We start from the raw sequence: 65071 nt of genomic DNA on the forward strand, positions 1-65071 counted from the left end.
AAATTTGCCTAGAATTCTCACATCGCTGTCATCTCCCCAACCTGTTAGAGCATTGTAATAGCAAAGACCATTTATCCAGCTTATTGAAAATTAATTACTTATGTGCAAGGGGGAAATAAAAAGGTAATGGAGAGGCAACAAGAGACATAAACCTATTCACCAAATTCTTTTTCTCTTTCTCTCTTCACATTTTCTAAAGAGCACTGCTCAACAGGGCTGAAAAAAAATAAAACCCATACCCATTTATTTTGCACCTTATTGAGTTTCACAATGCATTGTCTTTATAACATTTTGGGATGTCCCAGCTTTCCAGTTATTTTGCTGTGAAAAATTTAAGTCATCATCAGTAAAATCAGTGGATGCCTCAAACTGTGGCATGATTTAGGGAGTGAGATGAACAGAGGAAAAAAATCTGCCATTGAAAGCTGCCAATGGCTTGAGAAGTCAGTATTTCTGTTTTCTCAGCCCCTTTATGAGAAGAACGCCTGCCGCTGCTTAAAGAAGCCACTGAATGGGAAAGGACAAGGTATTAGGTATGGAAGCAGTGGGTAGGGACAGTTCTGAATACCACTGGCTTTCAACCGTGCTGAGCAACTTTGCAGTACAGTTTAAAAACTGAAATAAACTAAACATAACTTTGAGTGTGCTGGCAGGTGTGTGTGTGTGTGTGTGTGTGTGTGTGTGTGTGTGTGTTTGTGTGTGTTTAAGTAAAGGTCAAAGGTGGATGCTGAGTATCTTCCTCAGTTGCTCTGGTTTCTCACTGACCTCAGAGCTCACTGTGTGCTGGACAGGCTGTCCACTGAGCTCCAGGGCTCTGCGGTTCTCCACTCTCCCACCCAACAGTGCTAGGGTTACAGATGTAACCTAGGACTAAGCCATTCCTTACGCTTAAATGTATCTCTTTTTTTCTCTAGATGTAACTTTTCAAAGAGTGCACGTTTCAACTTAATCTTTTTCCTTTATAGTATAGAAGTAGTATTTTTTTGACATGATAGACAGCTTTTCTTTCTTTGTTTGTTTTTCTTTCTTTCTTTTCCTCCCTTCGTCCTTCCTTCCTTCCTTTATTCCCTTCCTTCCTTCCTTCCTTCCTTCTTCCTTCCTTCCTTCCTTCCTTCCTTTCTTTCTTCCTTCTTTCCTTTCTTCCTTATAATTACTGGTGTAGAGTGTGTACCGTGGACCAACAAAATCTGTCTCAAAGTGGAGATTTTACTCTGTTGCTAAAGTTTTCCATCTTTTCCTCCCTGGGAAAAATAACAAAAGGGGCAGATGGAGCATTTTTACACTGCTGCCTGTTTCCACCCACCGGGAACAGAACTATGAAACCATACTGAGTGGTAGGGATGAGATGCTCTATGCCTATGAATACTTGAGAGTTGGCCAAAATTTGTATTATTCATGGTTCGCCACATTAGGTAACAGTAATACTAAAGAGACCATACTGGGGAGAGCGATTGCAATTTTTCTTAAGAAATTCTTATTTCCAAATGTGACTTCTAATGCCATGCTATATATGTCGTGGTTATGTATATGGCACATTATTTATACATACCAATAACATCTTAGGAGGGAGATTTAGCTAAACTTAGTATCCGCAGACTGACTGCCAAATTCAATTTCCTTCCGTGCTATTTTTCAATAAGTAATTAGAAAAGAAACCCCGTCTGAGCTGACCGAGTCTGCTATTGTAGGCTGTTTACTGTCAACTCAAAGTTCTCAATTAGCTCCAGTGTTGGTATAATTACTGGACGTGTTTTCAAACAACTCCCAGTTAATAACTGTTGGGTTGGAGAGTCATTTTCTCACTGCGGATGAGACTGTGCACGCTCGTGCTTGCTGTGATGTTTTGACAATGATTCATTAACCAATAATAAGCCCCAATTGGACCCATTAGGCATCATTGCCTTTGCTAGGCTTACCTTTCATTTTGTTCCTCAATATTGTCTTTTCTTGACTTGGTTTCTGGATACATCCCAAGAGAGTCCTTACTACACAAAAACAGTATCAAGAAGACAGCTGTCACTAAATTCAGCTACTTGCAAAAATAAATAAATAAATAAAAAGGCTCCATGTAAGAGGATGTTTTTGTTGAAACTTAAGCTGGGAAAAGCACTGCAAACAGAAGGCTGCAATAAGGAGAATGCAGGGTTTTTAAAAACCTTTATCTGGACCAACTCACAGAGACTGGGCAGAACTGTCCTTTCAATGGTTTGTATATATGTCTGGTCAAATACATCTTCCTCCCCAGCTACCTGCCAGCCTCTCATGTTACCACTCAGGTCTGAACTTCTCCTTGTTTTGTTCCTTCTTTGCTTACATGCCTCTGCTCTTTCATTCTAATGACCATCCTTCTCGTTTTGTCAAAATTCAAGAATTTCCTAGGTTGTGGTATTTTTTTACCCATCCACCCATCCATCCATCCATCCATCCATCCATCCATCCATCCATCCATCCATTTATTTAGTGTGTGTGTGTGTGTGTGTGTTTGTGTGGTCAGGGGACAACATTCAGGAGTCAGTTCCCTCCCACTAGGGGTTCCAGGGGTTGAACTCAGGCTGCCAGGCTTGGGTGGCAAGCACCTTTACCTGCTGAGCCTCTTGCCAGCCTTCCTTGTGTTCTAACAGATTTTGATACCATGTTGATTGATATGGCTGTCCTCCAATAGGCAAGTTTCTTTTCTTTCTTTCTATTTCAGTTTCTGAAACAAATGCTAGAAAACCAATCACTTAGGTTTATGAAATCAATCTTATGCAATGTAAAGGAGAGACAAGGCATTCGTCTTTCACTGTACTGACTTCTGTCTGTGTCTGGACAATGGTAGCTTAGTGACATTCTACTGAACCTTAACATTATGAGCATATATTGAGGTCACAGGAAGGCTCATTGGATTCATTCTTTGGCTTCAACCCCAAACTTTAAGCAATTATTCTATTTCTTTAGTTCAAGTATTTTAGATGCCATTTGGCTCTGAGTAAAGAATTTTGAGGGGGCTGGAGAGATGGCTCAGGGGTTAAGAGCACTGACTATTCTTCTAGAGGTCCTGAGTTCAAATCCCAGCAACCACATGGTGGCTCACAACCATCTGTAATGGGATCTGATGCCCTCTTCTGGTGTGTCTGAAGACAGAAACAGTACTTATATATAATAAATGAATCTTTTAAAAAAGAATTTTGATGTCCTAGGGCAGCGGTTCTCTACCTTCCTATTGCTTCACCCCTTTAATACAGTTCCTCAGGTTCTGGTGTCCCTCAACCATAAAATTATTTTGTTGCTACTTCATAACTGCAGTTTTGCTACTGTCATGAATCGCAATGTAAACATCTGATATGTTGAATATCTGATAAATGGCCCTGGAGGTTATGACCCACTGTTGTAGGGTCAGGGGCGATCCTATGAAATGGTGTTTGCGGTCTGCTAACTCACTTCTCCTCCTTTCACTAAGCATTGCCTCCTGAAGGTGAGCATGAAGGTGGTGGGAGGAATTGAAATTTGTAACATCTTTTGTCCACAGGTAAATGAATTTCTTGGCCGTCAGCTTTGAACTTATCAGACATGTGTAGCACAGACAGAACTAGAAGGTGATTTTCTTTTGTTGTTGTTGCTTTTGTTTTTTCTGGACAAGGCTTCTCTCTGTAGCCTCGGCTGTCCAAGAATGAAGAGATCGGCCTATCTCTGCCTCCTGAGTGCTGGAATTGAAGGTGTTTGCTACCACTGCCTGGCACATTTAGAGTGGATTTCTGAAGCTAATATTTATACCACATGCATAGATTTAAGCTAGGTTGTTAAAATGACTCATTTCTGGACATGCTCATCAAAGGATGCAGTGTCCAACAAGAAAGGAAGGAGTGAATCTTTTAGTAAGATTTTGCTATTGTTTTGAGACAAACTCTCATGATTTGCTTTGTTGTTTTGAGACAGACTATCAGTATTTGATACTATATATGAGGTTAGCCTCCACCTTGAAACACACCCCACCCCTACTTCCTCAACTTTCCAAGTGCTGAGAGTACAAACATATGCCAACACTCTTGATTCTTCAGTAGTTTTAAGACTATGAATCTTGGTAATGCTTTGAATGAGAAAAATAAAAACGAATATGGATATTTACATTTATAGCAAACTCTGAAGTACATGCATTTGATAATATTTAAAGGTAACCACAATAAGAACAAGATGCCTCGTAAATTTATAGATGTGGAGTCAGTGGCTTTGGCCATAGTGATCTGAGGTGGATTTCCCTACTCTTGTAGGGTTTATGACTAATGTCTTAGTCTTAGTGCTCTGTAAGAATAGAACCAGATTTTTTTTCCTATTTCAATATGCACATCTCAATGTATCTTTAAAATTTCAACTTTATATATAAGACTTTTTTTTGAGACTTGAAAGCAGAAGTGTTATTTTGGACATGTCACCTTGGTGACACCCTGTCTCCAGGGGTCAGAGAAACATATGCAGACACATTTATTTGGAGGTACTTGTAAAGTTACCTTGTGTGGAAGAAGGGCAGAGGTAGTTTAACAAATCAGAAGAAGATCCAGTATAAAACCAAAGGCTTTATTGTCTAGCTACCTACCTGCCCACATTCTAAGAGATTTAAAAATAAATAATTATATGTATTTTTTTCCAGAAGGTTAAAGATGCCACCGTTGACTTCTGCACAGAGCAGACCAGGGTGGCGGGCAGGGTAGCACCAGCTCACCACTCAGGGTAGATGGAACTGTTTACTTTCTTTTCTCTGTGTCCTCTGCAGAGCATGTTTGGTCCCCACCAAATGCTGTCTAGACGATGTGAAGGACTTTGAAAGCAGCCACAGCCTGCTTTTCCCGCTCGTGTCTGCTCTGCAGGATCTCCAGCAGGGAGATTTCTGGTAAGTTTCCTTCTTTCTCACTGTGCCTTGAGTTCTTAGTTTTCTTTGCTGTTTCATCAGGTAGATTTGGTGGTTTGGGTTTGGGGATGGTCTTAGCATAGTCCAAAGCCTAAGGGCATAACAAGAGGAAAAAACTCAAGTGGGAAGTTAGTCTTAGGAGAGGTTATGATATATAGATGGGATAGTTGCTGTAATAAGGGCAGAAATGGTGATCAGATAGAAAACGCAGACATCACAATGCATAGGTTGGACAAAATCAGTCACTGACAGCATGTTGTGGAGCAGAACAGAGCTGCAGAGGAATGTGTTCAGCTGCTGTGCCATTCGGATGTTTTTACAGTGAAAGGTTCTTTTTATGTGTTTGCAAACTGATTTCTCATGTGTTTAATCTGCCAACTTTCTGAAAGTCTTGTTAAAACCAAACCTCTTTTTGTAAAGACTTATTATGTACATGGTGTTCTGCCTGCATATATGCCTGCATACCAGAAGAGGGCATCAGAGCTCATAACAGATGGTTGTGAGCCACCATGTGGTTGCTGGGAATTGAACTCAGGACCTCTGGAAGTCGGTGCTCTCAGATTTGAAAATAAATAATTACATGTATTTTTTTCCAGAAGGTTAAAGATGCCACCGTTGACTTCTGCACAGAGCAGACCAGGGTGGTGGGCAGGGTAGCACCAGCTCTGAGCCATCTCTTCAGTCCCCCAAACCAAACTTCTAATAGAATTAAATCAGTCCTGAGCTTTGTTTAGTTTTGTTTTGCTTGAGACAGAGTTTCTCTGTGTATCCTTGGCTGTCCCAGAACTCTGTAGGACAGACTGGCCTTGAATTCACAGAGATTTGCCTGCCTCTGCCTCCCAAGTGCTGAGATTAAAGGCCAGTGCCACCACTGCCTGCTTAAGCTTTGTATTTTGAGAAGATCTTATTGAAAGCTGAAATGGGAATGGGTAGTAATTTTAAGTATCAGAAAGGGGGAACCCCCCTCCCAAAACATAAAAGTTCACATTCTGCCTGTGAATGAGACAGTTATGGGAATTCCCATAGATTTGTCACTCTGAGCATCTTTATGAAAATGTAATTGGTTGGAGAAAGAAATGGTGCCATGGACATTTGGTGAGGAAGACATTTGGTGAGGTCATCAAGGTCCGAGGAAGAATTGCTACGACGATTGGTAAAAGAGGGCACACAGCACATGTCCCTAATGGCAACAAAGAATTGTACCTTCCTCCTGTGAGGAGTCCCCACGGTGGTATAGGAGAAAATCTGCTGAGGCAGGGGGCTGCAGTGCAAATTCCATTTACATCCCTACTCTTTGTTAGATGGCATCTCAGAGGACGGTTGTTCTGTGTATATATGCATATGTATGTGTATGTGTGTATATATGTGTGTGTACACACACACACACACACACACACACACACACACACACACACACACACATGTATGTATGTATATTGTCCTGTTCATATTTTAATGTTTATTCCACTTTCCCAAGAAGGGCTGCCTAGTCACATACTCATGAGGTGACTTCATCTGAACCTTCCCATTCTAATTAGTAAAATAAAGGAGAGCTAGTGACTGGGCAGGGTAAGGGAGGTAGAGAGAGGGGGAGGTCAGAGGTCAGAGGAGGAGATGGACGGAAGAGAAGGTCCAAGATGAACCTCCATAAAGACGAGCTAGATCCAGGTGGACTTAATTGACATTAAATAGCTATGAACATTAAGGATTTTATAGATCCAATATCTCATATAGAAGGGAAGTTTGTATCTTTGTCTATTTGATGTAATCTTTTTATGTAGAGGGTTTGTAGATTGAGAATTAAATACATAAACCTGTATGAAAAGCTATCAGGCTATATTGTGTTTATGTTGAGTTTTAGGATAAAGGAATACCCTGGGATGAAGGCAGAAAACTGGTGGTAGAAAGCCGCTGGGGAAGGGCGTCGTGGACAAAGTTAGACCGATTGACAGAGGTGCACGCTGCTCTGTACTAAAATTGGGCCTGAGGCATGAGATCTTGGGGCTGATAAAGAAATGTCATTTTTTATTTTTTAATACTTACTACTATATATATATATATATATATATATATATATATATATATATATATATATATATATATAAATCATTTTCCCCCACTGGAGTAACCCATACAATCCCTCTGGAAAAGCATAGAGAAATGAACTTAAAATAAACAACGAAGGGTTTGTTTGTTTGTCTGATGTGAACAGCAAGAGGGCTCTATTCCCTTGAATGTTACTTAACGATAGAGAATGAAGCCGATAATTAATTTGACTGCAGGCTCTTGCTGGGAAATCACTTTGTTATTTCTATGTGTGACAAAATTAAGGCAATATACTGACCCGTGTGCGTGCGTGCGTGCGTGCGTGCGTGTGTGTGTGTTTACATCAGTGTTTGTGGATAACCTGTAAGTGTAGCAATGGCTATTTCTGAACATCCAACCCAATCTCTTGAGGTGATGAGGTGACCAAAGTGTCCCTTTAATTCTCACTGGAGCAATAAATGTCCCACACGAGCTTCTTACCTTCTTCCGAGAAACCGCTGACTTACTCTCAGGTTTTGATGTCTGTGGTTTGGACAGAACAGACAGTGTCTTCATGTTGTATTCCTTGACCTGCTTTGCGTATTCTTTTTGCTGCCTTAAAGTTTGCATCTGTCCGGAGAAATGAGGGCGGGGGTGAGTGAATCTCTGCTAATTCGCTCAGGGGCACTGGTTTTTATGGAGGTAGGCAGCTCAGGAGGGTGAACTGTGTTTGGTGGCAGCAGTGAACTGGTTAACGTTTCCCTGGAGCATCTGCGGTGAGTACCGGGCCGCACGGCAGTGTTCTCTTAACAGAGGCTAAGTCCTATTCAGCCTCTTCTTTGTTGCATTTACCCAATTTATTTTCATTTTTGCTTCCAACTTTGAACTAGACTCTTTTTATTCCTGAGTGCAACCGCAGTTCAAACACATTAAATGAAGATCCCCTTTCACCATAGGAAAGAGAATAAAGTGGATGCACTTCCTAGGGGTTGGGGAACTCGGCTCCTAAGTGTCTTCTCTGTAGCCACTTCAAAGTTATCAAGACAACTCTATCAGGGAGACCAACAGCCACACAGCACCTGTATCCCTTTTCACGTTCACGAGCCCCGCTCTTCTGGAAGGCTTTCAAATCTAAGGGAAAGGCGGTGCATAAAATGACACAGGCTAAGGGTTTTTTTTTTTTTTTTTGATTTTGCAGCAGGAGAATCTGGGACTCCATTATATCTGCATGGCTGTTTCTGAGGGGTGTCTATGCAGTGTCAGAGGTTTGCATGGCACTGGGCTTCACTGCTGGGGTGCATCTTTACCCACATGGCTAAGGACCGGTAGACCATACCGAAGCTGAAAATCCCACACACCACTTACTTTGTCTCTGATGGACGCAAAGTCAGGTCCCAGGCCTCCAAGCTTCACGTCTCTTTTCTGATAACCTTTAAGCTTGGAACTCTGAAAATACAGCCGCAGACATGGTTATTTTCAAGGACTGGTGTCCCTTAAAGAAGTCAACGGGGCAAAGGAAAGAAGTACAGTGAAGACCAGAAGCTCTGGTGGGAGGTGGGAGAATGAGACCATTTCTTGGCAATGGTGCTATTTCATGATCTGTGTGGCATTTGTAGCTGGTTAGCTAATGCGTTCTGAGATTTTCACTTCTGAGATAAAAGAAATTGGAATCCTGAAATTATAAGTAATTTCAAGGAAATAATTTGCTCTTTGGTTAACGTTTTTAGTTGAGACATATATGATACACCCCCCCCCCACCATGTAGCTGTTACTGTGAGCAGTTTGCACAATCAAAGGAGTCCTTACCAATGGCAGGCAGCCAGTACAGTAATTCGGAAAGTCCCTGTCTGCTGAGGTGAATCCGGTCTCAGAGACACCTCAGAAGACAATGAAACCACAGTTCACTGGTAGAATAAGAGATAATTTTAAGGATGAAAATCAATTGTCATTCATTGATAAGACTCAAAAGAGAGCAGCTGAGTCTTGGCAAGACCCACTGAGAAATTCATTTTGTTCTGTTGATTGGTGTGACTTTGGAAAACTCGATGCATCCAGAAGTCAGAGGAGGGTGTTGGATCTCCCAGAGCCGGAGTTACAGATGGTTGTGAGCCACTGTGTGGGTGCTGGGAACCAAATCTGGGTCCTCTGTAAGAGCAGCAAATGCCCCTAACCACTAAGCCACCATGCCGTCCTGCTGGGTTGTATATCTGGTGAGCCTTTTCTGAGACACAGTTTGGCAGTGATTATCAGATGAATGAGGACATTTTATTGGGGGCAGTTAGAATTACTTTGTGTCACCCCATGATTCTAAGAATGAACTGTGCACAGAGTGTGTCAACCGTTCACTCTGTGCATAGTATGTCAACCGTCAATCTCAACATGATTTTTATATAAGAATGCACTGGCTTCTCCCTGGACCCCGCCCACCACAGAAGCCCGGAAATCCACCACAATTTGTTATTCTATATTGCCTTTGGGCATTTGGTTTCCAGGGCATGCTGTGGATGCTGCAGGCTAAGATGCCCAAGTCCTTATGTAACGAGCAGTATCAGCGTATAACCTATGCGAATTTCCCATATGCTTGCTTCCTCTCTGGATTACTAATACCTAGCATGATGGAAGAACTACTCAGAGAGATGTTCTGATGTCTTGGCAAAGTCAGTTACATTTATTAACAGTGCACTGTTTCCAGAACTCATGGATATGGACCAACTCTTTCAGCGAACTCTCCTTAGCACAGAGCTCTGGGCCCTCTCTCTCTCTCTCTCTCTCTCTCTCTCTCTCTCTCTCTCTATATATATATATATATATATATATATATATATATATATATATATATATTTTTTTTTTTTTCTCCATCCCCGAAGTGGATGGAATTTCTGGAGCTGGAACAGCACTCCTTCAGGCAGGGGAGAAACAGGAGACTCAAATAGCTCTTGGTTCTGATGTTTTGAGCTGTGGAAAGCCTAGTGTTAGCAATTGCCTACCTCTGGGCTAATTGTGTGAAAGAAGAATGAACCTGCCGGTTTGAAATTGCTGGGCAGGCTGTCACCTGTGTGGAAGGCAATATTCCCAGCACACCAGGGCTCCAGTGTCACTATTCAGAAGGAGCAAAATAGTGTACCACTCAGGTGCGACACTTCTGCACTTCGAGGATTAAAGACTCTGTAAACAGAACCGGCCCTGTCACAACGTCAAACATTTATGCTCAGGACTCTCCCAGCTTGTCAGAATCTAAAGAAGGCAGGATTTTATTTTAAGGAAGCCTTTGGTCTGAAATCATTATGACTAACATTGAAATTATTATTTTTGCTTATAGAATTATTATTAAAAAATTTAAAAATTATTATTATTGCTTATAGAAGGACATTGTGAGGGTGTAAATCTTTAGGGAAAGAGTCATAACCAAGACAAAAGCACCAGGTCGGTCCATGCCTGTTTCCTGGCCATTATGTTTGTGTCTTTCTTTTGGGAGGGTGGTGCTGGTGCTGTAACCCTGGCTGTTCTGGAATTGGTAGTTTTTCAGCCCAAGTGTTCGGACCCCAAGCATGTGCCACTATGTGTGGCTTCTCATAGTCTTGCTTTTAATATGAAAGAATTTTTAGTTAAAAGCATGTATTTACGTGTGTGTGTGTGTGTGTGTGTGTGTGTGTGTGTGTGCTCATGCACACATAAGCTAATATCATTAGGCCTCTGATACAAATTCCTTTATCAACCGAGCCATCTTGTTGGCCCCTCGTCTTATATTTATAAAAGTATTCATGTACAACAATTATTTTAATATTTTTAATAAACCATTTTGGTATTACACTTCACTTAGCTGACACCCAGTGGATTTCAGAAATGTGACTGTTGGGCAAATATTCTGCCCTATCATTTGGTGTCATTAACTAATGTAGGTTTTTCTCTAAATGCTGCCCGTTGAAGACACACTGAGGCAAATAGTGTGTGTTACTTTAATTCTTTGAAATGAGATGTTGGAAGTATGGCTATTAAGATCTAATGAACACTTAAGGCTACCAATCGGCAGCATTTCTGCCACTGTGGGAGTGCTAAGATGGTTCTTTTTACAAGCCCTGGTTGCAAAGTAGGGTATTAACACTCCTTAAAAACTTCAGTTATTTCTAATAGTTGTCTGAACTCAGACAACCTGTGCTTATGACTACAAGTTCAGTCTTCTTACAGGTGCCCCCTCTGCCACTGTTTAGAAATCACTAAAGTATGATCTATTTGTCAAAGTAAAAAAAAAAAAAATTACCAAAAAAGGTTAAAAAAAAAAAAACCCAACAACTAAACCACCACTCAGATCCAAGCCATAAATCCAATTTGTTCAAAGATGATGAGAAAGAAATGATCAGTGGGCAGAAACCTCATTCTTAGCCTGGTGCAGCTTAACTTTTAATCATGCTACCAACTCACAAAGGCTGTACCAGGAGGCATGGATAATTGTGTGCTGATCTTGAGCCATGCTTCTTGCTAGCAACTAACTAAGCATCAAGGTTAGTGTGAGAAAAAAAAACAGAGCCAAGGATCTAGCATTCCATATGGACTTGAAAGGAGAGCATGTGGCCTAAATGGGCCATCCCTGTGGCTGCTGATCCCCTTACAGGATGAGCTGCCCACAGCGCTGAGACATTTCTCAGGGGAAGGGGGCGGCTCCTAGGGGAGTTTTGTTCTGGGTGACTGGCAGTGAGAATCTTGGATCTGCTTAAGTTTGGCGCAAGTAATCAGGAAGAGCTCAGTGCTGCAATTCCGTTTGATCTCTCTTCATGTAAAAGTCTTAACAGCGTTGTTGAGATGTAATTCTCAGACCACAAAATTCATTCATTTAAAGCTGTTCAATTCAATGAGTTTTAGGATAGTCACGGAACTGTGTAAGCATTGCCCAATCTAATTGTACTACATTTTCATCATTCTGAAAAAATAAAATAAAATAAAAGTCTTCCAGGACCCATCTACTCTCACTTGCCTTGCCCAGTCCCTACATGTCCAGCCCTAGGCAGCTAAGATACTTTAAGCTTCTTCAATGGTCTTTTACAGCCAAACAATCCCCAGATGTTATTTTCATTTACTTCTTGTTTTTTTTTTTTTTTTTTTTAAAGACTACAAAGCAGCACAATGCCAAAACAGAGATGATGGTGACATTGGTGATAATGACGGTGACGCCGACAAATCTAAGAAATCAACACTGACAGTCCTACTGAGTCTCTCTGAATTCAGGGATCAAACAAACGAATGGAGAGGCATGTTCCAGACAAATGCCTAAGCGCATTCTCCACATGTGTGTGCATTAAGCTCCCAGGAACCCAGGCTTGGTGGCTTTCGCCTGTAACACATGATAGGTTGAGGCAGGAGGACCACCAGGAGTCAGGTCAACGTGGGCTAGAGAGTGAGTGACACCCTGACTTAAAAGATGTCCCAAATCAAAAACCAAAACCACCACCACCACCACCACCAACAACAACAACCACAAAACCAACAAGCAAGGCAACACACTAGCTGACATCCTACCAGCGTTAGTCCCCCAAAAGGAGGCTGCATGAGACTTTCCTGGGGGAGAAGTCCCTACTAATCATTCATAAGTCTCTCAAGCAAGGTGTGTGACTGTCACTGTGTGCTCTAAAGAGCATGGCTGAACTGAAGGGACACAGGCAGGTATGTAAGTATTTGTTCCAGCTCAGAAATGTTAAACCCTGCTGGGGGTGGGGAGACTGCAGATCTCTTCTCCAGAAAATTCCTCGGACTCGGAAGACTGAAAGTTACTGAGAACGAGATAAAAACAATGTCTTGGATGCCAGAGAGCAGCAAGCAAAAGATGTGCTCTCTGTGGTCACTAAAATTAATCCAAATAAACCTCTTCTTAGGTGCAGCCAAGCGGCAAGCCCCAGATTGTCTGCGAAAAGAAACACAAGGTAATTACAGAGGCTCAGCCCTCATCTGCCGGGGAACTCTCCACCGAGCCCCTATTTAGTGGTGGCCGGGGCCAGCAGAAGTATATTTTGATAGTTTGGAATCCCTTGTGCTGTGTTAATTTCTTAGTCTTAAGCCTGGATTTGATGACGTGAACAATGCCTTACGTACTGAAGTCTCTCTCAGACAGCGCTGCCAGAAGAGGAAGGGCAGCCCAGGCCTATTATCTTTACAAATCCTCAAAATCTTTACTGTGATTCGGGGCGATTCCCTTGGAAACCAAGAGATTCGATGTGGCCAGCAAATGGGCGTGATGTGGATAATGGCTCCCTCTGTCTGGTGCCCGGACTGCCCGCTGTCCTATACAAATCACTCAGTCCTAAGTCACTTCGACTTGTAGAAGGGCTTTAAGGACAAAGAGCACATGTAGACTCGAGGTACTGGGCTGGGAAAAATGGATGTGTATGGATTGAAGCCACCCTCACAGAAAGTAGGGAGGGGTGGTTAGGAACAGAAAATTACCCCTCCTCTCCTCACCTTTCCATGGTCTTAGCATCCTGGTAGTAAACACTTTTACCAGGGCATTTTCCTCTACCTTTTCTCAGCACAACAGAGATTTTATTTGTGAAGAGGATGGAAAGGGAAATGGAATTTAATTGATGGGTAACCTTTGCTAGTGAATAAGCAGAGGTGTTAGTACATTGTTTCATTTACTCTTACACCACACCTTAAAAAAACAGTAAGAGTAATTCTGATTGTTCCTATGAAGAATCAGGGTCTGGGAAGTAAGTCAGTAACTCTCCAACTGAGAACATGTCTCCATGAGATAGGGTTGTAGACAAGACATTTTCTTAATTAGTGATTGATGAGGGAAGGGCTCGCCCCACTGTGGGCAGTGCTGTCCCCTAGGCTGGTGGTCCTGGGTTCTATAAGAAAGCAGGCTGAGTAATCTGTGAGAAGCAAGCCAGTGAGCAGCACTCCTTCAAAGTCACAAAGAACCTATGAGATGGGGCTGGACCAAGGACTGCAGCTGGAAATTCAACCAGAGGAAAGTTCTCTTCTGAGGGGCTGTGTATGTCTAACTCTTAGGCCCCGGTGATCTATAAGCTCTGGAGTGAGCAGGCAGTCGCCACGCTGACAGAAGTGTGGGTTGCTAAGGCTGATTTCACGTCTCCATGGAAATGATACCTATGATGCCTGCTTCCCAGTCTGCTCTATAAATCTTGGTTTATTCGAGGGACCCTTGCAAGTGGTACAGGCAGTATTTTAGAAGCCAAACAGTCAGGTAATGATGTTTTTATGGGAAAAGAAGTGACCTGTGAGCCCCATAACTCAGGCCTCCCTTTCTACAGTGGAAGTGAGGGCTTCCGGTGTCAGGCTAATAGGAGTTCTTTCCATGCCTCAGAACCACGAGCTAAATAAACTTCTTCATAAAATAACCTGCCTTGGGTATTTTATTATACTGAAAACCAAAAATACATTATTTTCCCCTGGAAGCAAGTGGTTTTCCTGAGAATTAAAACGGGTTACTTTCTAACAAGACATGAAGAAACTGAATTGTGCAACTACTTTCTGAATTGTGCTCACTATTTTCTGACCCAAACTCTAGATTCAGTGAAAACTGAGTGGCCTGGATATTTTGCTGTAGAAGCTGCATTGAGATGTGCACCAAGAGGCATGTTTGATACTGAGGAGCCAGTGGTGGAGGGTGAGGGACTTCCGGCAATGTGGCTTACACTCACTTAGCCCTACTCTCTCTTCGGATATGAAGACGTGGGACTCAGTTGAGGAGAGGGGTTTGGGTAAGGAGCAGTGATGGTTGAACTGAAGATAAAAGCAGGATGGTTGTTGCCTACCTGCAGTGTAGACTCTTCCAAGAGAGGACCTGAAAAGGAAGTGGGAGTAGGTATTCTTGGCAACAGAAACTTCTGGAAAGGTGGGGAGGGAAACTCAGGGAGTAGCTCGGACTGGAGGGGAGGGTTCTCGGTTTCTGGACCACCTTGCTGTGTGAGAAGCTAAGTAACGACCAGCCCTATTCCAGGCCCACCTGTGCCATCAGAATTCGGAGTGACTTGGCTAGACAAGCATGCTTTTATCACCTTTGCGCTGCTTCGCTTGCGGTGTCTCTTCCCTCTCTCCAGCTGAAGCAGGTAGCCTTCCGAATTACTCCGGGCCATCTTCAACTGGTGTCTGTGGCTTCTCTCTGAGTCGAGCTGGGATTCGCTTTCTACCCTGGACAGGATAGGCGGGAGTACGATGCTGGACAAGGAATCCTCCCTGGGCTGCACCTCTGCCAGCTGCACCAAGGCTTGCTGGTGCTGCTCCATGATCTGAACTAGCCTGGAGTCAGGGGAGGCGCTGGCTGCCTCCATGTCTGAGGAAGAGTGGAATTTCCTTTGGAGAAAACACAAGTGGTTTGTTGGTTTTTGGTTTTTTAAATAAAACTTGAATCTGTAACACCACTTTTGGTGTAGAAATCTTTAGGAACCATTATTCTTTTCAGGGATTAGGTGACTCCCTGTCTTCAAATCCTCCTCTTTTTCTTTGGGACATTTTAATTCCATTTCAAAGACATTTATTTCATTTACTTACGTCTCTCTCTACATGTGTACAGGTGTGTGCAGAAGAGGATGTCAGATCCCTATACCTGGAGTTACAGGCGTCTTAAGTGAGCACTAGAAACTGAAATCAGATCCTCTAAAAATAATATTCTGCTCTTACCTGCTGATCCATCTCTCCAGCTCCTAATAGGAAAGTCTCATTAAGGACTTTCGGTTAACGCAAGAAGCACAGTATAACAAGAAGGTACGCAAGCAACCAAACCAATCCAAACCATCACAACAAAGCCTGACACAGCATTACCTCCCCACGACACAGCAGCTAGAAACGATATGTTAAATTGGACAAGTGTTCTTTAAATACATAGTTCAATGTGCCAGGGAAACCGGGGATCTCTGGGGATGGAAACAAGATGGAATTAAAGCCAAAGCAGGTTCTGGATCAGCTAAAGACATGGCTTTTTGTGTGGGACTTTTGGGTAAAGGATTTGAGTTTTAAGAGTTAATACTGGCAGTCTGCGATCATGGCTCACTTAGTGGGCTGCATGCCCGGCACGAACAAGCCCAGCAGGCAAATCTTGGGATTTCCTTCTCCATGTTGGGAGGCAACTGTTCTTTCTGAAGCTGCATACTTTTGAGATTTGCATTTCTGAAGACAGAAAAATGTTCTTACCCCTGTAAAGTATCAGGGGCAGAAATTTGATCAAGCTGCCTAAGAAAAAGACTCAGAACTGGCAGGAGGAGCCTTCAGGAGATCCACACTGACCGTCCCCCGGAAATACATGTCAGTAGGGGTTCGCTCAGCTTTGTCTAATATCTCAGAACGCCAGACAAGTGAGACCATTCCTAATGCAGACACAAAACAGGTGAAGAGAGAAAACAAACAAACAAACAAACAAACACTACCTACCAGCACCAACCAAACCAGGGGAGCAAGTGAAACTATGGGAGTTTACAACATTTAAAAAATGTGGAAAAAAGGCCCTTACTTGCCATTTCCCTCGCTGAGAACAGAGGATGTCAAGAAAGAATGAGGCTGCTTGCTTGGTAAGAGGGATGTCAGAAGACAGTCTCCAGCACTGGGAAGCTGAGCCAGGAGGATTGCTGTGAGTTTGGGAACAGCCTCGGTAACACATTGACTATTTTAGGCACTAGCAAGGACTCCAAAGCAAAACTCTGCCCCCCTTATCTCCCAACCACCCAAAAGGAGAAACAGTAATAGCAGAAAACATGACTACAGATATCAAACTCTGAAATAGTATGAACAAAAGATGTGAAAACTTTGGTGGTAGCACTTCTCAAAACAGGAAATGTGTTCTCGCTTTCCTAGAAAATGTAACTCCTCAGACTGACTAAAGGTGAGGCAGGCACAGAGTAAATCGAGAGGAAAGACCAGGATGATAATGAGAAAGGGGTCGAATTCGCTTCCAATGACAGGAACAAGGCTGGACAAAACAGCCTTCACCCAGAGTTTCATAGGAAACATCCATCGAACTTCTATGTAATGTGCTTACAACCTGTCTCAGAGGATGTAAAAGACTGAAAGAGAGCCCAGTCTTCAACAGATGCATAAAATTGACCCTCCCCATGGTCAGGCCACCCCTCCTCATAGAGCCCAGTCTGACCAGGAACTCAAAATGTTACTCAGCTCCTCACCTTGACATGACCTTGAACTCCTGATTTTTCTGCCTCTATCTCCCTGTGTTGGGACTGCAGACCTGTCCCACCCTACCTGGTCTGATAGCATGTTGATAACGCATCTGGACGAGCCCAGTGGGAGAAAGGAGAGGTGTAAGCTTATCTTCCTTCATGCATAGGAATGTCATTAAATCCTAGGCAAATAAATTGAGCAATCTAATCCGGTATGCTGAGCTTGGGATATAGCATGTAGTGGAGTCCCTGCCTAAAATGTACAAGACTCGGGGTTCCATCAACAGCACGAGGAACAAACAGAAGACCAATATGACAAGGTGGGTTAGGGCCAAAAGGACAGCACCTCAGTAAAAGCCTTTGAATATATTTCATTACATTATAGGATCGATGAAACATATTTGATTAAGTTATAAGCTCATTTATAACAAAAGTGCTTTGCAAAGGAAACAGAAACAGAGACGTTTTCTCTATCTACCTACTAAAAACTAAAAATGATTTATTTTAATTTTGTGTGTGTGCATGTAATTGTGTGTGTGCATGCATGCCCATGTTGTGTGAGCATATGTTTGTGTGAATGATGGATGACATTCATGCACGTGTTACGGTGCATGTGTGGAGGTCAGAGGGTGAAGTTTGGGGCTCGAACTCGAGGCATTGGGTTTACACATGTGCTTGTTTGTAGTCAGGGTAACACAATGCAGCCTAGGCTGTCCTTGAACTCAGTATCCTCCTTCCTCAGCCTCCTGTACAGTGAGATGAGAGGTGCACACAACCACACCCAACTCAAATATTAATTATAAGAAGACAATGACAGTGCTTGCCAACCATCGCTGTCTCTCCAGGAAGCAGACTCTGAACCGTACTAAATGTATGACCCAGACTGTCTGGTATCAAATGCGTCTCCCACCTAATTTATATGTAAAATGGTCTCCCCATTCCGTTTTTTGAAAACAAGCTCCTTGAAGATGCCCCACAGATTCAGACTGTGTGTGTCTTCTGTGCTTTAGCATCAAGGTCATCACAATGTCAAGTGTCCAGAAAACACATTTGGTTGGGAGCATCAGGGATGGTGTCTTGAAATTACGTTTAAAAATTGACTTTCTTTTTCTTCTTTATAGAAGTAATGGATCTACACTGTAGGAAACCTGAACAATTCTAACTCTCAAGAAAGAACGAAAAATAACCTTGATTGCTCTTGCCAGAGATAAACACTATTTCCTTTCAAGATTCTTTTAAAATTCAGGTCTTATTTATTTACTCATCCACTTATTCATTTATTCATTCATGACAGAGTTTTACTACATAGCCTTGGCTGGCTTGGAGTCTGTTATGAAGACCAGGCTGGCCTTGAACTCATAAAGATGTGCCTGCCTCTGCCTCTTGAGTGCTGGAATTAAGGTTGTGTACCATCACACCTAGCAACTTTTATGTGTTTGGATGTTTTGTTTATATATATGTCTTGAATCACATATATTCTTGGTGCCTTCAGAGACCAGAAGATGGTATCAGATCCTCTGAGACTGCAGTTACAAATAGAGGTTGCTGGAAATCAAACCCAGGTCCTCTGGAAGAGCAGCCAGTTCTCTTAACTGCTGAGCCAGAAATAACCATCACTCACCATTGGGTGGACTTTCTTTCCATGTGTACGTTAGGAGAGGAGAGCTCATAAACCTTGGGCATATCCCTGTTCCTCATTTGGTTCTTCTTACAAGAACATTTCCTCAGAGGTATATTTGTTAAAAAGTCATAAGGGACTAAATATCACAATTTCCCTAAATCATTCCTCACCATTGGATTTTTAGGTCATTTCTGTAAGTGACGGTATTTCTATGCCTACACAACCCTTTCTAGGCTATGCCACTCCAGGCCGGAGATAACTTTTTCTCCAGTCATTACTCAATCTTTCTCAGCATGTTAATTTACTCTGCCTGGTTCCCTGTGCCCTCCCCTTGCTCAAATTCTAGTTTCATTACCATGGAAACAGTAGAGGAGATAGGGAAGAGAAGAAGGAAGACTGTCAGAAGTCAGACAGGAATCTGAGGCAGGGAGGAGTTAGTTGGTCTCTTCTTCTGGCCTCACCTGCCCAGGGACACTACTGTCCCCTTCTTTCTCTCTTTTCTTTCTCTACAAGCCTCTTATTTCTCAAACTAATCAAGATAAGGAAATTCCAAGCAGTTGTAATGTGGCTCTGTATAAAATCCCTTACGAAAGCCCTGATGTTCCTGAGTTAACCCCCAGATCCACCCATTGTCTCTGACCTCCACACATGCTCCATAATGCATATCATGTGCATATATTCTCTCTCTCTCATCATTCACACATACCTACGCACACATTATGCGCACACACACACAAACACAAGTACATTAATAAAAATAAATAAAAAAACCCTGAAAACTTTTAAGAGACCTCTCACCAGAGCATCTCTATGTTCTTGTATTTCGTCTCTGCCTGCGGTTCTTTGGATGGCTTCTTTGTCTTCGTTGACCTGTGTGCATTCGTGTGATAATCAGACTGAGGGCCTCTCTGGCTCAGGGACTCATGTCTGTGAGCAAGTTCATCTAAGTCCTGCAGATCTCTATCAGAGAACATGTAGATGGGCTGTTGTTGATACAGAATTCTTTTCTCTTCCTCATGTCTGTGTTCTCTTCTTTTATTAGCGTTCAGTCCCGAGACAGAGTTTTTATATACTACTCTGTCAAAAGCCTGTGGGGGTGGAACAGATGGGTCGGAGATGACTTTGGGATTGTGGGTGAGCATTCGGAGGTCCTGTAAATTGGGATTAGAGTCGTTCGTTTGTGCAGCCAGCTCATGCTTGGCTGAGGCGTCCACAGGCTGCCTTTGGTTTTGTGGTGGTGGGAGAGGGTTATTCTGATTATTTTGACTGACAACAAGCTCTTTTGTCCCAGGAGACTTCAGGCTATTCTGATGTTTCCTCTGTTTTCGAACCCTGGCCTTGGCTGTTCTTCTGGAAGGTTGCTGGTCGTTGGCTGTATCGGAAGAGTGACCTCTTGGGGCATTGCCTGACTTTGTATCTTCGTACTGAGACAAATGTTCTTGGTAATTCTAAAAAAGATATTATAGTTGAGGCAAAATCAGAAGACGAGTACTCATCTTAAATTTTCAATTAATTATTTGTCTTAAATGGGGGTCAAAACATCTAGGAATGTGACCACGGATTGAAAAGGAAAGAGTTCAAGGAGGGTTCTCTCCTAATTATAGGTGATTGGAGGGTGAGCCCAGACAGAGCTTAAGAGCCTAAAACAGCTCTGTATTAGGTCTCTGACTGGCAAGCTAAATAGAGAGGTGTCACCAACTGGGGAATGGGATGGAGAGAAGCTTCACCTCCAAAGAGATGCAGAGAGGAAGAACGTACATCTGTGCTAACAGGTGCAGGCTTATGTCAACTAAATGAGCATTTCCAGAATTCCACCCACAAGATCCCAGAGGTTTGCCCATGCCAACCAAGTACAAGTTCCATGTGACACATGGTTCAGACCTTCAGCCTCTGGCTTGTGCACGCAAGGTCAGCGACCTCTTCACCAGATGAAACACATTAGCTCTCGTTCAGAGGCTCGTGCACGAGACAGGGCTGCGATAGGGCGTCCGTGAAACCACAAGAATTGTTTTTGCTTTCCGTTGCCTGATATAGCCTGTGTTCAGGCAGTCAAACATCTGGGGGAGGGGGCTTCAGTCTCAGAGCAGTCTGCAGCCTTTTCTAAATCCAGTAACAACAAAATGTACTCCCAGAACAAAAGATACACTGTGTAACTAAATTGTGCAGTGCAGCCATTTAAGAGTATTTCCCGAGGAATGGAGCACTCGTTACTTTGTGGGAAACTAGCAGGGTAAAGAGGCCTTTGGAAGAAATGATTAACTGCTTATTGAAACAGCAAGATGACCATGTGCATCGATGTGTTACATAACCGCGATTCCTTTCAGGGCTCACATGTAAAAAAGAACCCATCACGACCCACATCTGTGCGATGCTAATTGAAAAATGCAGCCATTAGGGAGCTCATTGGAGGCCAGTGAAAAATCCTCAGACTGGGCAAAGCACACTTTTTCTTGTTCGGATTTGTTTCAGTTGGTGGGGAGGAAGGATCAAATCAGGAGGATGCAGTTTTCGGTTTGCTTTCGCTTCTCCGATACAGTCTGCAAGGCTGACAGCACAAGCCTCTGCACATTCCCAAGTGATAGTCTCCTTCCCTGGTTCTAACAGAAGCACATTAGGACGCTAAGCACAGGACTGTTTACGTTTATGACAGTAATATATGGTATCGCTGGAAATATCGGTATTTATAAAAAATGGTTACTCTTTGAAATGTGACATGTTTTCTTTGGGATTCGAGCCATTTGAGGACTGATGGGGGCGCTCACTGAATCTTATAAAGGTTTGGTTTTCACCTGAAGTGCTCCCAACCCTTTAAAAACGGACAAATAAACCTCCTATGCATCCAGCTAAAAGAAAGGTTTTCTTCCACATGGTTTATCAAGAGGCATGGGGGATAACGGGTAAAGAGCCTCACCCAAGAGTGTACCCCAAGTACACTCTTCCTTGCAGTGGGCCCCCAAAAGTGTTACCTGGATTTTATTTTTATTACATCTATCTGTTTGTGTGCCCGCACAGGCATCAGTTTTCCCTTCCATCAAGTGGGTCCCAGGAATAGAACTCATGTCGTCAGGCTTGGTGGCAAGCGCCTTTGCTTGGTGAGCCATCTTGCTGGCCCAGAAATTGCTATTTTATAACCAGACAGGGGTCTTTCTAAAACACAGTGGCTCTTCAGATGGTCAGCATGTCAGCAAAGGTCGAACAAGCCTCCCTTGGTTATGATCTATAAGCTATAAACTCAGACTGACCACTCATGGAATTCCTTGTAACATCTGTTCAGCTTTTCTCTGAATAATAGACTAACTATTAGACATACTTTCTGTCATCAACTGGCTTACATTTCCCCCATTTTCCTTTTTTATTCCAACCAAAACAAACAAACAAACAAACAGCCCCAGGAGAAATTCCTCTTCTGGGAGGTCCTGGTCACTGCTTGATTCTAGCCATTTGCTGTCTCCTGTGTTGTCTCAGCCTCTCTTAGGGTGCTTTGTCAACAAAGGCCAAAGTCTCATCATTTTACCAAACCTGAATTGTCTCGAGTGTTAAATCCTCCATTCACATAGACATAAGTGCCCAGAGATGTCATTTCAGTCCTCAGAAAGCAAGACATTTCCGGACTTGATACAATTTCTCTCACCTTCCAAGTAGCCTCCTTGAGATCTGCCGCTGGCTGGAGATTTATTACCGTACAATTGAGGCATCAGGTGTCACTCTTTAGGTGGTGAGACCTGAGTCCCCTGAAGCTAATATACAAAGCCATTCTCAGGCTATTTAATCTCCATCAGCGAGGAAATCCGAGATTTCATTCTGTTCTCACTAGGATCCTTTTGTTACCCACACTGGCAATTGGTACGCCCTCCGTGCACTCAGACTAACGGCTTAATGGCAGTAGGTTTTCATATCACATGTGGAGTGACGTTGTTGGGGACTCTCCATGCCTAAAGCTGAGGTGAGAGTGACACAGGGAGACTCATCTCTTAGTCATCTGTGTCCGCCCACACTGTGTTTTCACTCCAGCCTTGTGAAAGGCACTGTCTGCCTGAGTTCAAGTCCCAGCAACCACATGGTGGCTCACAACCATCTGTAATGGGATCCGATGCCCTCTTCTGGTGTGTCTGGAGACAGTGACAGTGTACTCATGTAGATAAAATAAATAAGTCTTTAAAAAAATATGACTTTAGGTTCTAATTTTTTTGTCTAATTATCTTATGTATATGTGAATTTTGTCTGAATATATGTCTATGCACTGTGTGTGTGTGTGTGTGTGTGTGTGTGTGTGTGTGTCTGCTGTCTATGGAGTCCAGAAGAGGATGTCAGATCCCTGGGACTGGAATTAGAGAGAGTGAGCTGCCATGTGGGTGTTGGGAATTGAACCCCGGACCAGCCATGGCTCTTAAACACTGACCCATCTCTTCAGTTCCTATCTAATTAAGAAACATCCAGCATGAATTATTACCTAAGTCCCTCATTGCTAGAAACTTCAGATAAACAGATGCCAGTGTTGACCAAACCAAAGGCACAGCTCTTTAGAAAGATGGGGAAAGGAACCAGTCACAGATGGTGTTTAGTGAAGAACTCACTGCCATTTCATGATGCCACCACTGGCACTTAGAAGGGTTTTCTGGCTAAGGACATATTTTGGCAAGGCCTCTGAGGACCTGATGCCTTTAGTTTGGGCACACCAATGAAATGGGACCTCCGAAACCCGAGAAGACCCACAGGAGAGAAGAGAAAGGTCCAGGCCTCTACAGCCGCAGGACAGGCCCATGAAGAGGTCCTAAGCAGGCTGTAAAGATTTAATGTGGGCACAGGAATCTGACATGAAAATCATGACAACCTAAGGCTCTCTATGAGACTAGTTAGTGTCTTGTCCTCCACACCCAGGAAGACACTGCTGTTCTTATCTTTTCCATGTTTTGATGCGGCCTCCCTGAGACATCAGCTTTCAGGAAGTTCTGAGTAAGTGACTTGATTTATTTCAATTGTACCAGAGGCCTGGGGACCTGCTGAGGACAAGATAGGGTTTAAGATGACTGTCTTTTCTAACTTCTCCGATGCTTGGAGGAACTTTAATGCTTTGAACTTTACAGTTGCTTCATGTATGACTTTAACTGGTGATGTCAACAGGTTCCTTAGGCTTGGTGATTTCAAAAGGCCCACGACCCACCCCACCCCATGCCCTTGAGACAAGGTCTCATTGTGTAGCATTGGCAGACCTGGAACTTGTGATGTAGACCAGGTTGACCTCTGACTGACAGCCACGTGCCTGCCTCTGAGTGCCAGAACATTGGAATGAAAGATATCCAACCATGCTCATCCTTAAGAAGGGATGAAACCTGTTCCAAGAATGACTCTATATAATTCCACGTGCCAGCCCAGGGAATGATCAGCTACAAATGACCTTTCTATTTCTTCTAGAAACAGTGGAACAATAATCCCCCCTCCCAACTACACTTATGACTGTCCATGGACAAGAAAGATGCCTTCATACTACAGACACCGGTTGGTAAGCTTGCATATTCTGGAAGCAAAGTTGGTGGGGTTCTGAGGGATCCCATCTAGCATCAGGAACAGTGCTTCCTGAGTCTTCCGGGTAGCTATTTGCTCCCAAAGGAAACATTATCTTTCCTCTGCACACCCCCATTCCCTTCCTTCTGAGAGAGGTTTTGTCTCTGTATGTTTGGAGTGTGAAGTGATGGTGTTCTGGGACAGGGGATCTTTCCCAAGTAGTTAGGGTTGCTGGCAGAGCAGGCTTGCAAGCTACGGCAGAAGGCATGGGTAGGTAGGCATCCTAGGCTTAAAATAACTCTTAAAGGACAAGGACTCAGTGACAAACATTACTTATATCCAGCAGTATCACTCGAAGCACACTTAACACACAATCTAGCAGGTGACCTTGAGCTGTTTTGCTCTCTGATGCCATTTGTCCTCAGGATCCATGAAAGTATTTTCGACTTCTTTGTCATTCTGGACAGCCATCTTGCCAGTATCCCTGATGGGGTAGGAAATCTAAGAGGATAAAACACACAGAGCAGTAAGTGGCATATACTGCATCCTAAGTGGGTTCATTTCAGTCTTACAGCCGCAGGGCCCCAGTGTGTGGACTCTAGGGAGAGGTCCTGCAGAGACAGGCTTTATGTTTGGTTTATTGCAAGGGTCCATTTCAAGTCTTGGGCGCTTACATCAGTCAATCTTTCATCTCTGTGATTAAAAAAAATCAACAAGATAAACAGTTTCAAAGGAGGAAGCATTTATTTTCCTGCATGGTTGTACAGAGAGAGACTATCTTGTGTATTAAATGGATGGTTGTGGAGGGTACAGCCCATGGTCACTTAGGGGCTGGGGTAAGGCACAATATCATGGTGGGAGTGTTGCCTGAAACAAAGTGGTTTAGCAGACAGCAGCCAGGTAGCAGGAGACACAGGGGAAGGGGCTGACATCTTAGTATATTCCCTATGACTTACTTCCTCCAACTGGCCCCTAGCTCCTAAAATTTGTACCATCTCCCAATAGTACCATCACGTGGGGGCCAAACCTTCAATATCTCAGATCTTGAGGGCCACCTGAGATAAAAATCATTAGAAGAAACTGGGTTTCTCTCATGGAAGATACAAATAAAGTATTGTCTCTTGAAGACATGAAGAGGGAAAGGATGCTTTGAGGTCTAAATACTCCTTGTTTAAATGTCCCATAGCTTGTCAGTAAACAACTTTAGGAAAATTATTTGAACAGAATACACCAAGTAACAACTGACCCCACCAACAGGCACATGATACCACACCCTTTACCAACCATGGGGACTATGTCCTGATAAACCCATCATTAGTTTAAAAAATGTACTTAATACTCACGCTGACCAAGTTTTGTCAACTTTACACAAGCTAGAGTCTTTTGGAAAGAGGGAATCTCAATTGAGAAAATGCCCCCACCAGACTCACCCGTGGGGCATTTCTAGCTTGATGTTTGTCGTGGGAGGGCTCAGCTCACGGTGAATAGTGACACCATAGTGCTAAGAGTCTTGGGTTGTAAAAAAAAAAAAAAGCAAACTGAGCAAGCCTGTAAGCAGGATTATGCTGTGGCCTGTGCTTCATTCCTGCCTTCAGCTTCCTGCTTTGAGTTCCTGTCCTGACTTTTTTCACTGTCGGGGGTGTGATCCAAGAATTGTAAGATGAACTTACCTGTTTCCCAAGTTGTTCATGGTGTTTCTATCACAGCAACATACACCCCACAACATCCAATAAACCAAACGCCACAGCTTAGTTTAGTCTACTTTAATTGTGCCTACACCATTGAGCCTCAGGTGTGGTGGTACACACCTGTCATTCCCTGCTTGGGAAGCTGAGGCAGGGGGATGGAGAGATGGTGGAAGGTGGTGGAAACTTTAGGAGGTGGGGTCTTAGTTGGAGAACACAAGCCCCTGGGAGTTTGCCTTTGAAGGCTACACTGGATCTGCTTCCTGACAACCCAATGTAAACAGCATTTTCCTGCATATGCTGCAACCGGGATATCCTGGGCTATCACCTCAGGATCAGTGGAACCAAATTAACCAAATTATCTCCATAATGAACCTCTGAAACCATAAGCAAAACAGATCTTTCCTTTTCTGTCTGTTTTCTCCAGGATTTTGGGTCTTTGTTTCATAACAAGAACCAGTCTTCTATAATGAGGCAAGGTTCCCAGCAGTGGGACCTGAGACACCGACCCAGCCACAAACCTTTCAACCAACAATATGTCCTGCCTGCATGTGCTGGGCTAACTGTGGAGCAAAATCTGTGGGACTGGCCAACTAATGAACTGGTCCAACTGAGGCCCACAGCATGAGAGGGAAGCCCACACCTGACACTGTGTAGGTGAACAAGAACCAGAAGCTGGTTAGCCCAGAGACTCAAGATAGAACCAAATATGACTGGCTAAAAATTTTTTAAAGTCACTGAAATAATTCCTGATGATGTTCTGCTATACTCACAGATCGGTACCTAGCCCAGTTGTCATCAGAGGAACATCGCCCAGCAACTGATAGGATCAGATACAGAAACCTACAGGCAAACACTAGGTGAAGCCAGGGAAACCTCAGAGAAGGAGAAGGCAGATTCTAGGAGCCAGAGGAGCCAAGGACACCAGGAGAACACAGCCCGAAGATCAATTAAACAGGGCTCATGGGGGCTCACAGAGACTGAAGTGGCAATCACGGGACCTGCATGGGTCTGACCTAGGTCCTCTGCATGTCTGCTATGGCCATTTAGCTCCTAACAGTCAGTGGGAGAGGGGGTGTCTCTGATTCTTTTGTCTCTGAGTGGTACCTTTTCCCTTCTACCGGATTACCTCAGGGTTTGTGCCTAGTCTTATTGTAATGTTATGCTATGTTTGGTTCCCTGGAAGGCCTCCTCTTCCTCCTCTTCCTTCTTTTTAAAAAGGAAAGTGGAGAAGTGAAAATGGAGAAGTGTATTTAGGAGACAGGGGAGCTCGGAGGAGGGGAGGTAGGGTAAAACTATGGTGGGCTGTAATGTATATAAAGAATAAATGTTAAAAGTAAAAAATGTGTCTGAGCTATACGGAACCTGTTAGAACATCCAGCAGAAAGCAGATGTAGAGCTCTGGCATCTCGGTGTAGGAAGAGAACCTGGAAAGAAGCCATTTCAAGCCCTAGGACATCCATACCTGGACATTCATCCAGTCTGCCTGCCTTTCCTGGCTGGCAGTTTTCAACGGACTCAGAAGCCTCTCTTATGCAATCTTAATGTTTCTGTCTCAAGCTTCCCCATCCAACCCCACTGTGGCACCCTGCTCCGGTTAGGTTCTGGTGACTACCGACTGCTTCCCCACCTATAAAATGCCAAGTCTCTTCCTTTCTGAATGCATGCAATTCAGTTTTTAAATGTAGCTTTAAGGCTTTGCCCTAACTTATCTTGCTAATTTCCTGTGGTGGGCTGTGGAGTGTGGCGTGGCTACGTGCAAGACTGCAGGATGGTAGAGACCAGATCCGATAGGTTTGAGTTCAGATTCTCCCTCTGCTGCTTACGGTTACCAGGGCGTCTAATGTCCTACAGATACTAAGCGGGAAATGTGTTTGTTGACTATTATGTGCTAAGTAAACATTTGACCACGGATACAGTCTTACTCCTTTCCATTCAGAATGGCATGTTTTAGCTCAATAAAAATAAAGTTTCCTTGACCTTGAGCATAACCTCATCTGTCTCTAATTAGTCCATGAAATAGCTATCAGAATCAACACACACACACACACACACACACACACACACACACACACATACACACACACATACACACACACATACACACACACACACATACACACACACACACACACACACACACACACACACACACACCAGAAAAGGAAGTTAGACAGTATGGAAGCTTAAATATTTGAAAGTTGATCTGGGGCTGGTGAGATGGTGTAGAAGGAATGGTTCTCAACCTTCCTAATGCTGCGACCCTTTAATACAGTTCCTCATGTTGTGGTGACCTTCCCAGCCATAAAATTGTTGTGAATTGCTACTTCACAACTGTAACTTTGCTGCTGTTATTAATCATGATGAAAACGGTTTGGGGAGATAGAGGTTTGGCGAAGGGGTCGCGATCCACAGGTTGGGAACCATTGGCTTAGAAGGTACCGTTTGCTGTGCATGTTTAACAACCTTGTATATGAAGGCTGAAGGTGAGACCAATCTTGCAACATTCTCCTCTGACTTCTACATATGCACTGGTGCATGCATGTGACATACTCTTTCATCACACACATACACAATAATAATAATGCATTTTTTATAAAGATAAACTGAAAGTGAGAAGAATAGGAAAAAAAAGCCAACTGCTTAGATTTTTATTCCTAAAATAAAGATGAAAAAAATGTACTATTTAATTATGGCTGCTTTCTAACTGAACACAATCATCTACTTTTGAATGAGCAACCTCCTCTGCAAGTGGATATAACCTCACAACATGAAATAGTCTAAACTTTAGAATGCCTAAAGAAGGTCAAGGACTACTCCTGAAATTTGCATCAAGGCTTCCCTTATACAACAGCTCTCAGAAGCACCCTGAATCACAAAATAACAGTTAGGGCATCATCGCAGATGTTTCTGTTTTTTTTATTTTTGCTTTTTTAATTTTGAGACAAGGTCTTGCTCTGTAGTAGGCGGGCCTTCATTCTGCTGTCTCAGCCCCCAGAGCGCTGGAATTCCAGGGACGTGTGTCCATGCCTGGCTGTCATTACCATGATGTTAACCAGAAGCATGGCTTCTTTAAAAGAAAAATCAGGGCTGGAGAGATGGCTCTGTGGCTAAGAGCAGTGACTGCTCTTCCAAAGGTCCTGAGTCAAATCCCAGCAACCACATGGTGGCTCACAACCATCTGTAATGAGATCCAATGCCCTCTTCTGGCGTGGCTGAAGACAGCTACAGTGTAATTATATATAATTGACAAATAAATCTTTAAGAAAAAGAAAAATCAACTCTGATGAGACATCAAGAGAAGGAAAAATGTTAACTAGGGTGACTAAGCAGGCAAGGGTTCTCTTTGATTTTGAAGATCCTCAACATGTCTTCTGGAGGGAGCAGGAGAGATGACCAATGGTATGTAGATTCTCCAGCTTTTGCAAAGGCAAAGTGAAACCTAAGATGTGCTTTAGGTAATGGGGTTTATCATCAGTGGCATCAATTTCCTATTGCAAACTGTGATGGTTTGTACACGCTTAGGCCAGGGAGTGGCACTATTAGGAGTTGTGGCCCTGTCACTGTGGGTGTGTGATTTAATACCCTCATCCTTGCTGCCTGGAAGCCAGTATTCTGCTAGCAGCCTTCAGATGAAGAGGTAGAATGCTCAGCTCCTCCTACACCATGCCTGTCTGGACACTGCCATGTTCCTGCCTTAATGATACTGGACTGAGCCTCTGAACCTGTAAGCCAGCCCCAATTAAATGTCCTTATAAGAGTTGCCTTGGTCATGGTGTCTGTTCACAGTGGTAAAACCCTAAGAAAGCAACTTCCTTTGCCAGAGAGTGAAGGACATACACTGCTTTTGTGCACAATATTTTGGCAGAGCTTGGCTGAATCACCGCAGTGGGCTTGCTAGGCAGGTAAAACATACTTCTACATTAGCTCTTTGAAAGTGGTGTGGGACACAACCTCTGCCATCCATTTTTTCCTCTTTCTTTCTTTCTTTTTTTTTTTTTTTGTGAACCATTCTATTAATACCAATCAAATCGAGAAAATGATCAAATGAAATTGCATTTTGAGCATCGTAAGCTGTGTAATGTCTATTCTGTTAAATTGAGGCCTATAATTGCTTCTGTACTGAAAAGATACAACAAAGACAGCAATCATGGCATGTCATTATCCCAGACTCGAAAACCGGCCTTTGCAGGGAGGACTTCAAAGGCTTGTGGTTCTCAAATTGCATTTGGCTGCTATTGTTGAAGCGCAGGCAATCTTGATTAGGTGTTTACACTGAGGTAAGGCGAAGAGCAGAGAGTCTGAGTGCTTGGGTCTAGAGCCATTAAAAAATTGTACATTATGTTCCTTGCTTTGAAGTGAGGGTTTGTAGGGAGGAAAGCAACTCAGATTGAGGACAGCTGAGCTAGACTGGGCTGCCGTTTCTCTCTCAAAGAAACACATCGGGTTCTTAGAGAATCAGATAGAGAGCCATAGCCAAGGCTTCGTCCAGAGCCGTGTGACACAGCAGATAGGCATAACACACAACACACTCTTCATAAACATACTAATATTAGGAAGTTCTCACTGCAGGCTGTGCCCTTGCCTCCCCGTATATCCTGCCTTTCCTACTGTCTTACTTGCCATGGGGAGTTTCACATTAGTCGAGCATTTGCTATGCGTGTTCCTGGTACTAATGTACTAGCAACTAACCACATGCCCAAATTGAATAAGCCAAAGGGTCAGATTAAAGAAGTATATTACTGTATGTAAATGTGTGTATGCACGCGTGTGATGTGTATACCACAGTGTATATGCCAAGGACAGAGAACAACTTGAGGACTTTGTTCTTTCTGTTCACCATGTATGGCCCTGGGTATCAAACTCTGTCTTGGCCGCAGGCCTCTTTACCTGCTGAGCCATCTTGCCAACCCAAAGTCCAGGTATGTTTTTTGTTTATTTTATTTTATTTATTTATTCATTTATTTTTATGTATGTATGTATGTATGTATGTATGTATATATGTATGTATTTATTTATTTATTTAATGTTCTGATATACCGCTACTTACATTCTCACTTTGGGCATAATCACTGGAGCTACTGAGGGTTTCATTATTCATTTGGCTAACGAGTGCTTGGAAGCACTTATTCCTGTCCTAGTCCTGATACTTTTGCCCTGGGTTGTTTTACACCTGCTCATGTTTCCATGGTTGGCAAAAAAAAAAACAAAAACAAAACAAAAAAAAAAAAAAAAGACTGATTTATATTCTACTACTATGAGGTGACTTTGCTGACACTCAGCATGGCTGCTTAAATTACCAAAGGGCTTTGTATTTTTCAGCTGCTTAGAGACAACACACATGAAATATTTGGACTCTGTTGCTAGCCTGTCTCCATTCCCATAGAACACCGAGAACACGTGTGCTTAATATGAATTTGATGTTGAATACTGTGGATATGTACACATATGTACCCTCACGTGCACATGTATGTATGTGTGTGTGTGTGTGTGTGTGTGTGTGTGTGTCTGGGCGCGTGCGTGCTGCTTTTTTGAGACAGGGTTTCTCTGTGTAGCTCTGGCTGTCCTGGAAATTGCTCTGTAGGTCAGGCTGGGATCAAAGGCATGTGTCACCACCACATATATATTTTTTTGTAAATGTTTCTTTTCAGTAGAAGATTCTGGAGCTGTTAAGACCCACAGAATGATCATTGTCTCCTACTTTAAAACTTTCTTACTTTCTATTGCCCTAATCTTTTCAATTGTGCAAGGCATGTACCTTGGGACCCAACATGCAGGCTGGAGTCCTCATTCCTGTGCATTTCGAAGTCCTACTGATGGTTAACCGCATGGACCGTTATTTCTGGGTGGGTATGAAGACCGTTCTCTGCTTGGAGACTACCCTTTACTTTGTTATGTGCATTTCTTCATTTAAAAAGATGTATTTATTTATTTACTATGTACACAGTGGTCTACCTGCATGACAGAAGAGACCTTACTATAGGTTATGAGCCACCATGTGGTTGCTGGGAATTGAACTCAAGACCTCTGGAAGAGCAGCCAGTGCTCTTTCTATACCTCTGAGCCATCTTTCCATCCCCTGCATTTATTTATTTATCAAGGATTGTACCTAGGTATTTGTGTATGCTAGGAAAGCTAGATCCTTATTCTTAATTTTTTTTCTGAGATAGTATCTCATGAAGTTATCCAGGCTGGCTTCTAACTCATATCCCCTTGCCTTAGCTTCTGGAGTAGCTGGGATTACAGATGTGTACCATCTGTTTACAATATTGGTCTTGGTCCAAATGAAACTTCCTCCACAAAGTCTTCCCTGATTCCCAAATGAAGCAACCATGGACACACATTGTATTTTCCCTCTCCTAACAGAAACCACTGTGTGTCTTGTGATTTTTTTTCTCCCTTTGATTTAGTCAAGGTTATCATTGCTGCAAAGAAACTCCATAAACAAAAGCAACTTGTGGAGGAAAGGGTCTTTCCGTTTACATTCTTGCAACTGTTCATCACTGAAGGAAGTTAGGACAGGGATTTAAACAGGGCATGAACCTGGAGGTAGGAGCTAATGCAGAGACCACAGAGGGGTACTGCTTACTGGCTTACTTGCTCAGCCTGCTTTCTTACAGAATCCAGGACCACAAGCCTAGGGGATGGCACCACCCACTATGGGCAGGGCCCTCCTTCATCATTTACTAATTGACAAAATGCCTTACAGCTGTATCGAATGGAGGCATTTTCCCAATTGAGATCCACTCCTTTCAAATGACTCTAGCTTGTGTCAAGTTGATATAAATTTAATTATCACACCCTTCTTAACTGAAATTCCATAAGGGCAGAACAGAGGGGCTATGGCAGGACTGTCATGTTGTACGTACAGATATTGCACTGTGTATTTGTATTTCCTAGTGGTTCTGAGTGTGCCTGGCATAGAGATAGCCACAAATAGAACTAGACGACAAAATTGACCTGAGTTGTTCCTAAGCTCATCCAGCTTCATAGGAATAGCTATAGTCAGCTGTTCACACAGATTCCATATCCACAGGTGTAATCAGGGACTGGGGCTTGGCTTAGCACTTCCCTGGCATGAGCTTAATCTCCATCCAGTATCTCAAAGGGGGGAAAAAAACTAAAACAACAAACAAATCCGGACAAGTATCTGACTGACCACGTTTTTTGTTTGTTTGTTCTGTTTTTTTAAAAATACAATACACCAGCACAAGCATGTCCAGACTCAAGCCCCAACCTCATCACCCCCCAGAATAATATGGAATATGGCATAATAGTTATTGTGAGGTATGAAAGGTAAGGAAGAGCTGTCTGACAGTTCACTTGAGGATGTATATAGGGTTCACACAAATACCATACCATTTAATAGAGGGACTTGAACTCATCAGATTTTAGTGCCAGACAGAGGTCCCCCATGGATATAAAGGGACAGTTAAAAATTACTTCATTGTCCAGGCACGTTTGTGGTTTACATCAAAGCCAGGTAGTGAACTGCCAATACAATGGGGTGGAGAGTAGGGCTTCATCTTTCCTCTTACTCTTGCTCACTGTGCCCCAGGTCCACTGGTCCTCCAGCCCCCTCAGGCTCTCATAGTTATCCCCCCTCATGCATCATCTTCCCCAAATATGCATGGCATATTTTCTCATGGCCTCCACATTCTCAGAGAGATGCTACCATGAGACCTACTTTAAATTGGGATTTCCCCAACCTTGGCAAAGCTTTTGATATCTTCTCTGTTTCATTCCTCCCTTATTGCTAATGTATTACCGCTATTGTCCACCCCTTCTACATACATAGTCAGTCCTTGTCTCCTTCCCTCCGTCCCATCTTGTCTTTTCTCTTTTCTCCTCTTTCCACCATAAGAGATCAGGTAGAATTTTCTGGTGGCTCAAACATTTTGGATTTGGGAGTGTTTCAGATTTGGCGTCTGGGATTAGTGATTCTCAGTCAGTAGACCAGTTTCTGGTAACTTTGGGTTGTTTACATGTCTCCTTCCCTCTCTTCCATAAGATCTCAGGAGGATGTGACCACAGACTCACAGCAGCCTGGGTCATTTAATAAAACAAAAATGTCACGCACACTGCTTTTGACTTTACTTCAAATTCATGCAATGTGCCCTGTGATGTAAGACATCGCAGAATTACTCAAAGTGACGGGTACAGTTTTGAAAGCTTAGAAGTGACTAATCCTTAAAAATGATTAATTGTGAGAAATTTTCAGTGTTTTAATGGGCATGCCTAAGCTACATGGGAGGTTTCTCTCTGCATGGATCCGTCTTCAGTTCCATGGATTTAATGAAGTGTCGCTCTAGAGTGCTGAGCAGGGCCCACCAGAAGGATGCCTCAGAAATGTCTCATATTGAAAAAACTATAAAGTTCAATTGGAATTACACAGTCATAAGTAAGTGCTCTTGTGTTGGTATAGGACAAAATAAGAAAATCTATCAATCAATGAACAGCCCTGGAGTCCCTGCTCGGCAGAAGAGTAACTGGAGCAAGTGTCACGGAGCCAGATCTCAAAAGCAGTGCAAAACCGAACCATTCTAAAAGAGCAGAGTCCCTGCTTCCAGCCCAGCACAGTTATAAAAAGATGACCAAAACTTAAATAAGAGAAAGATCTTACAGATAACTCAGAGCTTCCCTTAATTAGCAGCCATGGAAAAGAAGAGCAATTTAGTACTTGGATGACGTCTTCTCAATAGGAAACTGTAAGTTCAGCTAAGCATTCAATAACAAATACATCATATAGGGCCTATGTGACATTAAATGTGTTAACATATGGATTGTCATCTGAACATATCAATAATCCTGAATCTGCTGTAGAAAGTCAGAAAGTGTTTGTGGGTTTTTTTCTTGTTTGTTTGTTTTTGTTTTTTTGAAATATTGTCTCATGTAGCCCAGGTTGGACATGAGAGCTCAGGGTATCTGAGGATGGCCTTGAACTCTTGACTGCTTCTGTCTCCCAAGTGATGGGCTAAACAAGTATGTACCACCATGCTGGGTTTATTGAGAAACAAGTGGATCTTTGAAAATTCAAGGCCAGTCAGGGTACTATGGTGAGACCCCACATAAACAAAAAGCTAATAGAGAGATAATCATAATTGTAGCCAAGCAGACCTCTTGAAAGGTCAGATTTAAGGAGGGAAAATGTTGAACGGATTATGACACAAAATTATAATTTAAAAATCAAAGCATTAAATACTGTGTATATGACCCAAAGTTATAAGTTCCTTATATTAAATCCAAAGCTCAATTATTCAAGAAATGTGCCAACTAGGTGGATATAAGATTGCAAGTTTCGAAAGCCAGTGAGATGGCTTGGTGGTGCCGGTTCTTGTGCCCAAGTCTGACAAACTGAGTTTGACTCCTGGGACCCACATGGTGGAAAGAGAGAATCAAGTTCCACAAGTTGTCCTCTGACCTCTGCATGATGCAGTGGCAAGCAAGTGCCAAATCAACCAATCAATCAATCAACCAACCAACCAACCAACCAACCAACCAACCAAACAACCAACCAAACAACCAACCAACACCAATTAATCAACACAATAAAAATCATAGGGTTCTGTAATGCATGGGTAGGGTTTGAATGACTGGGGATAATTAGGAGACAACATTTTCCAAGAGAACCAACTAAGAGTGACAGGTAGACTTGCCTATGAATGTCTTGATATCATAAGTTGGTTGTAGGGATGAAATGAAGTGGGGGGAAGGGATATGGCACCCTCCTCCACTTCCTGGCTATCATAAAACGAACTTCTCTGCTCTACCACACCCTCTCCAACATGGCAGATAGAAACTGGTTTCATAGAAACCTCTCTTCCTTCAAGCTGCTTTTCTCTCAGATATTTTTTACATACCACCACCAACAGCAAAAAAGGCTGGCTAAATTGGATCCCCTGGGGCTAGAGAGATGGCTCAGTGGTTAAGAGCACTGGCTGCTCTTCCAGAGGTCCTGAGTTCAAATCGCAGCAACCACATGGTGGCTCACAACCATCTGTAATGAGATCTGATGCCCTCTTCTGGTGTGGCTGAAGACAGCGGCAGTGTACTTATATATAATAAATAAATAAATCTTTAAAATGGATTCTCTTTATAGATGGTCTTTAAGTAGCAACACCACAGACATCACATTATACACAATAGACATAAAATCATACTCAACCACACCAGGCATGTCCTATTGTGTCCTTCTGCTACCCGAGATACTATTTTCATTTCTAGGCACTGTCGCATGAGGTAAAAAAGACCCTTAAGAGAGCCTATGCCTTAAGTAGTTTTCATTCTTTTCCTATAGCGAAAGGGCTGTGCATACATGCACACACATGCATATACATTTGTGCATGTGCATATGTAGATGTAAATGGGGAAGCCAGAGGATAATCTTGGATGTGTCTTTTCTTAGTGCCCTTCCCTTTTGTTTGTTTTTGTTTTGAGACAGGGTTTCTCTGGGTTGTCTGGCTATCCTGGAACTCTGTAGACCAGGCTGGCCTCCAACTTACAGATATTCACCTGCCTCTGCTTCCTGAGTGCTGGGATTAAAGGCATGCACCCCCACTACCCAGCTCTTTTCTTTCTTTTCTTTTTTCTTTTAACAGGGTCTCTCACTGGCCTGGAAGGTCACCAATTAGGCTAAGCCAGCTGGCCAATGAGCTGCAAGAAATCCCCTGTCTTCTCCTTCTCAGCACATACTACCATCACCAGCCCTCTCAAACCCCCAACAGGGGTTTTGGGGATCAAACTTAGGTCCTTTTACTTGCTGGTTGAGCAATACACAACCCGCGCCCTAATAATTTCCTTTTACTGCTGGTCCACCATATGTCAGGAGCCTTGAAGAAAGTGATCAAATAGTCTTCCAATGCAGAAGTTGTTGATCCCATAAGCAAGAGAAGGTTTCAAGGAGTCAGTAGCTCAAACCTCTGGCAAGAACTTATGCTAAGACTCAGGATGTAGCCCATGATTCTGACACCCATTTTATTTCAGTTTTATGGTCTTATTTGATACCACCCCGACCCCAAACTGTCTTCTTCCTCACGCAAGGGTGCTGCTACAAGGTGGGGCAGGTCAACACTCTTCGAAGATCTCTAATGTGTTTGTCTTTTGGATTCATTCCTTTAGGACTCAGCTCAAATGATACCTCTATACCAGACTTCTTTGGTACACGCAGCTTGTGTGGTTTTCTGTGAGTTGTTACCTGTTTCTGGGTCTGGGTCACACTGATGGAAAGCAGACTCCTGGATAGATGGGGGATCTATATGCCTTATTTTCTGCTGCATCCCAAAAAAAGAGAACCTAGGGCAGAGTTGGTACTCAGTAAATATCAGTAAAGGACAGATTGGCCTGCTGTTGGTTCATAGATCTGGACAGTGGCTTCAGTTTATGTTTTTACATGGTCCCAAAGAGTACAGACAATTGACAATCCTTCTGTATTTACCATTGTAAATTACCTGTAATTTCTTTTCATGATGTTAGTAGAAAAGGGCCAAATCACATGGATAAGGCACTTAGAGCCCTTCTGAACTCAGTCTAAACCTCACCTTCATCTTCAAAGTCTATTGAAATCAAGATAGAAGGACGGTTTCCGAACACAGTTCCTGTTAATGGTAAGCCATAAATTTGACTCATATGCTAAAGAGTTTCAAATACTCTGGGCTCCCAAATAAGTGCTGAAGGGTACCAGCAGAGCGGAGGCTGGATGGTGATGCTCAGGTGCCCTCTAGTGTGTGTTGCTTTTCACATCAGCTCCTAGCATCACCCACCATGTGCCTAAATCCATATCGAAAAGTGAAGTATGTACACGCCTTTCATCCCAGAACTTGGGAGGTAGAGGCAGGCCTGCTGAGTTTCAGGGCAGCCAAGGGCGCATAATAGAAAAGTCCTGTCTCAAAAAAGAAAGGAGGGAGGAAAAAAGTATGTGGGTGTGATGGTTTGCATATGCTCTGCCCAGGGAGTGACACTATTAGAAGGTGTGACCCTGTTGAAGTAGGTGTGTCACTGTGGGTGTGGGCTATAAGACCCTTATCCTAGCTGCCTGGAAGCCAGTATTCTGCTAGCAGCCTTTATATGAAGATGTAGAACTCTCAGCTCCTTCTGTACCATGCCTGCCTGGATGCTGCCATGTTTCTGCCTTGATGATACTGGACTGAACCTCTGAACCTGTAAGACAGCCTCAATTAAATGTTGTCCTTGTATGAGTTGCCTTGGTCATGGTGTCTGTTCACAGCAGTAAAACCCTAAGACAGTGGGAATATGTACCAACAGTTCTATGAAAAGAACAGCAGGAAAGACCATAGGAAAACAGGAGTTAAGGCTTGTGGTTCCATTCTGAATCAAGTGCAGGCGGGAAAGGGGGGAGCAACTTAGGTGGCTGTACACAGCTATCGGGTGAGAAGTTAGTCAGGATTATTTCAAAAGTGATACTGTAAGTGACCCTTACACACACACACACACACACACACACACACACTTTTTTTTTTTTTTGAGAACAGATCACATGTATCCCAGGTTAGCCTTTAGTTGCTATTTATCTAACAAAGACTTGAACTGCTGATGCTGTCTCCACTGTCCACATGCTAGGATAATGATTGTGTGCTACCATGCCTGGTCAATACGGTACCAGGGATCATACCCAGGGCTTCGTGTATGCCAGGCCAGCACTTTTCCACAGCCCTCCTTTCCCCCCTCCCCTGACCCTCATTTGCTGCTTTTTTCAATTTAGTTTTTAAGAAATGATAATTACAGTATATAGTTACATGTAAAACAGAACAGACACAGCCAGGGTTGGTAGTGCAAGACTTTAATCCCAGTGCTCCAGGGGCAGGGGCAGGCCGATCTCCGAGAGTTCCAGGACAGCTAGGGCTATATTGTGAGACCCTGCCTCAAAGCGAACAAACAAGAGAAAGAACGACAAAAGCCCACGGGCAGAAGGTGGGAAGCTCTGCCAGTTCCCCCTCCTCCAATCCTTTCTGTTCATGACCTGTGCAGTGGTCCAGTGTTTCACCATACAGTCTAGACCTAAAAAGTATAATCTTCCTGCATCAGCTTCCCTGTGTGCTGAGGTTACAGGTGTTTGTGTGTGTGTGTGTGTGTGTGTCTGTGTTAGACATATCAACGTGACATGCTTTTTTTTTATTCCTTTTGTTTTTTTTTTTTTTTTGTTTTTGTTTTTAACTCTATCTACCTGTTTTGCCCCCTTGAGTTTCTCTTACTGGTAGATTCTGTTAAATTGACCAAAGCATTTTAGAGTGTGTCTTCATTTCTTAAACAGCCAGAGCTTGCTCTGTTGTCGATATCTACCGTAACTTCCATAACTACTCCTTCCAAAATGATGGCTATTTGGGTGGCCTCTGATCTTTTTATATCACAAACAAAGCTGAAATGGATCATCTTGTATAGGCGCTTTCTCAAGACTGCACACATCTATCTAGGACAAATACCTAGGAGTGGAGTATGTTGGGCCACATAACAATACTAATTACAAAATCATATGCAGCCCTTACTGTGAGTCAGGCACTAAGTAAGCCCTCTCTGTATACCAGCCTATTCATTTCCTATTCTTAACCACCCTATGAGGAAAATGCTGTTATTACCTCCTTTATAGATGAGAACGCTGTGGCACAAAGAGGTTTAATAGCCTGTACAAGGTCACAGAGCTAGCACAGGGCAGAGGCAAGCGATGTGGCTGTTTTTAGACATCATGTTCTAGTTTCCCTGGGAGTGTATTTGTATTTTATGTAGACAAAAACCATCCTTTATTCTGGTTCTGTTGATTTCTTCTCTTCCTGGCATTACTGTGCATTTTTTTTTTACCATCAGATCCTCTGCTCATTAATTATAGGTAGAAATGAATCTCAGTATAGTGTTCATTTGTTCTTATAGTGACAGGTGCTGAGTACATTGACAAGCGCTCAGTAGCCGTGTTTTAACTTCTCTGTGACTCTCCATCTGAGCTTTTATGTGTGTTTCTATGGTGACTTCAGTCTCCCTCTTACTGACATGGAGAAGGACATCTTTATGTATTAGAGATGGAGTTTGACTTGTGGTATAAATTAGAAAAAATTTGCCCTAGTTTGCTTCTTATATTTTACATTGTTTATACTTTTATCTGGTAGATGTTTTTGATATACACAAGCCAAATTACTAATCTCCTAGAGATTCTTGAGTCTTAAAAATAATTCAGGCTCTGAGGAGACTCTTCCTATTTTTTTTTCTAGCGTTCTGATAGTTGAAGTTTAATAATTAAACATAAGACCCATTTGGAATTTATTTTATCTGATGAGCCTGTGAAGCCAGTTTGCTGCTCTCCTTGGGGTTATCTAGGCTGCCCGAAAAGGGGAGCATCTTTGTACCACATGTACAAATAGACTTCCCACTCTGTTCAAATTTTCTGTCTATATATGTATTAAATATTACTCTTTGAGTTGAAGCCCTGTAATATGTTATAATGTCCGGTAGGGCTCCACCTTTCATTGCTTACTTGTGTGTTGTGTTGTATGTGGCTGTATGTATCAGTGTGTGCAATGCAGTGGTCAGAACATGACTTGGAGTCGTTTTTTTATATTAGTCCCATCCTTATTGCCTTGAGGCAGGGTCTCTCTGAACCTAGAACTTGCTGTCTTGTCTAGGCTGGTTGGCCTATGGTGAGCTCTTGGGGTCTGTCTGTCCTTTCTGTTTCACATGCTGGGGTCACAGGAACATACAGCTATGACAGGCTTGTTTTTTGTTGTTGGTTTTTTTGTTTGTTTGTTTGTTTTTGTCCTAGGGATTTGAACTCAGGTCCTCAAGCTTAAAAAAGCAAGTACTCTTACCCACTGAGCCATTGGTCTCTTCCCAGGCTCAGTAGTAGTCTTAATCTCCACAGCTTTCTTATTATATCTGCTTATTATGAACTTAAAAATCAACCTTTAAGCTTTGGTTAAACACACAACCAACCGACCAAGATCAGAAGTTCAAGGCCATCTTCGGTTACAAAGAGGCATGAACTTGTGTCTCAGAACTCAAAACAAGACGAACGAGCAAGGAACCAATCACCCAGCCAGACATCAATGGGGGAGGCTGTTACATGTTTCTATATAACAACTCAGAAAGAACACACATTCTCGTATTATTGACTGTATTCAATAAAACAAATGACGTGTATCATTATGGCACCGTTAGGTCAAAGGTATTCCACCCTTTAAAAAAGAGCAAGAAGAGCAAGAACAGTATCCATCTTGGAGAAACGCTGAAGAAATGGTTTCAAATGCTATAAGCAATCAGCATTAAGACATTTGAACCCCAGAGCAAGGGTTGGCAAAGTCAATATGTCCTTCAAACAGCAAGTCAAGAGCTCAGAGACAGGAAATCTAAAGTGGATTTAAAGTTTCCTCTGTGACAAAAGACAAGGAAGAACCGTCTGTGAGGACACTGACAACCAAAGCACCCCGAGATTGATTGCAAAGGTAACTTGTAACTACCACAGAAATCAGCAGTTCATGGGTTAGCCACAGGGTTCATGGGAAATCTTTCCCCCCTTACACTGAAAATATAATTCCGTATTTCCGCCTTACTGCTGCCTCTCCTTCATGAGCAGCTTGCTTAGGAACACTTCCGAAAGTAGTGACAAGTGCTGATGTCATCTCAGCAGCCAAGAGGCTGAAGCAGGATTGCTGTGAATGTGAGGCCAGCCTGGGGCAGCCTGAGCTGCCAAGCAAGACACTGACTCAAAACAGGAGACAAAATGGGAGTGAAAAGTCTTACTCTAGGCTGGGGAGATGACCAGCAATAGATATCGTCACTCTCAAATTCATTTATATTTTAACTAGGCAACCAAGTGAAATTTCCAATCTCACATTTTTTTGTTTGTTTGCTTGTTTGTTTGCTTGTTTGTTTGATTATTTGGAGACAGGGTTTCTTTGTACAGTCCTGCCTATCCTGGAACTCACTTAGTAGACCAGGCTGGCCTTGAACTCAGAGATGTATTTACCTGCCTCTGCCACCTGAGTGCTGGCACTGAAGGTGTGTGCCTCTGCTGACTGGCCGAAATTTCATGAACGTTTTATGAAACCACCACAACAAAACATGTTTACATTTAAAACGGTAAGAACCTGTTGAGAACTAAAGACACTTAGTTGTCTTGAGAATTTGGTTAAACCTTCTGTCACCATTCCTGAGTTTTATTGCTAGTCACAAAGGCAAAGATGTCCCATATTGCTAGTCTTTGAAAGGGGTTCCACCATCACAGGTATTCTCCTGTAAGGGTGTGGAGTTGCCAGTCAGCCAAGTTCCTTCCCTGAGCCCATAGTATACTCGGCATATCCACTAGGAGGTGAGCTGATAGGAACATCCTTATTTGTGTCCATGAAATGAAGCTGTATTTCCTTGGTGTAATTGAATTTTTTTCTTGTTATTGTGTATGCAAATGTGTGTACCCATGTGTGTGAATTGTGCGTCTGTGTGTGACTGTGCATGTGTGTATGTGTGTGAATGTGTATGTATATGTGTGTGAATTGTGTGTATGTTTGTGAACTGTGTGTATGTGTGTGTGGTGTGAATGTGAGTATTGTGTGAAAGTATATGTGTATGAATGTGTATGTATATGTGTGTGAATTGTGTGTATGTGTGTATGAATGTGTAGGGGTATGTGAATGTATATATGAATGCATCTGAATTGTATGTATGTGTATATGAATGTGTTTGTGTATGTGGTGTGAATGTATGTGTGTGAATGTGTATGGGTGTGTGAATGTGTATGTGTGTATGAATTGTGTATATGTGTGTGTGTGTATGAATTGTGTGTATGTATGAATGAATTGTGCATATGTGTGTATGTGTATGTATGTGTGTGGTGTGTGAATGTGTTTGTGTGTTCCTGTTTCCAACAAGGTCTTGCTCCACAGTCCAGATTAATGTCATATTTGCCATTCTCCAGTCCCAACTCCTCACGTGAAGAGACTACAAGTGAGCACCACTGTGCCCGGAGTCCAACAGGCCCATCATTTGTGTAATAACTTGTTCTCCGAATGATCAGACAAAGAAAAGAGGGGATTTATTAGCTTTCTGATTTTCCATAATGGAGTGTCTACGCGGTAATCATTTCGTATTACTTGTGTAGGACAACCGAGGACAGCGATGATTAGCAACGGGAATTGGTAAGCTAGAGTCATCTGAAGAATTAAAAAGAAAAATCTCCCTCGCTGTGCTCACAACACTACCCCGTGCCACTCCCCGGCTTCGCACCTACACAGAATCTGGATGTAGGATCACTCCTTGGCAAGTTGTAGTTCTTGGGGTGAACGCCTCAGGGTACCTCCAATGTATTGGGGTGCTTAGTAAGGCACCAATGGTAAGGTGAAGAATCAACACAGGGAATTAGATGCTCAGCTCAGCATTTCATCCTACTGGAACACACAACATAAATAAATCGCCAGGCATACACTTGGTGTCCAGACATCCGTGCAGGCAAAACACTCATGCACGTGAAGTAAACATTTAAGATTTTCTATGGGTCTTTGAATGGAGACATTTTAGATGATATTGACTGAACTGTAGCAGTTACAGCACTGGGAACCACAGGTGAGCTTTAATTTGTGCTTAAGAACTTATGGCATTGTAACCTTCGTTCTACAAGAAGCATCTGGGCTAGCAGGATGACACAGCAGGTAAAGGCACTTACCTCCAAGCCTGGTGACCCAAGGTGGATCCTCAGGATCCACAGGTAGAAGAGAAGCGACTCCTTCAAGCTTACCTCACTCACAGCCACATATATACATACGCACGACCCCCACTCCACCCCACTCCACCCCCCACAGACTAAATAAAATGAAAGGAAGAAGAAGAAAAAGAACAGGAAGAGGAGGAGGGAAGAGAAGGGGGTGGCAGAGGAAGTGACAGCAGCTGGGGGATGGCATGCAAGCATTTGCTCTACAGGGCAAGCTCCGTTACTATGGCATCGCCCAGAAGGAAGAGACATCCAGCCATTTCAAACACACAGGAATCCCAGGGCAGCTTCAGAAGAGTTGTTTAAGCAGTTCCTACGCACCTGTTCGAGGCGAGTCTCTCCTCTCTTTTTATTGTGAAGTTGAAGGTAAGAGTCTGTTTTAGGAGTAGGTAATCCCAAAGTCAGCTTGTTTTTTTCCACAAAATATTGTTTGGATTTCCTTCTGCGTGGGCCACGTGACCCTGGCAGGAACACTTCATTGTGTGAGCTTGAACTCTTTAGATACTGAGACAGGTCACTGGATTTCTCCTCCTGGTCACTGTCGCTTACTTCTGAAAAAAACTCATTTTGCCGGGTGCCACACTTATACTTGGGGCTTAGAAATTCGCTTCCAAGTAAGGAAGCTTCGCTCTGAGGACTCCTCTTCTCTTTGCCTTTCCCCGAGGACAGTCCCATGGATGGCTCCCTGGAAGGGTAGAGGGGAGCCACAGGCAGGTTTTCTGAAGAGCTGTCTGCAGACCCTGGCAATGCTTCCTCAGCCAATGGCTGTCCCTGCTCTCTTTTATTCTTCCAATTGGGGTCATATCGGAGGTCTGAATATTTGTCTTCTACCTGCTGGTGACTGTCCAAAGCAAAAAAGAGAAGTCCTTAATTACATTTCCGGGGGAGGGTGTGCCTTCAAGTGACAGCCCCCAGTTGTGACAGCCCCAATAAAAAGTTCATACACACACACACACACACACACACACACACAATAATAAACTCACTCATTTGATATATTTCACCATTTTATTTAAATTCAATCTCAGAATCCTTTCTCTAATTTCCCTTCACTATCTAGATGGCGAGGGTGCATCTAAGTCTCAAATTAGAACCACAGAAAAGATCTAATTACCCAAGTTTACTGCAATCTGTAGTCAGATGTTTGCCAACTCAATTCTAAAAGCAAGAAAACAAAGATGAAATGTCTGCGATGTTAACACAGGGTGTCTTTATGGTCCCAAGATTCCTATTGCTTCTGCATATTGATGGCAATTTGGTATTTAAAAAGACGATTCACACTGGACAACTAGGCTGTAGTTCAGTTGACAGAGTGGCTTGCCTGGCATTTTATTGCCAGCGTTAGGGGCGGTGGTGTACCCTTGTGGTCCCAGCACTAGGGAGGTGGAGGTGGCTGGTGGATTGGAGGTTCAAGGTTATCCTTGACTACAAGATGCGTTGACGGTCAGCCTGGACTACACGAAACCCTGTCTCAAAAAAGAAGGAAAGAAGAGAGGAGCTAGGGGAAGGAAAAGAAGGAAAGGACAGTTTAACACTTTATACCTTAGCTGGTTCCCTTAGCCGGCTCTATGCATATTTATATTTATTTATTTCTAGGAAGTACATAATGTCACTTTGAATTTCTCCTCTTGGGAGGAGAATCAGGTTTTTACCCTCAATGGAATACCTATATACATAGGCTCTTTTTTTTTGTTCCAGTTCTTTTATCTATAGATATTTATCAAGCATGCTACAGGGAAGTGCACAAGGGTTAGAGTCAGACTGTGGCTCGGAGTGTCTTGGTTGTCAGAATCAGGCACAAGTTCTAGGACAGTCTCTCTGAATTACAGTTAAGCATGCCATCCTGTCTAAGGAAGCAAACTAGACCCAAATAAAGCCTCCCCATCTGCCATGACTGTCTCAATTCTTAAAGAAGCCCGTAGTCTTAACTGGGGGAAAAAAAGCTGGTAATATGGCATATTTAATGGCCTCTTTGATCTTCAAAAGCTAAATAGGAGACATTTTTCCTTGTTGAGGACTGTGGACGCAATCCTCTAATCAAAAAGAAAATGTAAATCACCCAGCTTTTTAGGTTATTTGATATTCCCGTTTACAGAGGACATAGTTTTATGCTGGGTAAACAAACTAATGGCCCCTATGATGCCAATTTGCCCATCTTAATGTGGACCTGGATTTCTTTGATTCAATGTAAAGCAAAAAAAAAAAAAAAATCTTCATATGCTATTCTAAGTTGTCACTGTGAGTTTTTCAGCTCACTGAAGAGGGTGGGAAACTTTCTGATGGAGGAGGCTCTTCTCTTCCTGGGATGGGATTTCCACCCCCCCCCCCCCAAAAATACCTGTCAGGAAATGGGACATTACTTTCTCCCACACAGATACCCCAAGAGGGCCTGTCTTTAGGGCTATGATGGGCATGTGGCTCCTGTGGGTTATCCGTCTGCCTTACAAACTTCAGTATATGGACAATGGGCCTTTCACCTTTCATCTTTCGTGAGGCAGTTTGTCTCTGATGGGGATTTTGTATTTGGCCCGTCTCTCGTGGTTGACTAAAGACTGGCAAGAGGCCATGAGTCTTACAGTGGTCTGCACATGCGCTCATTAGCTTCACCAAGGTCATGGGCAGCAGGGCTGCAGTATGTCTTCCCTCCCTAATTTCTTTCTTAGTACACTGCAGTGCTCTATGGGCAGACAAGTTAAATGCTTCTAGAATAAATAACTAGATCTCCATAAACACTCCAGCATGGATAACGGCAGTTGATATTTGTTTTAAAAAGTAGCTACCTATTTCCAATCTTAGCATGAAGATGCTTCTTGCACTGGGATAAATTAGTGACTGATTTGAGGGTTTATTATACTAAGTGACATAAGGTTTAACTGCAGTTGTTTATGTGGAGAAGAAAGCTCGGTTATTATCTTTAAGCAAATACAACCCTTTTTTAAAACAAACAAACAAACAAAGGCTGTATCCCATAGTTTGCTGGAAGGAAAAACTGAATTTAACTTCATTCTTTTATTCAGTAGCTCACAATTGTTTGGACAAGTGTTTACTGAGCACTTGCTAAGCTGGGGAGTTAAGTGTGCTAAGCAGCATGGTGTTGCCTTCACAAACTCGTAGGAAAACAGAGGAAAGCAACAATTAACAATGTGGAGTGATGCCTGGGCTGGTCAGGACCACAGGGGACCTCGAGTGTCTCAGGAGGTTGGGGACAGTTTTTCACGGGAAGTCATGGCCATGACCCAAGGCTGAGGAAACATGTCCCAGGCTGAGAGAACCGCAGGATTAACCAGAGCTCAGATCTGCAAGGGCCTTATTAAACCCTGGAAGAGTTTGGGCTTAGCTACATTATAGGAGAACTTAATTTCAGAGAGAAGACTGGTCATCGATTGAGAACAGCTAAAGGAACCAGCTTCAGGGTGGCCTTACACACACATTCTTTAGAAGGCATTTAGAAGAGTGTCTTTGGCGACTGAACTGGGTGTCACTGAGCTGGAGGGATGACTCGGTGGTGAAGAGCACTTGCTGCTCTTGCAGAGGACCTGGGGTTGGGTTCTTGGACCCACATGGTTGTTCATAACCACCTGAAACTCCAGTTCCAGGGTATCCATGTTTAATTGTTCCATAATATCTCAAAATCCATCCACCCCAATCCTGTTATCCTCTTAGCCTAAGATAACTCAGTTCCTGGTGTAACTAAGTAACATCAGGAATTAAAAAAAAAAAATTAGGTAGAGGCCCACGTGTTGAAGGTTTGGTCCCCAGCTTGGGACAGTACTGAGAGGTGGTAGAACCTTTAGAACATGGTGGCTTGTAGAAGGAAGCTAAGTGACTTAGCTTGCTTCCAAGCCACGCCCCTTGGGCCAGCGGAACTTTGCTCTCTGTGTGTTTCTTGGCCTCCATGGGGTGAACAGGCCTCCTCTCACAGACACCCCTGTCTCCATATTACTACAGGCCTAAAGAAACAGGGCCAAGTACCCATTTTAAAAAATATATTTATTTATTTATTATATATAAGCACACTGTAGCTGTCTTCAGACACACCTGAAGAGGGCATCAGATCGTATTACAGATGGTTGTGAGCCACCATGTGGTTGCTAGGATTTGAACTCAGGACCTCTGGAACAGCAGTCAGTACTTTTAACCGCTGAGCCATCTCTCCGGCCCTGTATGTATGTATTCTTTTTACCCCATGAATAGATGGATTAATTTAGCCGTAAGTTTGAAACTCTTGCTCTAAGCAAGGGTACTACAGTAATGATATCAGGAACAGACATATTCTTATCCCTGCAATTACATTAAAAAAAGAAAAAACTGGAGCCCTCGGACTGGTCGCTGCACTTAGCTAGCCTCAAACCCTGATGGCCGACAGCCATCTATACATTCGAGATGCACTGTTTCTCTGCATGATTTCTGGTGCCCCTGAGTACTTTGTGAATGATGGCAGACTATTTAACGTCGGGTGTAAACACTAGCGAGGAGAACGTGTCGCTGAGCCCTATAACCATGTTCTGCTCTCTGTCTGCTGCATGTGGTCTCTAGGATACAGCACAGTTGCTGAGCACTATGTTTCCTGCTGACGAAGCTCCAGGGATTTTTCTCCCTGCGGGCCTTAAGATATTTCAAGAGCATCAGGTTCTAAGTGGTACCCTAGTAGCCTGAAAGATACAATACCCATTAAAAAAAAAAAATACAGTTTTTAGTTATGAGGTAGGCTCCGTGGGAAATGGCTGAAATCATAATTTAGGAAATGGGACTAAGAAATATCAGTTAATCCACACGGTAAAATATTTTAACAACTACTAAACCTCGATCAAGTAAGAGGATAAAAAAAAAAAAAACTGTTTTGTGCCTTCCGGAAAACCCATAAAGTCAAGCCCTGGTAAACAGTTTTTAAGAAATGGCTGCTTGAAAGGGCATCATGCTGTTTTAAGCAGAAACTAGACCATTTGAAAAGGGCTGAGGGCAAATGAGGAGAGGCAAGCTGCTGAGAAACGTTTCTGAAGCAGCTGTCAGAGGGAAACACCAAGGAAGGTAGGTCTTACCAAGGTAAAACCGAGACAACCATGTCCCCGAGGGAGCTTTAAGAACTCGATGCCATCTCTTCTGGTAATGGTCGTGTCCAAACATCCCCTTCATCAGTTCCAAATGGAAGTCATGTTGAAACTAATGAGGGGCTTTTTTTTCCCCTTTGAAAATCATGTGCATGGAAAATTGTAATGCTTCCCAGAAATAAATCGAGTTGTTGAAACAGAACATGATACTAAAGGACCCTATTGTACCGAGCTCGTGTGCTAAGAAGCCCAATTGTGTTTTGCAGTCTGGGTCAACACACGGGGACAAAATGAGTGTGAAGTGGTCTTTCACAGGCAATCTTCTGCACACAAAACACGCACCTCTTCTCCTCCTCATCCGATGGGAAGGTCACACGGACAATGAGGACACAACTCCTTTGTTACCCTTCAGACAACAGATGTCGGGCTCCTCTTCAGAGGCCTGGGTTAGAAATGGATGCGGAGAGGAGGGGGCAGTGGGGGGTGGTGCGTCTCTCATGCATTCGGTGGGGTATTTGCTGCCTTTAATGGACCATGTTTGAGTCCGTGCTGTGATAACTTCAAACAAAATAAAATCAAATCTCCATTTAATGAAGAGCCTCATACTCGGTTTGTATTCAATCAAAAAAAATTACTAAAATTAGAGCATGTTTCTAGCTCAATTAGCATCCTCTGCACTCACAATAAAATATTCAATAACTGGCCATTTTGCCAGTTGAAGAGGAGAATAAAAGCAAAGCCCACCGTCCGTTAGCTGTTATTTATTTGCCTCTTTATGTTAAGCAGGCAGTTAGATTGAAACTGCACATATTATTACTGATTTAGGTTTCATTTAATTCTTTGAGACAGAATAATTATTCCCAATTTATATGCCATTAAATCTTTTATGCACACGAGCAGCAAATTCAATCTCTGCTTAAGTGTAGAGCTTGCGATGCTCTTTAAAGGAGCCTCAAAACTGACAATTGTTTCTGAGGGCTCCTAAATCCTTTCGCATCTTCCTCTTCTTATCAATGGTTTTTAAGGAAGTAAAATGCAACCAATCCAAGAAGATTAGGAATTCACTTTCACGGGTGTGAAATAAAATGTTTCCATAGACACACTTCGTGGCGATTACTGGTAACCCATAAATTTTCATTTAGTGGAGGCATTTATTTTACTTAAATAATTAAAGGTTTTAATGGAAAAACAACAGCTTAATGAACTGAAGGCAAAACTTGTCTACAGAAACACACTGAAATGAAGGGGGTTAATTGTTACTTAGTGAACTCTCCTTGTGGTGATTACATCATTTGGATAATCCTGACTCAAATGCCTTCCATTCTTCCAACGATACATTTGTAGCTTCTTGTTATTGTTGTTATTGATGTTGTTTTGTTTTGTTGAGACAGGGACTCTCCACATAGCCATAGCACTCACTCTGTAGACCAAGCTGGCCTCGAACTCACAGAGATCTCCCTGCCTTTGCCTCCTGGGTGCTGGGATTAAAGGCACTAGACTTCAACAACTCATTTGTGATTGTTACACCCAGGTATTCATCCCAAATTGTCACCGGAGCCCTACTTCAGTTCAAGGATAGTCCAGAAGTAAAGGAAAGGAAATTCTCTAGCGTGCTCACACTAGAGATCCCAATGTAAAATTCTACCGTCTCACAGTTATGCAGGACAAAGGCTACATCCTCACAAGAAATGCTGTGTTGCTTTAGTAGACCTGGAATCCTGTTGAGGAAAGGCCTCTGGTCAAGGGAATGGAGTCTACTGCTGGTCTAGGTATGAACCTAATATCCCAAGCTACTCAAGACACAAGCGTCAATGCACTTAGGTTGTATAGTCATGCACATAGTCATCTAGCTATGGAGCCGCCCCTCAGGGAGGTGGAACAACTACTGTCCATGGACTCAACCTCTGAAACTGTAAGGAAATCCCCGACTAAATTACTTCCTTTATAAGATTCCTTGGTCACGGTATTTCGTCACAACAATGGAAAAGTAACTAAGGCACGAGGTTCTGCCACTGATCAGTGGTGTGAGCTTGCTCACGTCCCTTCATTTTTCCAAGCCATGGCTACTCCTTATATATAAGAGGAAACTGGCTGACCTTCTAGACTCTGAAAGTGCTAAGAATCTGACACTTTTTGAGTTAGGGTGGGTTTACTGTGTAAAACTTCTCAATGTTAGTAAGTATTGGGGAAATCACTTAATTTAAATGCAGTATACTAAAAATTATACAAATGCATTGAGTTGGGAATCTCAGCACTTAGGAAGGACTCTGTGAGTTCAAAGTCAAACTAAGTTACACAGTGAGACCCTGTCTCAAATGGCCAGATGGTGCCTCAGATAAAGGTGTTCTATCCTCCTGACTCACGTGGTAGGAGAGAACCAATCCCCAAAAGCTGTCCTTTGATTTCCATGACTGCACCATGTGTGCTCCCCCACACAAATTAGTTAATCTTTTCTGAAGCAAGGAAGTTGAAAAAATATGTCATCAAAGTTTTCTATGTATTTTCAACTTGCTAGGAAGGGGAACAGACAAGGCATAGGCCACACTGAACTAACCCTTTAGTACTTGTTACATCTTGACAAATTCGCAGGATTGTGGGCAATAAATTGTATGTTTTAAGGTTTTATTTAACTGGCTGTTACTTACTTAAGCACAAAACACACCCCAGTTTTGAAATAAACAAGGAAGAAACTAGCATTTATCTTTGTGGAAACAGCAGAGAGCCCCCATGAGCTCTCAGAGCTTTAGCATTTCTGGCAGGAGCTTGGCCTTTAATAGATGTAATCCATGTTCCCACATATTGCTTACTTCTATGACAGTCCACCTGTCATGACAGCCCCACTCCTGCTCCAAGGAGCACACCAGAGTTTAACTAAGACATGGTTAGTGAGCAAATAAATGAATGTAAAGTAGAAACAGTGAGTACCTACAACAACTAGTGCCTACAACAGCCAGTACCTACAACTATTAGTACTTAACAACAGCTAGTACCTATAACAGTCAATACTTACAATAGCTAGTAGTTAGCAACAGTTAGTACCTACAACAGCCAATACCTACAACAGCTAGTACTTAACAACAGCTAGTACCTACAACAGCTAGTACTTAACAACAGCTAGTACCTACAACAGCCAATACCTACAATAGCTAGTACTTAACAACAGCTAGTACCTACAACAGCCAATACCTACAACAATCAGTGTCTACAACAGCTAGTACCTACAACAGCCAGTACCTACAATAGCCAGTACCTATGAGAGCCAGTACCTACAACAACTAGTACCTACAACAAAAAGCACCACTTTGATATAACCATTTCCACAAAGAAGATTTTTAGCTGCTATTCCTCCCCTCCCAAAATTGTTTAGGAGTCCTAAAGCCCATGGGGCACAGTATCTCTTTAAAGAAGTTGGCCAACTTATTAACAGACATTATAAATCAATATAGATGAATGACATTAGAAATGAACAAGAATGAACCTTCTGGAATGGTCATTATAATCCTAGAGTATTAGAACCAGTCTTAAATGTTTTTCTTATTTTCCCAACTGCTGGGGGAAAAAAAAAACCATTCACAGCTATTATGATGAGCATTAGTTTAGTCTCAGCTTAACTATTTCGCAAGTGTTCTAGAAAGCTGCGGGAAGGAATAAAGAAAGAAAAACAGCCGGAGAAATTTGGGGGCAAAGGAAACTCCCAATATATGATTATCACTAAGGCTTTCTTTACCCCTCTTCCTCTCTTCAAGGTCTAGAATCCATCATTCAGTACTTTTCCTGATTCTTGTATAATTACCAGAAGCAACATCTTTTAAAGTACCAGGGTAGGGGGTGAGGGGGAAGAACTGTATCCTATAATACACTAAGGAAAAAAATCTGATTATTACAAGTCATTCCCCATCCATTTCCAACAGCTCTTCAATGTCAGTTAAACTAGCAACTAGTTAACTGAACTAGTATTGCCTGAGCAGACAGCCTGCCTCCCATTAATAGTTCACAGTGCACCTTTACACATCATCCAACCCTCCTTTAGATACTGATACTGTGGTTTCCAGGTGATATGACAGGAACTGCCACAGAACACTCTGGAAGAAACTTGGCTGTGTCCCAAGGGTCAAGAATAAAGGATAATGTGACCCTTGACCTCACCACCCAAGGAAAAATACAATAACACTTACACTTACTCTGAAGACTCAGTTTCCTTTAGACAAACAGGTTACTACAGAAATGTATAAATCTATACATTTACTCTGACTTCAGTTTAGCCCACCCTTGGATTGTTTTATTTCAGTCTTTCTGTTTCTGTTATTATTATATTGTGTGTGTGAGGGTGTACATGTCAGTCAGTTCTGGTTTGGAGGAGTTGGTTCTCTGTTTCCATCATGTGGGTCCAGAAGAATCAAACTCAGACCCTCAGGCTTGGTAGCAGGTGCCTCCACCTGCCAGGCCATCTCAACAGCCCCCTCTTTAATTTTCTACTACTCAGTAAAATGTACTCCCTTACCAGATCATTCCACAATTCTATATTTCATTTTACTACATTATTTATTTTATCTGTGTGTGGGTGCGCACCCTAGAGCACACGGGGGTATGTGTGTGTCAGAGGACAACTTGTGGGAGTCAGGTCTTTTCTTCTCCCAGATGGGTCTTGGGGATCAAACACAAGTCATCAAACTTGGTGGCACATAAGTGCTTGACTGGTTGCCATTTTAGACCCATGACTACATATTTAGATATCCAGAATTAGAGCCTTGGACTGAGACATCTAGCAACTTAAGGTCTCTGCACATGTCCTAGAGACTCAGTTTCTTATCTGCAAGATAGTGAAAATGGTTCAAGGCAGGGGCTCATATGTGGGGTTCCTGTATGTAAAGTCCTGAGTTCATCCCCTAGAACGATCATAAAACCTAATTTTTAAAATTAAACTAAGCTTACCTGCAGGCTACAACTAAGATGAAGGAAATCACATATGAAGCAAGTTGCCCTACAAATGGAAAGAGCTGTGTATGTATTCCTATAAACAAGATGTTATTGAGCACACATGCCAGGTACTGGGTGTCTGCTTTCTGATCTTTCTTGCCTTTTTTAAGTGCACAAGACTTCAGAAGGCCTCAGGATCGAAGACGTCATGTCTGACGCTCTGGGCATTACATTGATCTGCTTCTTCGTGAGTGCTGAGTGTCACAAGGCTCATTCTGGAGTGGGGCTTAAGGATTGTCACATGATGATCCATTCACCACGGTCAGTGCTGCTCCCATTTCCATTAGGTAAAGGGTTGTTTCTAATCCATACACAGTGAACTATGGCTTTGACTTCTGGAGGTTCTAATAACATCAAAACACGAGTGTGGGGCTAAGTGATTTGTCAGGCAGCTTTTAAAACTATTGCTTATAAAAGCAAGAAGAAAGGTTTGTTTTGGTTTAAGGCAAGGCTTGAACTACATTTTTTTTTTTTTGAACTACAACCCCCAGAATGCCATCCACCTTTGGGAAATAAATGCCTGTTTCAATTTTATGTTGAAAGCCTGAGATCAATTTATTTGTATCATGGCTCCTAACTACTTAGATTTGAGGGACAGAACATCTAGGAAAGGATGGAGGCAGGAAAAGGATCAATATGAAACTGTACTGGAATCACATTTTTTGAGACATTATTTGGACGAGTCCTTTAGTTTGGTTTTTCTTTGTAGTGAGAAACTGGTCCTTTTACACCCAGTGAAGGGGGCACTGTGTTCTAACAAGTCCTAAGGATGTTGTCCATTCTAACCCTGCCCTGAAGTCTATCATCAAACGTTACCATGGCGGGGCACTGAGAGGGCAACAGAATTACTTAAGGTTTTCTGGACCAGAAGCTGAAGAACTTAGTGATAATGTTGACTTTTGGAAGTGCGATCCTTTATTTTGAGGCACACTATGTGATACTCGAATGATCCCTTGACAGTTGGAACAAGGTTAAAGTCTGGTGCCTGCTGAGCCTGGTATTAAGAAGGAACAGCAAACCACTGGAAAAAAATCAGGTGAGGTCCTGGCTTAGTTTCTTCATCTTAAAAACATCAGACAAGAAAAGCTGTACAATGCAGAAGACTTTTGGGGCCTGGAGAGATTACTCACTGGCTGCTCTTGCACAGAACCCATGTTAGAGTCCCACATGGCAGGTCACAACCATCTCTAAGTCTAGTTCCAGGGGATCTGATATCATGTTCTGGCCTCTGTGGGCACTGCACACATTGGTGTACATACATACACGCAAGCAAAACACTCATGAAAAATGAAAGCAACAACAACAAAAAGACTTTTTTTATGATGCCCCCATTTCTATATACGTGAACCTATTACTATTTACTATCTTGAAGAGAGCAGATCTCCCACATCAGATCCAGGATAAAAACCATAGAGCATCAAGTCAGACTGCATGAACAGTCTGCTCATGTGCCCACTAGATACAGGTGGGCATTGAGGCAACCTCATGAAGCCCCACTGGCGACCTTCAGGATGCTGACTATATAGTATCTACCTCCCAGGACTGCCACAGGGTTAAACAAGGTAACATATATAAAGTATGTAGTACAATTACCGATTCACAGGATTCAGTCCATACATGGTAACTGTTACTACCCTTCATTAGTAGCTTCCTTTGTTCTTCATCCTCTGTAGCTAGACTGTCACCAGGCTCTGCCAATTCTTTCAGACACACACACACACACACACACACACACACACACACACACAATATTATATATTTCAATTAAAACACTGTAAAGAAAAAGTCAACCAGGACACTACTGCCTACCCAGGGTGTTAGATCACACAGTAACACTTCTAGGCACTGGAATACTATGTAGCATGAAGCAAGTCCATAATCACAAGTACAAATATATATATTTAAAAATATGTACATATATTGTTAAATGAAATTAATCAGTCAATGAAGATTACGTCTAAATTGACCTCTTTTGGCTAAAAATGTACAAGTCATGAGGGACAAGTGACTAAATTTCACCAAAAGTAGAATGTTCTAACCTCTCAGAAGTTTAAAGTGTCTGGACAATTGTGAGGTCTGCAAGGCGGCAGGCACCGGGCACTGGTTCCTCCTCCTAAGACTCGGTACTTCTGCATACATATACCCTAACGGAACTCACATCTCCGACCAGCCACACGATGCCCACAGACACTTTCGTGAAGTAAGAACTGGAGCAGCCTAAATATATCCATCAGGAGACACGGTGGTTAATGCCCCTTGTCAGCTTGACATGAACTGGAATCAAGGAGGGAACACACCTCTGGGTGTGCTCGTGATGTGAGAAGACACACCCTAACCACTGGACAGATAAGGAGAAAGAGCTGAGCTTTAGTCTCCCCTCCCTGCCTCCTGACCAGTGAGCTCCTGCTGCCATGACTGTCCTGTCCTGATGGAACCACGAGCCAGAACACACCCTTCCTTCCTTAGGGTGCCTACCTTTGAGTGCTTGAGCACAGCAGGTTACAGTAGGAAGTGGGTAAGCTGCCCTTCCGCACACACTTAGGGTAAACAAAGACATAACAGGAAGACGTCAGAAAGGTAACATTGAGCGAACAGAGTCAGGATGTTGTATATGTGTGTGCATACATCATCGGCGATGAGAGGCACCCATGAAAGTAAAAACGATAAAAAAAAAAAAAAAAAAGGGTGTGTGTGTGTGCCCACAGCAGTATGGTTCAACCACTTCTAAGGAGGAAGATGGAGAAATGATATGAAAATGGTACAAGGAAGCTAGTTTTTTCTTTCTTTTTAATCATGCGCATCTCCGTGTGTCTCTGTTTAGGTATGTGCAGTTGAGTGCAGGTGCCTACAGAGGCCAGAGGAGTCAGAGCCCCTGGAGCTAGAGTCTCAGGCAGCTGTGAGCTGTCTGTTGTGGCTACTGGGAACCAAATTTGGGTCCGCTGAAAGGGCAGTACATACTCTTAACCATTGAGCCATCTCTCTAGCCCCAACAAGGAAATGGTTAAATGATATTTATGACTGTTACTTTAAAATAATCTAATATAAATATGAGTGTGTCCATTTCCCTTCTTATTTTTTTCCATAGGATAGACATTTTTTTTTCAAAGTTAAAAGGCTTATAGGTGGCCCAGGGGTCCAGTGCTTGCTTAGAATGCCCAAGGATCTGGGTTTGATCCACAGTGCCAGAAAACAAACAAAAATAAAAACTATGACATTAACAACAAAAGAAAAACATGCCTTCAAACCACTATGACCTTTGACAAATGATTTCTTCTCTGTTAGCCCCATTCCTACCAACTTTAATGTAGGGATCACTAGATGTTACAATGAAGAATAGAGAAAAAGAAAACAGAAAGGGGCCTTTAAAAAAATCCCACAGTACCAATATTGTAATAATCATTGGTAGCCAGAGCTGTTTCTTTGTCCATAGTTGGTAATATTCACTCTCTAATTTAAGGGCATCAGCTTCCAGAAACATTGCTTCTCCCTGCTGTCCCCTCTGACCCCCACCCCCAGTTGACTCAACCCTTCTGTTTAGCTAAAGCCATTCTAAACCTTCCTCCACCTTCAGCCTTTCAGTTACAGCATTTATCATTTTTTTCTGAATTTTTGAGACTTCCTAAGGTGAAGACAAGTTTCCTTTAGCTCGACATCTCTAGTGAGATGAAGGAGAGGAGGAAGGAAGAGACTGAGGACTGGGTACTAATTTCAACGTTTTTTAGAAACCTCACCATGACTCTCTGGACAAGTTCCTTAAGATGTGAAATGTGCTCCCTATAGGCTTGTGGTTCTATTTTGGGAGACTGTGCAAATGTGGTCTAGTGAAGAGAAGACAGGTTTCTGAAAGCTGGACCACTTCAGGGTCCATTGGACTTGGCTCCCTGTGTGTGCTGTGCATGAGTCTGAAGCTTGAGCTTCCTCTATTACAGACCAAGTCTCTTCAGCTTCCATGTCTTCTGCACCATGGAAGACTGTACCCTCAGAACCACGGGAGGAAATACATTTCCCCTTTCTGGCTCGTTGCCACAGCAACAAGAAGAGTTACTGAGATAGGTGGTTATACCTGATGATCTACCGAAGTGTCTCCAGGTCCTTAACACATGTTCTTGACGCTCCTACACCCAGTCAAAAATGATTGCATTGGTAAGTTAGAGAAGAAGAAGAGGAAAAAGAGGTGAATCAGGGAGCCACACTGCCCTTGGTTGCTTAGAGATCTGCTTTTGCACAGTGCTCATTAGGACAGTCCATCCTTTCTTACTTAGTAAGGTACCAGAAACTACTCAACATTGCTGCCTTTCACAGCCAGTTCCTTACCTGTGATTCACAGCAGCACCATCATCTCCCAGGTCTCCCCTGTTGGCGCTGAGGGCTGCTTTTCTATTTACTGCCTCTTCTGTCTCACTTGGGCTGTCTTCTTCCAAGCTGTCAGGCTCCATATCTTTGTCTTGGATTTGGTCCTTAATATCAGACCAGGACTTAGCCTCTTGAGGGAGGCTTTCTGAATCAGATTCTAAGGAGTCCTTTGAAATCAGGTTTACGTTTTCTTTCTTAAAGGGCCCGCCTGAAGACAGGGTCCTCAAGTTGGTGTGATGGACAGGAGACTGGCTAGAGAGCTTGGGAACTGGTTTATATTTATTCATCCTGAAAAATAGAAAAATGAACAGGAACACTCTTGTTAATAGAAGCAGTTAGATGATATTTATAATCGTGGCTCTCAAAAAGCATTGCTTAAAAAATTTATGTTACTCTGTGGCTACTGAAATCATAACGGCGATGTTTGTCAAAAATGTCAATGAGCAAGAGAACCTTGTTATATTATCTGTGGGCTTTTGAATGCACCCTTTTGAGTGTATGAGCAAGGAAGGCCTATTGGAAAAATGATTGTTTTTCTCTCTGCAGAAACACATCTGATTTAGGGCTCATAAGCAGCCTGAGCAATCGAATGAGGTTTTATTGAGGAAATCAAATGGCTGCTTGAAAGCAGATTTTGTTTCCAGCTTCCAAGGGCTTCTTACAAACAAGCCAGAACAAAGCCAAATGGTTAATTGTGAGCAGTGCTTTTTGGTGGCTTTATTTCAAATGCTCAAGGCAAGTGTGTGTGTGTGTGTGTGTGTGTGTGTGTGTACATATCTTGTTCAGTAGCAGCCACAGATGTACTCAGACAGGTTCACGGCTTACCATTTACAGAGTAAAGGAGAGAAAAAGCATGCTGTAATACACAGACTGTTTCTATCCTAGGCCAGTGTAAGCTGGCTCCAACATTTAAAAAAGGCTTTTGCTGTCCAGGATACTACTGCTAGAGAGGAGCGTACAATCTGGTGGCCATCATATGGAGAGCAATCTCAGTTCAGTATTAAACAACAATGAAATAATAATGGTTTAAAATGTTCAGTAAACAAGGTGTATTGGTGAATGTTGGTAAATGAAGCTAAGCACTTTAGAGTAAGGAGGAAGACCAGGTATTGGGGGGAGTCCAGTTTGGGCTGCATGAGACCCCTCTAAAAAATTAAAACTCTACTCTTTTACAAAAGGTCTGGGAATGCTGTTTCAGAGTGACTCAAAGCAGAGGCTAGATGTCACCTACCTGAAATAGGTGTTGCTCTTGAGTAGGGGAGGCTAGCCTGCATTGTAGCTAGGAGTCATGAAGTCCCTGTAAAGTATGTAAGAGTGTGATTCCAAGGGAACCCTAACTGTCTCCAAGGGCTCCTCTAGTGACCCATGAGATGGTGCAGAACAGGTGCTCCCGAGTCAGCACAGGATCGGAAGGTGATGGTGAAGGTGATAGTCTGAACTGGATTCTTTCATCTCTGCCCAGAGTTTCTCTTGGTTTATTTTCTCTCTCACTGCCTTTATGCATGCTCTCTCTCTCTCTCTCTCTCTCTCTCTCTCTCTCTCTCTCTCTCTCTCTCTCTCTCTCTCTCTCTGTCTCTCTCTCTGTCTGTCTCTCTCTGTGTGTACCACTGGAGGTTATGCTCAAATTTTTTTTTTGACTGGCTTGCTCATGTTTTTTTGGCAAATCCATTTTTTTTTTAATTAAAAATACTTTGACCTGATTCCTGTTCCTTGAATCATTATTATATTGACCTCGTTGCTAGGGTTTCCAAGGACACGGTCTGCTCCTTGGATGAAAGCACCTTTGCAAACACAACAGACAAAAGGTAGTGCTCATACTTAAACAAACACAGAGCGATTCTCTGCTTAACTCCAGGCTGCCTTGGTAGATCAATATATCGTTGCCTAATTTTAGATTAATTTGCCCGCAATCAGTCTCTGGTTTAGTGTACACATTTCGTTCTGCACATTTTACTACCAATTTCCTATTGCAGGATCATTTGTAGAAAGCAGCAAGCATGAAAAACATTTTAAATCTAAGTCTCTATCTATAAACACCAGCTTTGTTATTTAAAAGCTCACTGTACTTAGAGTCTTGAAAACAAGCTGAAAGAAAGAAAACCTTGAAAACCACGGTAGGGAATGAAGCTCACTCTAGAACTTGAATGATGAATTTAATCTACAACTCCAGCAAGGGTGGAGGGAGGAATCTCAATTCATTTCAGAATTGTTTTTCATACAATAATTAAAATCCTTCATTCTGTCTTTTCTTAAATAAGAACCCAGGATTTCTTCGTACCAATAAGTAATGGCTATATATGATAATTTTTAGTTGTTAACATAGTAGTAGAATTTGGTAAGAATGTAAAAGAACAGAGTGAAATATTCCCCAAATTGGGTTTTCTGTGGGGACCTGCCTGATCTTAAGGGGTTTTGGGGGAAGGAGGAGAAATATAGAAAAAGAGCTGATCACTCAAATAAATTTAGTAAATGGGCAATATTTCACGAGTAACTCTCTAGTGATGCTCTGTACAAAAAAAAAAAAAAAAAAAAAAAAAAAAGCCAACAAGAAAAGAAAAAAGAACAAGAAAACAACGGTTGGGCCTCTGCGATTCTGACCAATCCACTTCTTAGTAAACAAGGAAGGCATGGGGCCCGTCCTCCAGGGACTAAGAAACCACCAATTCGCCTGGATCCTGCTAAGATCTTTAACGTCTCTGCTACTGGTTGGGGTCAAATCCGCCAGCGCAGGGGATAAGGAGGCCGGTTTAGGATGAACAGTGGATCCAAAGTTGCCCTGTTTGGAACAGGCGGGGTGGTATCCCTTGGGGATCGCAGGGGTTTTGCTGTCGTCTCTTTCTAAGGGTCTGGACGGGCTGCAGGGGGCATTTGAAAGTCCAGAGGTGGCAGGTTGAAGACGGGGCCAAGAGGTTGGGGACAGGGCTGCCCAGCCTGGGGGACACGCAGCCCTGCCTGGTTGCGGTCCTTTCCCCCAGACCACAGACTGTGCCCGCTTCCTCGCGCCCACCCGGGAGTTCTCGGTACACTTCGCCCACGCGGCCCCTTCCCACCCGCCGGGAACCGCCCGTCACCTGCCGGCGCTGCTGGGCAGCCGCGCCCCTGGCCCGCAACCTCCGCAGCCCCGGCTCCCGCGTTGGCTCCCGCCCCGCCCGCCGCTGCCTGGAGACCGTGGCCAACACCGCTCGCTCCGGGCCGCGGGGCCCAGCGCTCCTGCTGCTCGGCGGCGCGGGGAACCCCGGCTCGGCTCGGGATGCTCAGGTCTAGCCACCCCCCACCCCCTAACCTCTCCCCACCCCCCTCCCCCGAGCGGAGGAGGAAAAGCCGGGAGAGAGCCCTGCCTCAGTGACGCTGCTGGGGTAGGCGAAGACCTACACCCCAAGGAGAAAGGAGGCAGCTAGTAAATGGGAAGGGAGGCAAGAAGAGACCGGAGGAGGCCGGAAGGAAGAAGACAAGTGGCCAATAAGCCCTTTATTGTAAATGAACTTAATCCGTTAATAATCAGAAGAGGGGAAATCAAAGCCACGCAGGAGAGCATACTCACCACACAGGCATCATAGGGTGGAAAGTTGGGTGTGTTGGTGATGCCACCTAGGAGTCTCAGCACTCAGAGGGAGTGGCTAGAGGATCAGGAGCCTGAGATCCTGCCCTAAAAAGCCAAGCTACTCGAAGGAAGGGACAGTGAGCCTAGAAACACACCAATTCCATGGGGCAAGTGTAAAAGGTATGGATGAAGGATTCTCAGGTATGTGAACTGGAAGCACTTTGGGGCTGACATTTCCTGAGCTATACGGGTACTCAGTCCCCAGCAACCACGCCTTCAGGCACTCACTGAAGGAAGCAGGTGGGTCACTGGGGCTGGCCTTCAAGGGTTAGAGCCCATTGCAGAGTTCTCTTTCCAGTGAGCCAGGAAGTAAAGACCTCCTGTCATGCCGGTCCCTTAGATTTGGCCATGCCTTCTCTTCTTGCTGTTGGGTAATTTCTTCACAACTATGACCAAAGTATCTCACTAGACATTCAAGATGGAGAATGTGGGAACATAAAAATTAAAGACAAGTTAACTAAAATTCTCCTGAGTTTGTAGGTTAAGACACAGCAAAAGCCAACCCCCCCCAAAAAAAAGTCCAAGTAGGAATTTATGGACGATCAAGACCTGACCAACCCCAGAAGGTGTGGGAAAGAGTGCTTTTGACACAATATTTTTGACTTTAGTGGTTGATGTTCCTTTTAAATACTTTTTAAAAAGCAGATTTATTTATTTTATTTATCTGAGTATTGGATCTCATTACAGATGGTTGTGAGCGATGTGGTTTCTGGATTTGAACTCAGGACCTCTGGAAGAGCAGTCGGTGCTCTTAACTACTGAACCATCTCTCCAGCCCTTTAAATACTTCTTTAAGATATACATTTATAGTGTGTAGGATGCCTCGCTGTTAAAAAAATATATTTTGAAAGACAAAGAAAGGACATGCTGGAAATTATATTTAGATTTGATCTGAATAAATAACTTCCAAGTAGTAAGATGCCTACAGATGGGTTGCTTCACTAATAACCGAAGACAGGGAACTGGAAAATAACCTCATAGCCAATTTTACCGCCTTCAAGCTGTTTCTTGTTATGGCTGATTTTCCTCTTTTGTTTTGACAGCAGGGACCTTTCCTATAACATGCATAGTAAGACCCTGTCCACGGATAAAGTAAAGCATTTGCGTTATTCTGACCACTCCGTCGCACAACTTATCAACGTTGAACATGCCGAGGAAACCCACACTAAACTATTCATGGAGGAATGCAACTTATGGGGTGTGTTATTCCTCCAAATCAAATGGGAGCCGCTCACACCTGCCCCCTTCTCAGCCACTGGTCAGCGCAGATCACTGCTGTGCTTCTTCAGGTCCTTCCGTTGCTTCTAGCATCATCTGGAGAGCGTTCCTTCTGGCTTTCTGCAAACCAGGGACCTTGTGGGGGTCACAAGTGCTGTGAACCTGCAGATGCTGGTAGAGACACACCACCCTCTTAACATAGAACCCCGGAGTTTGGGCCAACTCCCTCCTCTGTAACTAAATCCAGCTCATGAGTTGGTGTAACTAAAGGAGTAAGGGGGGTTGGAATAGGAAAGACAAATGGCAGGCCATACAGGGAGGTCAAAAACAATGTCTGTTGTTCTAACGGAGGTACTTCGATGTGAAGATCTATTATGGAGAGTTGAGAAGAGAACACAGTTCTCTTGGGTTCAGTGGCCATGGGAAGCATCTCTGGCCTTTATGGCTGGAGGAACCCAGGGATGAGCCTGAAGTCATTATCCTTGAGAAGCCAGAAGCAGGGCTGCTGAGAACAAGGATCCAGGCCTCCGAGGGGTACGAGGAAGGATGAACAGAGTTGGCTCTGGGAGGAGCAGAAAAGGAATCCGGTGCTGCTACTGAAGGTGCTGAGCTCCGAGAGGTTGAAAAGCCTCTGTCAGGGGGTCTTGAAGGAAACAGTAAGGAAGCCGAACACCAGTCCCTGTTCCTCCTTCACTTTGACCACCACACCACCACCACCATCAACACCACACCACCACCACCACCACAACCACCATCACCACCACCACCATTACCACCACACCACCACCACCACCACCATCACCACCACCACCATCACCACCACACCACCACCACCACCACCATCACCACCACCACCACCACCACCACCACCACCATCACCACCACCATTACCACAACCACCACCACAATCATCACCATCACCACCACCACAACCACCATCACCACAACCATCACCACCACAACCACCACAACCACCACCACAACCATCACCACAACCATCACCACCACACCACCACCACAACCATCACCACTACCACCACCACCATCACCACCACAACCATCACCACCACACCACCACCACAACCATCACCACCACACCACCACCATCGCCACCACCACCACCACCACCATTACCACTACCACCACCACCATCACCACCATCACCACCACCACCACCACCACCACCACCACCAGGCGAGCCAGCAAGAAGCCTGCTGGGAAAGGATAAATATGGTTTGCCATTGCGATGGCCTGGTAATCACAGTGTGTGAGTTTGTGTGTGTGTGAGTGTGAGTGAGTGTGTGTGTGTGTGTGTGTGTGTGTGTGTGTGTGTGAGTGTGTGTGTGGTGTTTGTGGGTGACTATGTCTGTGACTGCAGGTACCGAGGAAGAAAGAGGCAATAGATTCTGCCTGGAGCCAGAGTTACAGGTGGCTCTGAGTCCTTGGGTGTGGGAGCTGGGAACAGAACTCCAGTCCTCTGTGAAAGCAACGTTCACGCCTAACTGCTGAGCCATCATCCCTCCAGCCCTGAGCTTTCTTGTCTTAAAAACAAACAAAAACAGAATTGGAAGGATTATTTTCTCTTCTTAAAATATGAATACAGTTGTTCAATTGTTTCCCTAAATTTAGACTTTTCTACAAATTAAGTAGGATGGCCTTAAAAACACAAACCCGTAAGCTGTGTGCTGCATTTGGGGAGAATACATGCCATTTTCCTTCCTGTGACTAGGTTTTAGGAGGAGACCTGATGGGAGAAATTAACATATTTCAGCCCTGATAACAGACTTGCTCCTGAGGGCATTACGGGAGGAAAGAGGGCTTCTTCTCCCTCAGAAGGCTTGGGATGGTTAAAAAATAATACAACCAACTGCATTTCATCTAGATCAAGCTCCCTTTATGAAAATAGAAAATTTCCGTGACTTCAGCCGGAGGAAGGGATTAGAGACTATGTTGTTGGGTTAAATTAGTGGGCTCACTAACAGTCAGCAGTTCAAACCACGTTCTTTACCCACAGGGGGTCTCCTGACTTCAGGATGCTCAGCTTGTGTGTGGTTGTCATTTTGTCTGTTATTTTCACCCAATAAATGGGTAGAGCCAGAATATTAATTAATTAATTAATTAATTAATTAATTAATTAATTTGTAGGATGAACATCCTTTTGACTTACATCCTGAAAGGCAGTATGGAGAAGGGTCTGTCCACTATTCTCTGACTACCTTGCAATGAGTAAGAGGTCAAGAGCATGAAACTGCCTCTTACGTAGGAAGAACAGGATCTTACCCCGGGCAAGGTGTCTTACTCCCTGGTTACATTTTGTGCTGCTTGACTGTGCCTGTGTCACCA

The 65071-nt window shown here is 43.2% G+C and overlaps 1 protein-coding gene across 1 annotated transcript; it reads right to left on the reverse strand.

Moving 5' to 3' along the window:
* Window positions 1-4775: 4775 nt before the first annotated feature.
* Window positions 4776-58196, reverse strand: JHY (junctional cadherin complex regulator; the record flags this gene model as incomplete). Its single annotated transcript, XM_080930530.1, has 8 exons — window positions 4776-4973; window positions 7409-7537; window positions 8273-8353; window positions 14917-15211; window positions 19445-20094; window positions 24536-24649; window positions 43853-44372; window positions 57871-58196. 8 exons carry the CDS (start codon window positions 58194-58196, stop codon window positions 4776-4778), a joined length of 2313 nt encoding a protein of 770 aa, XP_080786656.1.
* Between the last annotated feature and the right edge of the window lie 6875 nt (window positions 58197-65071).

This window comes from Micromys minutus (genome assembly GCF_963924665.1).
Source record: "Micromys minutus genome assembly, chromosome: 16".
Lineage (NCBI taxonomy): Eukaryota > Metazoa > Chordata > Mammalia > Rodentia > Muridae > Micromys > Micromys minutus.